Source organism: Phyllostomus discolor, chromosome 10 (assembly GCF_004126475.2).
Source record: "Phyllostomus discolor isolate MPI-MPIP mPhyDis1 chromosome 10, mPhyDis1.pri.v3, whole genome shotgun sequence".
In the NCBI taxonomy this organism is placed as follows: Eukaryota; Metazoa; Chordata; class Mammalia; order Chiroptera; family Phyllostomidae; genus Phyllostomus; species Phyllostomus discolor.
Window position 1 is genome coordinate 9426422 of NC_040912.2, and position 65733 is coordinate 9492154.

Here is a 65733-nt window from a genome sequence, read left to right on the forward strand (position 1 = left end):
CGGGAAGCTGTGGCCCTAACCCGGGTGCGAGGTGATGCCCGTGGGGAGAGGGCGGGGACCATGGTAATGAAGAGGAGGGTGGAGACAGAGTGTACAGAAGACCTTACTGACTGACTGACGAAATGTGAGGTTTCCAGGAGATGGGTGAGTGAGTCGAGGACAAGTCCCTGTAGGTTTGCAGGCAGCATGTGGAATTCTTTCCCAACAACGGCTATTTCCACATCCTTGTGGCCATCGGTATATATGTATGTCACACCACCTGTATAACCCGGGACTGCATTTAATGAGTAACAACTCCTCTATACTTTTGGTCACTAATATATTTATTGAAAACACACAAGCACAGCGAGTCCATGTGTTCAGCACTGAAGACCGTTCCCTGTCACTCTCGCTGCACAAACAGAGCAGAGCACTGCCACCCAAGGGACCCTGAACGCTGCCGTGCAAAGGAAAACAAACCTAAGAAAACAATTACAAAAACATCAACGCTTCCTTCAAAGAAATGTGTTCAAAACAGTGACTTTTACAAAAGATGCAAATTTGTTTTAAATGAAAACACGAACTCTCTCTGGGAAAGATCAAAGACGTATTTCCCAGATAACTCCTACTGCACCAATGATTTGATTAACAGTATACAGACAAGGGCCAGAGACTTTTTAGAATTGGATCTGAAGGATCAATATAAATACCGGTGGGGGGAGTTGTTTTTTGACCCCAAACGCCAACATTCCGGCTCTGTGACCTGTCCTGTTACGATTTGTAAAAAGTCCTACTGGTGCAGTGATTCAAGTTTCTGGGACGTCAGGGATACGAGAGAGGCCAGCGCCCCTTGGTCTGAAGAGTTTGTCACCTCCAAAGTCTGGAACAGTACCCTACCTCGATGATTAAACACGTAAAACGACGGGTGGTTCCTCAACGTGTCAAATGTCTTATTTTTCAGTTCCGAAGTGGCATCCATGTCTTTGAACTCCCCCGCACTGTGCACTATCCCATAGCAGGTAACTGTAAAGGCCAGCAGTATCTGAAAAACTATGTCTATTGGCAGCGATTCATCCTCCTTCTCCGTTAAACGCATGTAAGAACGATGCTGCGCAGCAGAAAAGGCCGCGTGGGCTAGGGCAAAAAGGCCGATGCCCACCAGCCCCTTCCACAGTGACGGCACCATGACGCCGGAAGAGCGGCAGCGCACGAAAAGCGGCGAAGGGTTTTATTATTGTTGTTAATGACGCTGACTGGCTTTACGAGATGAAGCTATTTGTCCTGCAGAATGTTCTATCGCTTGCTTTCGATTTTTCCTCGTGGTGTCAATTTTTTTCTTCAATCCTGTAGATCCTGCTTATGTTGAAGTTAAAGATTTTTGGATATAATACTCACAGATGATGCTGAAGACGCAGTATCAGGCTAGTCCACATTCAGTGACGACGAGGCTCACGTAGGTTAAGGTGGGAGGGGCCAGACTCTTCCGCTGTCGTTCTGTTTCCCCCTTGATGACCCGCAAGCAATCCCTGGGGAATAATCGTGCACAGGTTAACATTCTGTTCTTTAGTGCCCTTTTGTGAACGATCCTGGCACGAATCAGTTATTAGGGTCTGCAAAATACTGACTTTCTATCATTCATTTTACATTATTTGGCTGGCATATTTCTGTAAAAAGAACTATTTCCACATCAACTGGGGCTACTTGATTACTTTGCAATACACGTGCAACTGGAAGGCAGGAGAAATGTTTAATTCATTTTCCTCAACTACCACTTTCCAGAGTCAAGAGTTGGTGTCATAGTCCCCACCAGTAAGTAGCATGGGAAATGGTGGTTTTTTTTTTAAGATTTAATTTATTTGTTTTTAGAGAGGGAAGGGAGGGAGATACAGAGAGAGAGAGAAACATCAATGTGCGGTTGCCGGGGGTCATGGCCTGCAACCCAGGCATGTACCCTGGCTGGGAATCAAACCTGTGACACTTTGGTTTGCAGCCCACGCTCAATCCACTGAGTTACGCCAGCCAGGGCTGGAAATGGGGGTTTTCAAAAATTGTTTTTTTAGATTAGGCTCACTCCTTCTGGGGAATGACTTTTATATGACATGTTCAGTCAATTGCAGTCCTCATTTTGAAGCTCAAATGGTTCTAACTTTGGCCAGTAGGCATTCCTTCAAGCTGGCTCCCACCTCCATTTAAAAAGACCTCTTTTTACTAGGCTACTTCCTGACTTTCTGTTACCAGGCATTCCAAGCACTCATTCATTCCCAACTCTTGACGTGGCCCCAGCCCTTTCCCCTAGGAGCCCTGGTACCCCTACCTGGAAAATATTTAGAGGTCAAAATCTGGTTGCCAAGGATACTGCTTTTAGGCCCTGAGTTCATATGAATCTCTCCATTTCAAAGTTAACAATATAGAGTTCTATTTCATTGTTGTTATACTCCTGTAATCTTATTTTACACTAGTGTTTTTGCCTTTAGTGACATTCACAAATTACTCTTTTAATACTTACACCAACGGGCAGCGTCGGAATTTGAACCCGGCACGGTACTTCCGTTAGGGAAGGGAGCCCGAGACATTCAGAGGGGCTTCTCCAGGAGGCAAAGGGTCCCTGGAAAAGGTATCAAGGAGACCAAGTGGGCTGAAGACGCGGGAACCAGCGTGTGGGGTGACCAGACCTTCCTGACGGATTCCTCCAAACCGATCCAGGGGGTAGCTGCAGGGGGAGGAAACTGTCGTAGCCAGGGTCGCTGTCCCGGCTCGGATCTGCCCCGATCCCCCTAAAGTGCACAAACGGCCACGTACTCACATTCACCCCTTCCTAGACACACCGAGAGTAAAAACTCCTGCTGGGACACGCACGCCAGGACCCCTGAAACAAGCCCACGCGGCCTCACCAGCCGCTACAAAGAGCCCGCCCATCCGCCAATGAGGGACACCCTTGATCACGGGGGCGGGACAAGAGAGGAGCGTGCCCAATGAGAAATTAGAACCCAGTGGCCACGCAATAGAGCATTTCCGAGTCTAAGAGGAAAGTGCCGAGGCGGCGGCGCCATTGACCAATCAGAAGGGGCTACTTGTAGCGTTAGGACCTACAGCCAATCAGAAGAGTGCTCGCCGCTGACTCTCGGGACACACACTTCTTGCAGTGCCCCAACGCTGGAGGCGGCGGTGTAGGGACCGCCGAGTTGGTGTCATCCCCCACTACGCGGCACTCGCTGACCTCTCCTTAAACCCTTGCTGCCGACGCGCAGGCCGAGCAAGCGTCTGACGGGACATGGCGACCTCTGGCTTCAGGGACCAGCGGGGCCAGGAGGAGGAGAGTTTTCTGTACTTTGCCTACGGCAGCAACCTGCTGACCCAGCGGATCCACCTCCAAAACCCCTCGGCCAGGTTCTTCCGCGTGGCCCGCCTACAGGTCAGTGCCCCGCCCCTCCTCCCGACCTTGAACCCACTCAATAGACCGCGGGCCAGGCGCGCAGCTCTTCCAGATAAGAGTTGGTCTTATCTTCACGATCGGGCTGCTGCCCTCCTGGGCAAGCACACCTGGCCCTCTTGGCTCTATGCTTGACTCCTACGGAGCGCTGCCACCCCAACAACGGCGCGTCCCCAGGCTGCGACGACTCCCCACCTAACGTTCCCACAAACTGCTCGTACTGCCCAGATCTGGTTACCTCTCATCCACCAGTTCAGGGGCATCCTCACTGAATCCATTCAGTTGACACCTCTGAGAAACTTTCTCCGACCCAAGTCAGGGAATCAGTTGTTTTCTGTTACATACATACCTTTGCTACTGGATTGGTCACCTGGTGTTGTAATAATCCGTTTACCTACCCTTCACTCCCCCCACCCCCCAAACTGAGAGGCCCTGAGAGCTGGAACCGAGTCTTATTCCTGGTAAGGGCTGTGCTCAGTTAAGTGGCTGGATGAACGGTAACCCATCTAGGGCAAAAACAATCACTGCTCTTCAGTTCATTCCATTCATTCATTAGTACATATTCTTCCAGCACTTACCTGAAGACACAAAGTTGATTGGGTAAGCTGGCTGCTTTGAGAGCCTCCCAGGCTATAGGAGAAACACACAGGCAAATTGTTACAAAACCGTTTGGCTTGCTGAACTAGACAGACATGGCCTTTGCTGTCATCAGGGTTCTCAGTTGCAAACAAAAGAAAGTGGCTGACTTAAGCAGGAAAAGAACGTATTGAAAAACTGCTGGAGAGCTTACAGAATGACCAGGAAGGTAGGGCCACAAAGCGCACGAAGCAGGCAGGCATAACGGGAGGCCAGCAACCGCAGTACAGCCAACGTCACAGGCAGAAGCAGCCAGGAGGCCGCTGCTGCACCCCCCGCTGAACTCAGTAACTGTAGACACCGCCACTTGCATTATGAGCACCACCGGCTCTGGACCCTGCCTGCTGCTGTCACTACACCCCTGCAGCTCCTGAAACCCAGACGTGGCCACCACCCCCAGGGTGGAGTTTCTGCTGTCCTTGGGCACAGTTCAAAGCCCTGAGGGGGTACCCACACTGGCTAAGTCTTGGCCACATGCCCGTGCCCTGACTGCAGGCAACGCTGGGAGAACCAACTTCTGGTGTCCAGGGTTCAGAATTGGGAGTGGAACTCTGGCACACTCAATGCCCCCGGACACATAAGACGGGGAACTCCCCAAATGTGGGAAAGGAGTTCAGATGCTTCTCATTGAGATGAGGGGAGGAGCTATCAAGCAAATGACTATTCAGTTACAGGTATGGTTAGTCATACAAAGGAGACATGTTGTGCCTTCCTCTCAGTTTTGCTGTGAACCTAAAACTGCTCTAAAAAAGTAAAGTGTTTTTTATTTTTTAAAGGAGATGAACGAGGCACTATGAAGGTGTAACAGGGGTGTCCAGCCTGCGGGCTGCATGTGGCTCAGGATGGCTATGAATGCAGCCCAACACAAAATTGTAAATTTACTTAAAACCTTTTTTGCTCATCGGTTTGTGTGTGTGTGTGTGTGTGTGTGTGTGTGTGTGTTTCATGTGTGGCCCAAGCCTTCTTCCAGTGTGGCCCAGAGATGCCAATAGGTTGGACACCCCTGGATGACCTGGAGACCTAACCTAGCTAGAATGATCAGTAAAGCTCTTCTTGAAAACATGGTTTTAAAGCCGAGACTGAATGACTGGGGGAGGGAAGATGCAACCCAAACAAGCGGTGGCATGTGCAAAAGACTGCAGGAGAGAAGCTGGATCATCCAGCTAGTGAGGCCGGAGCTGAGCATGTGAGGAAGACACGGCATGAGGACTGCAGGGGTAGGGAAGGGCCACGTGCTGCAGGACCCCAGGGGCCAAAGAAGACTTTGGTTTTTAACTCGAGAGCAATGAGAAGACCCAATGCAGAAGTGAAGCAAATGAAAGATCAGATGTACATCTTCGAAAACGCACCTGGTTGCTGTGAAAATGGGTCCGAGTGAGGGGAAACTGGATGCAGGGAACCCAGTTAGAAAGCTCTCGTGCAGCCCATACTGAAGATTATGGCGCCTTGGGTGGTAGCAGTGGAGGGGAGGTCGCTTTGGGAGATACTTAGGAGGTAACAGTGTCATCTTCTTGGCGACTAATTATAAAGGGAGGAGGAGATGATACAGATGACTCAGGTGGTTGGTGTAATAATAGGGTGGGTGATGGCGATGTTTGCAAAGAGAACAATAAGGTTTGGGAGGGAACCTCAAGCTCGGCTTGAACATACCGGGTCTGGGATGCTTGGTTCACATCCAACTGAGCAGAAAAACATTAGTGAACATTTATCAAGTACTCAGTATGGGCCGGGCCTGTTCTAAGCATGTTCGAAGCTCAGAGAGAGAGATTTGGGCTGGATTAAAAGATGACTGGAATGTCGGATGGTAATAGAAGCTGTTGGAGGGGACGAGGTCGGCTTGAGCACGCAGCTGAATGAACAGTGAAGACGGCCTCAACTGAGCCCTTGGGAGCCCCAATGTTGGAAGACCGGGTCGTGGAGGAGGAATGGGCACAGAGACCGAGGAGATCGAGGGACAGCCCAAAAGTCAGGAAGGAGGCACAGGAAGACAGGGTGGGTGACTGTGTCAGGAGCAGCCGAGGAGTGGAACAAGACGAAAAGTGAAAATTGTCCCTTGGATTTAGCAGTAGACAGTCAGTTCCTAGTATGGTTGTGACTTTTAGCAGACCGTCTGACGGGAGCCTTCGTTCTGGAATGTCCAATATACCAGCTGAAGTTACCGGTCACTCAAAACAACCTTTTCAGCCCTGGCTGGCGTAGCTCAGTGGATGGAGCGCGGGCTGGGAACCAAAGTGTCCCAGGTTCGATTCCCAGCCAGGGTACATTCCTGGGTTGCAGGCCAGAACCCCCAGCAAGCGCACATTGATGTTTCTCTCTCTCTCCCTCTCTCCCCCTCTCTCTCTCTCTCTCTCTCCCCCCCCTTCCCTCCCTAAAAATAAACAAATAAAATCTTAAAAAAAAAAAAAAAAACCTTTTCCCTAAAGTGTCCGGCAAGGTTTTTAAGAAAATAAAAGGGACAAAGATAAAATATAAACCTTAGACTTACTATCTAGTGCATCCATTTGTATTTTATGATTAAGGAAGCTAATTTGGGGAAAGATGGAAAAGAAATCTTCCCAGACCAAACAGCCGAGTGAGAAGGTTTATGCTTCCGCAGGACCACATCCTTTCCGTGAGGGAAAAAGCCAGACTGGAGACCTGGCTCCATCGCTTGTTAGTGGTGAGGCCTTAGACAAGTTGATTGATCTTTGTAAGCCGCAGCTTTTCTTGCTGTGAAATGGGTACAGTACAGTCATTAAGCAGGATAAAAATGAGCCTCTAAGCCCTGGCTGGCGTAGCTCAGTGGATTGAGCGCGGGCTGGGAACCAAAGTGTCCCAGGTTCGATTCCCAGCCAGGGTACATACATTCCTGGGTTGCAGGCCAGAACCCCCGGCAACCGCACATTGATGTTTCTCTCCCTCTTCTCTCTCTCTCCCCCCCCTTCCCTCTCTAAAAATAAATAAAATCTTTAAAAAAAAAAAAAAAAAAAAAAAAAAAATGAGCCTCTATAAAGTTCATAGCCCAGTGTACAGAACCCAGTAATTTCCTGGTATGTATTAGCTGCTTTTATGATTGTTATAGGTATATTAGTACACTTTATGAGTATTAGATTAGTGTTCATAAGTACACGAATCACCCGCCCAGGCCAGCTCCCTTAGGGCAGACACAGCGATGCGCGCTAGTGGGATGCTCTGTACGTGCACAGAGGTAGAGAGAACGTCACCACCTGTGTAGCTGCCCCGTGTCAGTAACACACCCTGTGACCGCCCCTGCATTAAAGTCTACCGGCCAGTAGACTGGGTGCAATTTTCAAAAATGAAAATAGTGGTGCTGAGACATCAGGATTATTGGATTTTTCTTTCTCCTTAAACCTTTTGTTTGTGGTGAAATACATGTACATGTTCAGTATATACTTAATTTTTTAAGAAAAATAGGAAAAAATACATACAGTCCTTGAGATCTGGGTTTCTGTTTTATCTTTGTATTTTCCACAGCTTCTTATGCATAGAAGGAACTCACAGTTTATGCTTTAATTGCATGGAATTCAAGGTAAATCACTCTTTTTTTGTTGTCGTTGAGCAGGAAAGTTTTGGTTCAAGAGGCTATTACTCATATCACTTTGGTTTTCTTTGTAGGATTTTAAGCTTGACTTTGGCAATTCCGAAGGCAAAGAAAGTGAAGTTTGGCACGGAGGTATAGCCACCATTTTTGAAAGTCCTGGCGATGAAGTATGGGGAGTGGTGTGGAAAATGAACAAAAGCAATTTAAGTTCTCTGGATAAGTAGGTGGTTTCTAATTATGCCTTAAATAATTACAAATTCCAAAAGTGGGTCATATGCAAGGATGTGTATACACACACACATACACACACACGTTGGTTTTTCAAAACTATGTACTACCTGTTCTTTATACCTTAAGAGTTAACATAAACGGTGTAATGTGTATGTCCTAAAAAGAAAAGCCTAAAAGGGTCGCACTTTCTGACTGAGATTTGGGGGTGATTGTGTAATCTCTTCTATAAAAGATGGAACTCCTCATTTCCCTTCTATTTGAAGGGAAATCGAACCCTGTAAAAATCTTCGTCGTTTCCTGTGGCGAGAAAGCGTGAAGATGTTAGCCATCGTTACACGTGTTTATTGATTTCAGAAGCAGTTGTTCCGTTTTTCTTAGAGCCAGTCTGTACGAACTCATTCTTTACGGTGGCAGGTGAATGTAAAAGTTAATAGTAATTTGTAAGAACTTCAGCAACGTATTCAGAGTGCTTTGCTACTTTTTACTAAGAGTCCACTAGAGCAGGATTCAACTAAAACCGATCCCTGTGGCATGCCTGCGAGTCGTGTGCAGAGCGTTTACTGCAGAGAAAGTCGGCAGGACAGAGCGCGGCTTGAGAAGAGCGGACGGACGACCTGGCGCGCCGGGCACCGCGGCTCGCTGGGAACGAGAGCGGGTCCTTCGCTCCGCTCCTCTCTGGCTGGCAGTTCTCTTGCTGTCGGAACACACCGTCCACTTTCTGTGGCCCGGAGAGCAGTGCTTCGGGGCATCAGCACAAACATAACTGCACTGAAGCGTGTTTTTACATAGGATAATGACAGATCTGTTCAAAGTATACCAAGTAGTACTAAATCTCAGGTTTTCTTTTTTTTAATTTTTAAATTTTTTAAGGTTTTATTTATTTATTTTTAGAGAGGGAAGGGAGGGAAAAAGAGAGAGAGAGAGAGAGAGAAACATCAATGTGTGGTTGCTGGGGGCTGTGGCCTAGCAACCCAGGCATGTGCCCTGACTGGGAATCGAACCTGCGACACTTTGGTTTACAGCCCATGCTCAATCCACTGAGCTACGCCAGCCAGGGCACGTCTCAGGTTTTCAAACTGAAGTACCGTTTACTTTTGAGGAAGTGATATTATGTGGAGTGTGTTCTATATCCCCAAATATTAATACATAGGGAGCAAACACATCCATATATATAAACCATATTTTTCAGACTATAAGATGCACTGTTCCCCCCACCCCCCGGCAAATTTGGGAGGAATAATGATTGTTAATGCTGTGGTTGAGTTCTGTTTACATTTACATTGGTGAAATATTATTTGTGTTATTAAGTATTTTACCACATATTTTGCTTCAAAAAATTGTTTTCCTATTTTCCTCTAAAACCTAGGTGCGTCTTATGGTCCAGAAAATCCAGTAGTGAAATTCTTGATGCAGTAAACTCACTTGGCTAAGTCAAGTATGGTTAAAATTTGGCCGTTCTGGTTTCAGGCAAGAAAAAGCATATGCCCCAATAAAAGTTAATGTTTCCACTCAAGAAGGAGAAGAGATAATCTGTCGAACTTATCAGATGAGAAACTATGAGAGTGCTCCTCCTTCACCCCAGTATAAGAAGGTAAGCTACGTACACAGATTTTTGGTGATTGCTCTTAATTTTCACTGAGCTCAACTAAAGACTATCTTGTTTTTTAAAAGCTTTGCGTGTTTTAATTCTACCTGAACAATTCATTTTAATCAACATTTTTTAAAAAATTTTTTAAAGATTTTATTTATTTACTTTTAGAGAGGGAAGGGAGGGAGATAGAGAGAGAGAGAGAGAGAGAGAGAGAGACATCAATGTGAGGTTGCTGGGGGCCATGGCCTGCAACCCAGGCATGTACCCTGACTGGGAATTGAACCTGCGACACTTTGGTTCGCAGCCCATGCTCAATCCACTGAGCTACGCCAGCCAGGGCTTAATCAACATTTTTGAATACAAAAATTATTTACCTCAAGTGCAAGTGTTCAGATTTATTTGTAATGCTAGAAGTATGTTCCTAAGATTTTGTTGATTTAAAAAAAAAGGCCTTTAGAAATATGTATGGGGCACAATCCCAGACACGTATTGTATTCATACACACAGGCTTTTGTCATAGGATTTTTCTCCACAAAACATGAACACCAAGATTAACTGTAATGGGGAAACGTGTATTTCCTACAGCTGGGGACATGTCTTCCGTCCCCAGATAGAAAAATAAAAGTCACGCTGCCTTTCAGAGAAACCACCCCCGACAAGCACGGGGAAAAAAATAGAGACCCCAGTGTGCCTTTTCAGGAACCCCAGCTTAGGTATTGTCAGAAGGCCCAGTCAGGACTGGGCATCTGGAGCGGGTGGCCCAGCCCCTGGGCCTGCTCTGGAATTTTCTAGCACGGCACCCCGAGGGTCAGCCTGGTACTGATCTGGGAAGGACCGCTGAGTGGTCCCTCATTCCCTCGTGTCCAACACAGAGGCCGACGAGACTCCAGGGTTCAACCCAAACTGCTCCCCGTGCATTTTAACCTAAGGAATGATTTCTTAGAAGATCATGGAATGTCTATACACTAAGTTTTCTGTCTTGCCATAACAACATTTTAAATCACACTGTCGAGTGACATCGGCATTCCAGGGGGACAGACGCCGAGGCTCTGAGAGCCCCCTGCACCAGCACGCTCGTCGTGAAGCAGCGACCAAGCCTCCGCGTCGTGCTCTCCGTGTTTATTCTGGAGGCAGCCTGAAATTATCCCGCACTTCAATGCAGATAACACTTCCACAGTGCAGAGAAGGCTGTCTCACGCCGAGTTAAATTACGCTCCTAACTCAAAGAGGTGTTTTGCTTATTGTACCCCTTTCTAGGTCATCTGCATGGGTGCCAAGGAGAATGGGCTGCCGCCCGAGTACCGGGAGAAGCTGGATGCCATAGAGGCCAACGGCTACCAGGGGCGGGTCTCGGATGACGTGGAGGACATTATCAGAAAGGGGGAAGCAGGACTCACCAGCACCTAAGGGAGCGGACCTGTGGCTGTCTTCTCTACATGCTCGTTTGATACATTTTTAACACGTAGAACAGGGGTCTGGGATGTCCCTTCGTCTGATATATTTTGAACAATGCTCTGAAGGGATGTCTCGCGTGAGCGATTCATCGTTTTCAGGCCGTGGGAAGAGGCTTGGGTGGGGGCTGGGCAGTTGCCAGGAGGACCGGGAGGCGCTGGAATGCAGGATGAGCGGACGTGGGCACTGCTTCTGAGGACACTTTTCTGGGCTTGACTTGACCTGACGTGTATTCTTGCTCCAGGACAAAGGATAGGTTTGCATCTTCATGGCGGTGCTAGTGACTTGCTGTGTTCTGGAATTGTTGTTGGGTTTTGGGTGGGTTTTTTTTTTTGTCACCTTAAGAAGAGCAAGCAAACTGCAGACAGTTGGGAATAAAACTTTTTAAATTTAAAAGCGGGTATCCTCTTCTTTGAGGAAAGCGTGTGTCTGCGGTTTACCCTGTGTCCCCCGCTGACGGACCCCATTGCATTTCGGTAGGTTCAGATCGTCACACGTGTGCGTCCGCCCTGGGCTGTGTGTCATCCGTGCTCTGCGAGGGTTAGGGTGCAGGCTCCCAGACGGCCCGGGCCCAGTCGTCGGTGCCCCCAGTTTCTGGCCGGGAGACTCTGGGCTATTTGAGTCTGTGCTTTGGTTTCCTCCCCTGTTGAATGCGGACAGCCAAACACCCATGTCTTCGGATTGCTTTGAGGGGTAAATGTGTGTCATGGTTTTGGAATAGAACCTGGTGCGTCATAAGTACCCGCGATCATTGTCGTTCCTGTTGAAGAATCCAGTCTGTACAGCACCGCCCTTGGAAGGGGACTGTGAAGTAGGGGAGTCAGGGTTATGAGGGAAGAGTAATTTCTGACACTGACCCTCGGCTTGGGAAGAAACGGTCACTGTCTAACGTTTATTAACGGAATAAACAACGGGGAAGAAGAGTCACGAAGAAAACAATACTGGTTATCAGAAACCGTCTTCTCTCTCTGTGAGGGGCCGTCAGCCGGGCCCCCCAAACAGGTGACTGGGACGAGGGAGAACTAGCTGCAGGACCGCAAAATAAAGATTCTGTCCGTTCTCTTGGGAAGAAAGACCAGAGCACTTTCCAGCTACGGCTGCCACTCCGCAGCGACGCTGGGCCACACACAGACTCCGGGTCAGACCCCCTTTCATAGCTGTCACACCTCTCGATTTTCAAGGGCACCCTCCAAAATTCTAGGTTCCTCCAGTTTGTGACTCCTCCGAAGAAGATCAGGTTGGTCAGTGACCTGGAACCCAGTTATGGCCACACAGTGAGCAAGGCTCAGTGTTGCTGTGGACACTAACAATCGGATATGATTTTAACAATCTATCTCACCTGAAATGACGACTTGCATTGAAGAATTTAAAACACTAGCAATAAAACCTTCATGGCTGGCCTTTCAAAAAAATCTTGTTATCACCAGACCTAGTTTTTCCAGTTGCTTTCAAGGTGATTCTGCCATACCAAACGTCTTATGGAAGGAATGTCTGTTTCTAGTGGTGATGTTGGCTTTCTAACCGCAATAGAAACCGGTCCCTGGGTAAACCATAGCAATCAGGTTTTTGAAAAAGCATTTCTGGGCTTGCAAACCAATAAGGACCATCTTCAATGAGTGTGAATTCCTCTCCCACAAAACAGAAGAGAAACTGCAGGCCCCCAGGGCAGACAGTTGTGGTAAGCGGATGACCCTGATGTCCTTGGGTGCAGATGCCAGTCACAGCCCTGGAATCGGGCCTGCACCCCCTGCTGCGGGACGGGAAAACTGAACCTGAGAGTCCTCCGTGAGACCAGGGCCCTTGGCGAGAGTGAACACTGTCCCCAGTCCATAAGGCTCACGGCTCCCAGCAGAGGCAGATGCCAATCCTGGGAAGAAAACAAACCTAACTCTGGTCCTCGGGGCTTCCCCTTTAAAAGATAAGGGAAATATTCCATCATGAGTGGGAACAGAAAATGCAAATGTAGCTTCCCAAGATTTTGAGATCATTGAAATGACCCAAAGCACTACAAAATATATACGGTGACTTTGGCTTCTGGGAAGGTGGAGTGGACATACTCTTCCTCATCCCTTTACTTAAGTGCAACTAAAATCCCCAAACTTGCTGTGTGAAGAAACAGAAGACTGGAAGCTGGAGAGAAGGCAGACCTGTCAGGGGCCCCGGGCCCCAAGGCACGGCATGGTGCTGCATCCCCTGGGTTTTCTTCTTTGCTTCCTCTCACTCTGACTTGTAGCCCACGAAGCCGGCAACCCCAAAGCACCAGAGAGCACGGTCCAAAATAACAGCAATAAGAAAGCCTGCTCTGTCTAGCCAAAGGAGTAGGAAACAGATGATCTAGCAAGATGGGAAACTTTCAGAGGATACGTGCTGACCTCCAGCCAAACGAGAGAGAAAAACTGCGGAACCCCTCCCCCTCCTCTAGCTAGCAAAGACCAAGAGGATATTTAGACATCAGCCTCACCGGGCTGTCACAGGGTACCCTCATCCAGTCCCCTGCCACCACTACCAGGGCAATATCAGAAAAGGCAGAGTAGGGAGCGACCGGCAGGAACAAGTGTCACCGCCCCTCCTCTCCACAATGACTTCTCTAACAGTGCTGGAAGTTCTAAGCAGTGCAATAAGGCAAGAAAAGAAAGTGAAAGGCATACAGACCGGGAAGCAAGAAATGAAACATTCCCTCTGTATAGATAACATGATGGTCTCTGTAGAAAATCCCTAGAGATCTACCAAAAGTATCCCTTAGAACCAATGAGTGAGCTCATCAGCAAGGTCACAGCATGCCAGGTAAACACACAAAAAGCAACCGCAGTTCTGCATCCTAGAACGCATGGATGCTAAAACCGAAAACAGAATAGCATTTATGACTTCCTTTTTAAACTAACTTCCTTACCGAGGCGAAATTCACTTAACCTGAAGTTAACCATTTTAAACTGAAAAATTCAGTGGCATTTAATACACTCACACTGTTGTGCACCGGATCTATCCACTTCCAAAATTTTTATCGCCCCCACGGAAAGCCTAGATTGTTAAGCAGTGACTCCTGTTCCTTCCTCCCCCTGTGGCCTGGCAACCACCAATATCCATTCTGTCCCTGTGGATTTACTATTCTGGATGTTTCACATGAAAAGGAATCATGCAATAGGTGGCCTTTTGTGTCTGGCTTCTTTCACTTAGCATCCTGCCCTTGAGGCTCACCAACATTTAGCACTTTTTTGTTTTTTACAGCTGTGTCCTGTTCTGTTGTATGAGTACACACACTCTGTTCATCCATCTAGCCACGGGGCCCGCATGCATTTGCGGCTGGGAGTGGAAGACAGCACAGCTGCTCTGGAAAACAGTTGGGCCATTTAAGAAACTAAACGTAGCCCTGGCTGGCGTAGCTCAGTGGCTTGAGCACGGGCTTCGAACCAAAGTGTCATAGGTTCGATTCCCAGCCAGGGTACATGCCTGGGTTGCAGGCCATAACCCCCAGCAACTGCACATTGATGTTTCTCTTTCTCTCTCTCCCTCTCTCTATCTCCCTCTCCCTCCCTCCCTCTCCTCCCTCTGTAAAAAATAAATAAAATCTTAAAAAAAAGAAACTAAATGTGCAACTGCCCCCACACCCAGGAGGTCACTCCTGCACATTTCTCCGAGAGGAATGAACACTTGTGTTCACATGTAGACCTGTACACAGTTGCGTAGAGCAGCTTTAGTTACAAGGGCCCAAACCTGCAAATCTGGGTTATTGGGAATGGTTCAGCACGCTGTGTGGTCATACTGTGAAACTACCTACTCACCACTAAAAAGGAAACAGTACTACGTACTGATACATGCAGTGACATAAATGAATTTCCAGAGAATGGGCTGAGTGAACCCAAAACAATGCTCAAGTGTTACCTACTGTATGCGTCTATTTACATAACATTCTTGAAATGACAAGTTGCAGAAATGGAGAACAGCCTAGTGGCTGCTGGTGGTTCGAGAGGGGGCGCTGCGGTATGAACGGGCAGCATGAGGGCTCTCCATAGTGATGGAAACGCTCTGTATCCCGACCTCATCGACACCAACATCCTGGGTGTCATATTGCCAGGTGTCACCACTGAGAGAAACTGGGTTAAGGGAACATGGCTCTTTCTGCATCATTTCTTAAAGCTGCACGTGAATTTATAATTATCACAAAATAAAAAGTTATATGAAAAACAAAAATTAATAACTATGCATTTAAAAAAAAGACGGAATCAGCATAGGAGACTTAAAAAAAATGACCAAGTAAACTGGAAATAGAACCAGAAGACCCTTAGAAAGCCAATGTATTATTGTTGAAGTTAAAAACTTAAATGGATGGTGTGCTGGTTGCCTATTGCTGCTGCAACAAGTTACCACAAATCGAGTGACTTAAGACAATGCAAATGTATTATCTTACCGTTCTGGAGGGCCGCAGTCTTAAATGGGTCTCACTGGGAGTCCAGTCACGGCGTCAGCAGGACCGCGCTCCTCCTGGAGGCCCTGTGGAAGAATCCGTTTCCTCTGCTGCTCCGGCTTCTAGAAGCCAGTCACGTTCCCGGGCTCATAGCCCCGTCCTCCATCAGCAAGGCCAGCAACATCCGGCCACGTCCTTCCGGGGCCGCCATCTCTGATTCACCTGATCCCCTCTCCCTCTTGTAAGGCCCCTTGGGATTGCACGGGGCCCACAGACAAAAATAATCCACGAACATCTCCCCATCTCACTGCCAGCTGATGAGCACCCTTCATCCCATCTGCTGCCTTAGTTCCCCTTGGCCGTAGTCACAGGCTCCGGGTATGGGAGGGGGACCTCACAGAGGAGGTGGGGAGACTGGTCTCCCTTTCAATTATTTACAGGTTTGATTACGTACCAAATGATTCATGAACAGAAAGAAAAAACTGAAGAAGTTACTCAGAATGCATCCAAACAGGATATGGGAAAAATGAACGTGTTCAAAAGGCGTGGAAAGTAAAATTCAGAATGCTAGAAGTTCATAGAAGGGCACATGGCAGGAATGAGCATCTTCCGCAACTTCGTTTTGGGGTTTGGAAGTTTGCCCAGTGGAGCCCATCCATTTTGCATTGGCAAAGTTTCACTTTTGAAGATCCGTTTCTCAGAAGGCAGCCTGTGATGGGAATCTCAGTGTTCGTGAGCACACGTGGTCTCACGATGGGGTGTGTGTCAGTGTGAATAGGTGACAGTTTCGTACAGCTTCCCTATGCCCAGCGAGGCCCTTCCCCATTTAAAGCAGATTCTACCGGGGAAATTTATTGCTGTTAAAACCCCTTTATAAGTTGTCACAGCATAACGCACAGAACACAAAATGTACAACTGCCAAGAAGACATTCAAGGCCAAGGAAGAAAACTTACATTTTCAAGTCTGAGAGCACTGTGTGGCATTTTAACAAGAGTTTCACTGTCCCGTGGCGGGGTGGGGGGAGGGTGTGGGTGGAAGAAAGAGACTTGACTTTGGGTGGTGAGCGCCCCCGATGCAGTATGAAGAGGATGTTATGCACGTGAAACCTGTATGGTTTTATTAACCAATGTCACCCCAATGCATTCAATTAATAAAAAAAAAGTTTCACTGTCTTACCCAGGCGTTGCCTGCAGTCGCAGCTGCTGGGTTGGCACTTTTAGGGGGCCGGGCCTGGGCTCCTGGCGGCGGCCGGCCTTGGCCCGGCTGGCCAGACAAGTTCCCAAGTGTCACTCCTGGGCGCACTCCCGGGCCTGCCCACTCGCCGCTGTGGGTGGCTTGACCGCCAAAGCTCAGCAGGTAAGGCCGGAGGCCAACTTACTGGCCCTCCCTCACACGGCGGGGGAGTGGCCGCCTCCCCTCGCCCCCCCCTGCCCCCTCGGCCACCCTGCACGCCCGGCCGGGGCCTCCCCTCGCAGCCTGAGAGAGGGGCGCGGCTGCTACTGTCGTCCCGCCACTTCCCGTTCTGGGCCGGCCCAGCGGCGGAGGCTCCTGCCCTGTTCCCGGCTCCGCTGCGGGCGGAGGGCGGAGGGCTCCAGCCTCGGCCTCAGTGTCTCGGCCCCCGCGCTCTGCCTGCTCTGCAAATCTGGAGGCCAAGTAAGTCCTAGCGCCGGGGACCCTGTTCCCAGGGGGCAGATGTGCCCCAGGCTCCCGAGTCCGGCGAGTAGGGTGGCCGGGAGGCTGCAACCCGGTGCGCGGGTAGGGGGGTGGGGGGCTGCGGGCGGCTCTGAGAGAGCTCCCTGGGCGGGGGACGGGAGGCAGAAACCTGGGGTTTGAGGAGCGCCAGCAAAGTTCAGAGGCAGGAATTTCAGCGGCAGCGGAATCGTTGGTCCCAGGGGGGTCTGGCCAGGGCTTCTCAATCCTGCCTGCCCCTTCGAATCACCGGGGCGCCTTTAAAATCCAGATGCCCAGGCCCCACCGCAGACCCATACTTCGGAGCCCCTGGGGCTGGGACCCAGCCTCTGGATCATTGAAAAGTCCCAGGTGATACCAGTGTTGCAGCCAGAGCATCGGACTTGCCCACTCCCTCCCCCCTCCCCTCCCCCTCCCCTCCCCCTCCCCGGCTTCCAGCACGGAAAAGAAGGGGAGACAGTTCCACCCAGCGTGGCCTGGGTGGGGTGTGCAAGAGAGGCTCAGCCACTCAGTCCGCTGACATTGTGCAAAACAAAGGAATGCCCTCTCAGCTCTGTGTTCTGGGAAATGCCTCCACTCTTGGCATTTCACATGAAGCTGAGGGCAACCTGTAAACTTGTGGCCTTGACCACTTCTGGGTTTTCTGCTTTAGGGATGAAGCCAGGTGTGCCTGCCCCGGGGCTGGTCCAGCTTGTCCCTCCTCCTGAAAGTAAATCTAAGGTCTCCTACGAGCAGAGAACCATAACCTCTACCACGGATTCTAGGAGTGCCCAGGGCGGACCCGCCTCACCCTGGGGTGGATGCTGGGGGCCGATAGCTGGAGACAGGCCTCCTCCGGGATATGCAGGGCAGATAAGAAAGGTGCCTTTAAAACTAGCAACATCTGAGTCCTCCTGGACTTTCGGAGGGTCTGAGAAGTCGTTTTTATTTTTGTGGACTGGGGAAATAAGGGCAAGCTCTGGAGTCCATCAAACTTGGGCCCCAATTCAGATTCCGTCCCCTGGGACCTGGGACCTGGGACCATGGGCGAATGAGGTAACCTCCCGGAGCCCGCTCCTCGCCTGTGCGATGGGGGTGGCCATTGTGAGTGTGCTGGGGCTTATGTCGTGAAATGAGACCGCGCGTGTCTGATGCCTGGGTGGGAGGCACATGGCAGGTGCCATCACAGGTAGGGTTCTGGCACGGTAGCGGTGATTTGTGTTTGGCAATTGTGTATTCAGTACAGTCACAATGAGGGAAAGTGTCTGTCTGAAAATTGTCTGCCTCACACACAACACTATTCCCCTGCTCTCCTCCTGCCCCGCTTGAGGTGGGGACTGGGTGTGTGTAGGGGGTAGTGGGCTGTGAGGCTCCAGGCTCCGCGTGCTTTGAGGTCTGGAATCTCAGGCTACCCCCCACCCAGAGGACTTACTAGTGAGTCTGGAATACAGTATTACTCCGTGCGATAGGAACACATTTCTCGATAAATGAAACTGGCCCTTCATCTTGAGACGACCTCTGCCCCATTGCCACATGTGTCAATAAAACGGGCTCCCAAGAAAGCTGGGCTGTCTACGGGGTCTCAGGCTGGACACAGGGGCACACGCATGATGCCGGCTGCTGGCGGCCTGCTTAGGCCACACCCTGGCCGTTGGTGTTTTCCCCGTGACTTTTGGCCTAGAGACAATGCATTCTTCTTGGATGATCTAGAACAGTCAGGAATCTGGAGAGGGAGGGGACCGACATCCTACCTTTGTCAACGCTGGCAGAGTATTCCACCCTGGTCCCCAGTCTGTGTGTCGGTGACAATTAGTTTGATAGTAACGGCGGCACAGTTGAGCCATTAGAAATATAAGCAGTGACATAATATATAGGCAGAAGGTCAAGTGTTCTCACAGTGTATATGCAATTGCTGACATGTAATTAAGAGAATATTAAATTCATGGGGTTTTTTAATCCAAAGGAAAGAGTTCAGTATTTCTTCAAAATCCAAGACCTAAACCTTTGAGGTTTAAGTTACCAGCTTTGTTTTGTTTTGTTTTATGATTCTACTTTGGGGGGAGGGGATTTGAGGCAAGACAAAATTAGGAAAGCTAAAATTTTCACCTGTGCTGAATTTTTGTCGAGCAGAAGCGATCGGCATTTTGCAAGTTTCTGGAAGTCCTGTTCTCTTTTATCTTCCGGACAAAGCCAGTTGCGTCTCACACCAAGAGCTCCTTTCATCCGCCCACAGAGTCCAACCTTGTCTTGAGGAAAAGTCCTCGGCACATCAGACGCTTACTGAGGGCGAGTGGTTTCTCCCACCTTGACTCGCATGAAGAAGTGCGTCGTCACGGCCGTTTCAGTGAACCGAACCGATGGCTTTTGCCCAGAGCCAGAAGTTTGTCACAGCGAGACTTCCTGGCTCGAGTTCTCATTGCCGTGTTTGACGCAGGACTGCCACAGACCAAACTGGGGGCAGGGATTACGAGGCAGAGCCAGCCAAGGCAAACTTGCCACCCCCCTCCCCCTCGCCATCCTTCTGGCCTCTGGAGCCACTGAGCCAGCCGGGCTGGGGTGCTGCCCCTCCGGGTGTTGGCTCCCTGCTGGGGCCGAGGGCCCTCACAAGGCCACGTTGTGTCACATTTCATTAAAACCAATAGGGTACCCCTCGTAAAATGCCAATTTGGAATTTTTCTTTCTGAATAGTCATGTTCCTGCAAATTATAGAAAACGATAGTGTAAGGAGCCATTAATAGGTCCACATGAAGGCCCAGGTAACTGCCAAGTGAGCACCAAATTAGCACCAGGTTTTGGTTGGTTAATATTTCAGTAAAATATGGAGTCCCCCTTGACGTCTTTGCTGCATGATGCTGCGACCCCTCGCCCTCCTGTCTCATCACCACCACACGGGTCGGGGTGAGACAGGTGCTGTGACTGGCAGGTACTTTCAGAGCCACGTAGGGCTCTGGAAGTGTCTGGGTAGCACAGTCACATATTGGTGCGGAAAAGCCTTCCGCGGTAGAAGACCTGTGGCTGATTTAACCCGATTTAACCCCGGGGAAATGTTTGTGTTGTTCTAACTCCCAGAAAAGAAAAGCCGAATGAGTAAGAACTTCCTGTGATTCGTTTCAATCTACTTTCCAGTTGTCATCTCTGGCCCCCAAACCAAACCTTCTAGAAGGAACTGGATGGGAAACTAGGCTGTGACTGGGGGATTTCATGACTCCTTACAGTTCAGGACAACGGATGGGTTCCCTTCACAGAGAGGACCGTGCTGGCCCTCCGTTCAGCAAAGGACGCGGTTTTACATTTCACGTGAGCTCAGGTGCGTGGACGATTTTGAGTGGAGACAAAAGACCTGTAGAGAATGCCAGACAGGCAGGCGGTTAATGGGAGAAACCCATTTTTCCCATGGGGGTGGGTTTTAGTGTCAAAACAACTGCTTTATCCCTTCACCGACTGCTGGACCTCAGCCAATGTATTTAACCATTCCCACCCCGTGCCTCCTTTGTAAAATAGTTACCGTAATCCTTTCCTTAGAGCGGGTTTGAGGATCTGATGACATAATCGATGTAAAGCGCATAGTGCACCACCTGGCTTTCAGTAAACGGTAGCTATTGTGGTGATACTGATTATGAAGATTACTTGGGTTCAAGCGCCGGCCTTGCCGTCTCCTGGCTGTGAGGCTTTGGATGAGGTACTTAACCCTTAGTGCCCGGTTCACACTGTGCGATGGGGATGACCCTACCTCTCTGGAAGGACTGGTTTGAGGCTATAAATGAAAGTCAATGCCGATGCTTCTGGCCACGTGGAGTCTACCAGACGGACCCTCAGTAACAGTGGCAAACCATTACAGGACTTACTGTGTGCAATACCGCTCTGAGGGCTCTTAAGGTTGGGCTTTTCTTCCTGTTATTCCAGCTCATTTAATCACCCCGACAACCCTATGGAGTAGTTATCATTTCCCCCATTTCATGGATTAAGTAACTAGCCCCAAGCCAACAGGCAGTAAGTGTCACCCCCCGGGATTGGAGGCAGGGTCCCAGGGGCTAGCCACGGCACCTGGGCTCAGTGAGTGCGCCGCCCTCTGCTCTCACCTCCCCCACCTTCTCCTGCCCCCTCCCCCTCGCTGGCAGGCAGGTGTGTTCATAGAGCTGTGTTTCTGGACACGGAGGCCTCAGCTTCCCAAGCACTTCCAGCTTAGGAATCCACCCTGGATTTGCAACTTTTAACCTCAGCCATTGCTTATGCTGGATAATCTACTATCCCCTCGGTGGGATGGGGTAGGGGAGGGGAACCCTGATACTGGTATTGACTAACATTGTTTAAGTGGATTATGATGTTTACTTTGATATAAGTGTCCTTTGAGTGCACTGCTAACCTGGTGCGATAACACCTGCCCGACAGGTGCGCGGGTGGTGTTTGGGGAGAGAGAAACCGGGCTTGGCGGTTCCCAGGATGGGGCTCAGGCGGACATGAGAGCAGGTGAACAGCATCCCATCGGAAGAGCAGTGGCCTGTTCCACGTACACTCACTCCCTTGTAAAAACAGTGCCTTACTCATCACCCCTCTTCATTACACCCCAGCGGCTTTTGCCTCTTCTGGAGCTTTGGCAATTGTTCAAGAGCCCCGAGCCCGTGGAACCTGGGGTCCAAGAAAGCACGTCCTCCAGTGAGTGGGTTGTGGATGCTTTGGCGTTTCTGACCCTGGCACTCGGTGATTGCTTTTCTGGCTTTCCCACGGGTGGGAAGGGCTCTGTCGGCTCCCCAGCCTGGCGTTGGATGAAGGCTGTTAGAACGTAGCTCCTGGGTCCTCCTGGCTCACTGCGGCTGCGGTTCTCCAGCACACGGACTCCACAGAGACCATCAGGAGATGGCGCCGGTGCCAGGGGTCTCCTCAGTGGCGAGGCATTGCCATGCATGGGACAGACCCGGCCCCGGTGAATCGGAGTGTGCAGGCTCTTGGAGGAGGGAGGGCTGGGACGCACATGAACGACTTGCAGAAGCCGGTAAGTCCCTTCGGTGATGTGAAACAGATTAGCGGAGCTGCGCTGGGGTCCGGGAATCTGGGATGCACGTCTCTGAGAATGAGCCTTTGTGACTAATTCTTGGGGATGCAGAGGAGCGGGAGCGTGCCAGACCCTGGGGCAGCAAGTCTGAAGGCTCAGCGGTGGGAACGAGGTGGGTGTGCTCAGTAGGGTGCAGAGACAGCTAAGGAATGAACCGAGCTCAGGGCACGCAGAGCCTCCTGGGCTGGGCAGGATGTGGAATTTTCCTGTAAAGGGAGGAGGAGGCCTCACCCCGGCCAAATGTTCTGTGCATTAGCAACCTACAAGAAAAAGATAATCAACGACCCTTATGCCTAATGTGTAAAACAATCCTGGAGAAGAAATGATGGTTTTCAGTTTTCACACGAAGGAGCTGAAGCTTGGAACAACGTGCAAGGTGGCAGGACCAGCCTGGGGAGCTGCGGTCTCCCTGAGCAAGCACCCGCTGCACAGTTCTCTGGGGCAGGAGTGAGTCACTGACAACAGGTCTGCTGGGTGCCAGCGTCCGTCCATCGACAGGAGCCTGGATGGAGGGATGGATGCGGGTGGATCCCTGTCCTCCTGGCTCCTTGGGGACAGGAAGAAAAGGCTCCACAGAGGGGAGGTGTCAGCGCCCGCAGGTACAAAAGGCTGTGGACCCTCCAGCCAAGGGAAGGGGTGTCAGACAGTTTTCATGCTGGCCTGTTCTCCCTCTGGCTTTAACTCGAGAGAGCTGATTTCCTTGCCCTGTTCATTCACCAGGGAATTTGCATACTGTTAAAAGGCACAGTTAGAAAAAAAACAATCTCCTTTATTTGCAGTTTTCGAGTCACAGAAAAAGCCTCCAAGCCGTGAGGGGCTGAGAATGCACCATGCGTACTAGCTGGTTCTGGGGTGTCCACACTACCCCGTTCCTCTTCCTTCGTGTGAAATTATAGGAGGCCACAGCGGGTCAGTGCATCTTGGTCAGCTGAGTGGGCCTGCTCCTAAGGCAGCGCCCCACGGGGTGGCGTAGGTCCAGGGGAACTTGCCGCCTCAGGAGAACTTGCATCTTCTTACCCTTTCAGTGCCCCTGGGAGTCACCCTGACACATCCCAGGCATCTTCCAGCCGAGCTCAAGGGCTGACCTGTGTCCCAGACAGTTGCTGACTGTCTCCGGATACCCGTCCAAGTGGGTGAATGAAAGTCTCAGGCTAAGTGTTTTGGCCGTCAATCAGCAGAGTGTTTACTTCCTCCAGGCCAAGTTCAGCACGAGCCTCCAAAGTAATTAACATGTGCTTGTGGAGCGCCTTTCATCTGAGAAACCCCAGACACCTTCTGTGTGGGCCCTGAATGCCGTCTCCAGATGTCCTCCGGCTTCCAGATCTGTCGCTGTGTAGCACTTTCTTCCGCACAAGCCCTTAATCCCACTTCCAGATTCCAGAGCAGGCTTTCTGATTCAAGGCTCTGTTGTCTTCCTTTATTGAGGTGGTTGGGTCCCTGGCCCCTCACAGATGACTACTAAACAGGGTGTTTTCAGGACTTGGATTTTCAAAGCCTGGATAACACCAGGAAAACGACAGTCGACAAATATATTTCAACCCCTGTGCAGGGACTCTGTCGCAAGGCAGTCAGGGACTCTGCACCAAGAAAATGCTCTGGAAATTGAGAGCTGGGCTCTGGTTAAACTTGTTAAGGCAGCAGCTGATAGAATAAATGCCTTAGAGCAGTAAAAAAAATAGTGGGGCCTGCAGATCGGAATTTACCCACGAGTCAACTCGGCAAGCGACATTCCCTACGTGAGCCTGTGAACTCTGGAAATCCACATGTTCGTTCCCCGAGCGCTGGAGAGGTGCCTGGTATGCGCTGTGCACGCTACCAGGTTCGTTCGGTTGACCGTTTTTTACCCAGCGTCCTCTTATGTGCTGGAGACACAGTGACTGACCCGATGGGCCCCGTCCCTCACAGTCAAATGCTGGGACTCGACAATGAACCAGACGGAAGTCCTGGCTTAGACCTCTGTCTCCTTGGTCACAACAAATGCTTACAGGGTGCCCCGTGCTGCTCTAAGTGCCGCGTGGTCCTAACGCACGAATCCTCACAGCGATCCCGGGAGGCGGGTGCTATTATTATCTGCCCTTGCACAGGAGGGTGGTGGTATGTGTCCAAACCACACAGCGAGTGATTAGAGCCAGGTCGCCTGGGTGTAGAGCCTTTGTCTTTCACTGCCACCGTCCACCGGTGTGAGGGAGAAAGTAGCATGTCCTCTGAGAAGGGTGGGGATGAAGAACCCAGGGCGTTTTAAGTGGGAGAGAGAGAGGCGAGGGGAGGAACAGGGTGAGGGGGAGTCCCTGCCCTTTCTTCATTCTGACAGCTGTCAGCCCCTCGTGGCGGGGCGGGGTGGGGGGGATGGGGTGACACTCCCGGCTGCTGAGGGAGCCGCTCTAACCAGAAGTAAGCAAAAGGAGCACTTATCTCAGAGCCACGAGGCCTGGGCTCCACTTCTGGCAGATTCTGTCCTTCCCAGGGCCTCGGCTTCCTTATTTCTAAAACAGGAGCCTTAGACAACACCCTGCCCTAGTCCAGAAGTCCGTGGTTTCAGCCCACGAGGGAGGGGTGGCTCTGCTTACGCTCCACAGGGTTTCTCAGCCAGAAGAAATAGGTGCTTGGCTCTGAGCGACAAGGAGCCAGATGCGCGTGACTTCCTCCCGGGGGCCCAGGCAGCTGTGGAAGGGTGTCTGCGCCTCATCACCGTCCACCCCCAGTGCGTCCATCGGCTCTCTCTGCCTTCCGTCCTTGGTAGTCAGGGTGGCAGTGTCTGTCTGTGTGGAGCTCAGACCATATGCTGCTTTGACAAGAGAGGAAAGGAGATAGAGAGCAGGAGGGAGAGAGCAGAAAAGGGAGGCGATGTTGAGAGAGGCGGAGGGATTTTTGTGTCTGCTTTGTAATTCCGAGGAATTAAGTGCTTTCCGATGAAAGTAAATGAGCGTTAATGGAGCTTAACAGCTTCAAATAATGACTGTCGACTCACCCATCTGCTAAATATTCTCCAGAGAAGGCTATTAGTGTTCTGGTGTGGCAGAGGCAGACGGGACTGGGCTTATTTTCCAGGAAAACAAAACAAGAAAAAGGAATAGATCAGGAAAAAAAAAAAAAAAAACAATCCCACCAAAGACAAAAACCAACCATGAGAGACAGGGTTCTGAGCAGACCCAACGAGGAATGGCGGCAGCTTGAGTTGGGTTAGTTTCGGTAGGCTGGGAGCGCAGTGGAGCTAACGTTGGGGCGGACTGTGCAGCCGGGAAGGGAGCACCCACTCTGTGTGTGTTCGCTGCGCAGCTCTGGCCTGGCCGACGAGCGTGCTCGATGTCAGCTTGCTCTTCCATTGCCATTGGGCTGCATCAGTCCATCCGCCTTGTTGTTGGCCAGCGCAAGAGTGGTGAAGCCAGGCTGCGGAGATCCTCACTTTGCTCTTGAATTTCCAAGTGGTTCATGTCAACAATTGTGGTAGGACAGTCTCCTTCACGGGCAGGGTCTGAGGAGGCTGTGGATCTGGTTCACCGAATTGAGTCTCCTTCAAGAGAGCAGTAGTTTCCTCGAGGAGAGGTGGATACGACCCTTGACATTCAGGGACGCGTGTGTTCCGTGTGTGCGTGGCTTTACAATGGGGTGGCGGAGTCTACTCTCATTGGCCTTTTGCCATTGGGGTTATAGCATCTGGGACCGCAACAAGCCTTGTGGCCACCTTAGTACAAATCAAGAGTGTGTGTAGCTTCGTATTTCAACCTTTTTTTTTAAATGTAGATGACTTCTTATATCGATTTTCTTCAGTAGTTAACTTCTAAGTTTGAGGCAGGCAGGGAATGATGCTTTATGTTAACTTTTAATTCTGTTAGTAAAGTGGGTTTTATGGTATCTCAAGAAGAATTGTAGGGGTTCTTCACCATGAGTGGTCCTTGAATGTCGTGGGCTCTGTGCCATAGAAACCGTCCGAGGAAGGGAGGGGGCTGTGGCAAACACTCTGGGCCACACTCTTCACAGTCCCGTCTGCAACCGGCTGCTGGGAACGGGGCCTCCGTTTCCTAATGTGCTCGATGCTCTCCTTGTGCACAGTTGTGGTGTCCGGCAGGCCGGGCTCGGCTGTGCCCCAGCAGCGGATGACCCCAAAATCTCAGTAACCCACAGAGCGAAGACACATTTCTCTCCCTGTCTGTCCATCACAGGTTGGCAGGAGGCTGTCTTCCTTGGCATTGCTGGGGGGGGCCCTGGGGGGCGGAGCCGCCACCGCCTCGCCGGGGCTGCATGCTGGTGAACTGTGCGCTGACGTCAGACGCCTCCTGCCCAAGGTTTCTCATTCCCCTTCTGCTCACATTTCGTGAGTCAAAGCCAGTAAGTTCAAGGAGGGTAGAGAAAGGTGATCCCGCCTGGTGCTTGGGAGGAAAATCCCAGCCACCTCATGCGGTCACCCTTCTCCCACTGGGATGTGTTTCAGGGAAGGGGTAGGAAAGTCCATGGAAACTGTCCTGTGGTCGATGAAGTCACACCTCCTAGACTCCTCCTTTCTGCGTGCACGAAACCATCAGCCTTTTCCTGTGGCCTCTGTGGGTGTGGAGAGCAGCAGCACGTGGGGGAAATCACATTCCGAGAAAAGAGCCGAACTTGGGGAAAGGCAGGGTCAGGACAGGAGCAGAGGCTTCCGGCCCCCGGCCAGGTTCCACGGCCCCAGGGCGGGGCCGCAACAGAGCGGGCACAGGCGTTGGGTCTGTGTCTGTGGGTTCCGGCTGATAGGCAGGAAGGGCCGGCAGCAGAAATGCCTGTAGGATGGCCTGACTACGTAGAGCCCACTGTTTAAAAAACTCTGGGCTGTGACTCCAAACCAGCATCTACTGCGTCGTGAAAGAATGTTTTAAGGAGCAGGACTCATCTGTTAGGAATCTTATCTGCTGGGGTTGCAGCACCAGTCTGCAGAAAGCTGTATCGGTTATTGTGAAATATGCAAATACGTTATAACAGAGTGGCTGGTGATTCCCCACGATTGGGCATCTGAGAAAAGAGGGACATCGAGCTGCCAGTGTGGGTGACGGGAAATGGTTTCCTTGGGGTCTCCACCCGCCTTGCCCCCAACAGTTGGGATAGAGGCCAAGTGCTGTCTGCACCTCCCGGGAGGGGACAGTCACACTGCTGGCAGCGTGACCTCTACACTCCGGCTCCACTGGGCGGTTTGGCACAGAATGGAGCTGCTGCTGAGTGCACGTGTTTGCTAGTGTCCTTCGGGGCACGGGGCACGCCGAAGTGTCTCTGTCCATGGGGCTGGTATACGGACACACGGGAGGGACCAGGGTTGGCATGCCTGGGTGACTGTGGAGACCCTGCCCCTCTGCAGGAGGCAGCCTTGATGCACCACGCAGGTGTCAGTGGGTTGTGGGTACTCTCTGGATGTCTCAGATTCGAGGTCCCTCGGAGACAGGGGTCCTACCCGCTTCTCCCTTCCCCTACAGCGGGCTCCGGGGGCCCGAGGAAGCCTCCGGGGTGTGTGGGCGCCCTGGCCCTCTCCGCTGGTGTCTCCTGCCCCGTGCTCACCACACTCCCTGCCCTGCCTGACTGTAGACCCTCAGAGGGCAGGGAGCCACCTAACCTCAATGTGCCTCCGTTTCCTGCTCTGTAAATGCACAGTCCCAGGGGCCTCTGCCTCCTGCCATTCAGTCCTAAGGATCCAATGATTAAAGATGAAATGAGGTGATATTTACCAGGTATTCTCTGCGGGCCAGCCCTGATCTAGGCACTTGGTGAATGTTAGCTTAGTCCTTCCAGTAACACTGGCCAGTGGGGACTCTCGTTTTGAGGAAACTGAGGCACCGGGAACGACTACCTTGCTAATGAGCCCAGCTGGCCCCAGAGACTACACCTAACCCTGGGTTACCGTGCCTCTCACAGCAAGGGGGCGGATTCGACCCACGAGGGGCCTCGAGTAAAGCGCTTACCCAGTGTTCGCTCTGATCACTCTGCACCCTGCTGGGATCCCCAGGCGACAGGAGGCCGGATGCTGGATCACAGGAGAAAGATACGTGAGACCTCGGCATCCCGGTGCCTTTCCGGCACCCCAGGCCGGGGCCTGGCCCAGGAAGGTGCTGGCGCTCAGCACCATCTCTGCTCCTCTGCTGGGCACGTGGAATTTCTCAGGCTCGGGGCTTTCGTAGAGTGAAGAGTGGTGGGTGGGACTGAGTATTCTTTATAAAGTAAAAACCAGGTGAGCAAAGCATCTGTCAGAAAGCAGCCCGTGCAGCTGAAAAGAGAAACATGAAATAATGGTAACGGTGTAGAAACACATGTGCCCTTGACCTTGAACAACACGGGTTTACCTTTGCCGGTCCACTTACATGTGGATTTTTTTCAATAAACACTGTAAATGTATTTTCTCTTCCTTATGATTTTCTTTTTTAAAAGGACTTTATTTGTTCATTTTTTGAGACTGGGGAAGGGAGGGAGAAAGAGAAGAGAAATACTGATGTACGAGGAAAACAAGAATCAGTTGGCTCTCACACGCCCCCCAGTGGGAAGGTGGTCCGCAACCCAGGCCTGTGCGTGCCCTGATCCGGGATCAAACCGGCGACCTTTCAGCCTACAGACGACGCCCAAGCCACTGAGCCACCCCAGTCGGGGCCTCATGATTTTCCTTTTTCGAATGTACTTTGTAAGAGTAGAGTATATAATACATACACAAAATATGTGTCCATCGACTCTGTTGTTGGAAAGGCTCCCGGCCCACAGTGCGCTACTAGTAGTTAAGTTTTGGGGGGCCAACAGTTATACGAGGACTTCTGACGGCTCGGGGTTTCATCCCCGCAACTCCCCGAGCTGCTCAAGGCCAACTCCAGTGTGACATGGAGCACCTGAAATATGGGTGTGGGCTCCGCTGCCCGCAGGGGAAAGCAGAGAGGGAATCTGCTCCAACGCCTTCGTAGTGGGCGAGAGGTGACTTTCTTTATCTCTAGACTTTGTACCCATCTCCCAGATTTTCCACAGTGAGCAGGTATTGCTTGTGTACTTGGGCACAGTTATTTAAGCAGAGAAAGGAACATCTGTGGAGATGGGGAACATCTTTCTGCAATTTTTTTATTTTAGCATCTCAGTTGCAAAGAATGCGCATTTCCTCTCAGGGCCCCCTCTCCCCCCGGGACAGTGGGAGGGGAGGAAAGAAGCAGGCTGGGGAGAATCCCTCTCCAGGCAGTGGGAGGGAGGACATGCGTGTGTGTGTTCTCTGGGGCAGAAGCGGGAATGGAAGCCTCTCCCTGCCTGTGCGTCCTGGTCGCGCTCCTGAGGTGGGACTCCCTTGTAAGTGAATCCTTTCTCCCAGGTGTCCTGGCGACCACACTGTGTGTGTCCTGACAACAGGTCGGCCACAGTGCCCCTCTAAGCCCTTCACCTGCCTTCCCGAGACTTTTGGTGGACAATGACCCCTCTCATTCAGAAGCCTTTGCTTTCTTTCCTCCATTATCATTACCCTCTGTCATTTCATTTGCTTTGCATTTGGTGGTGGTCGGTCACAGTCTGTCTGTCTGTAAGCCCCCAGAGGGCTTTATTCACCGTGCGTCCTGTAAGCTGCACAAATGCGTGATGACTGAAAAAAGAATTATGAATGTCAATCAGAAGTCTTCTGTTCTTACCCTCAGGTCTTTTAGCAGCCTCATCGCCCCTCGGGCACTGAGACTGCCTGGAAGGAGGTCTCTCCGGGCAGCTGTAGCTGCCTGCCACGCCAGCCCTACTGCCCCTCCTGTTTCTCCCGAGGCCAATTTCATTCATTCGCGCACCATTCATTATAATCTTTTCTTTGATTCTGCAGACGCCAGAAAGACATGGGACACTGAAGACTGAAGGAGAGAAGGTTGTTTTAATGTATTCCTTCCTTCAAAGGACGATGCCAGGAACTTAAAAAGGTATTGTTAACCGCTCATTTAAATTTCACATTCTCAACTGGTATTCCTTCTAGAAACCAATTTTCTAAAGCTATGGATCTTAAAAGGGGTCGTAGAATTGACTACCATAAAAAAGGCTGAATTGGTATATAATAGACAAACACTTTTCTTAGTGGGATAGTAAGAAATCAATCTTGTCATCTCCCCAAAAGTCCGTCTACCTCTGGTCACCGACCTTAGCAGAGGAGAAAGGAACCCGCAAGCAGAAGCAATTAAATGAGGATTTTTTCCTTTAATACGTCAGATCACTGTCTTCAGCGTGACTCTCGCTTGCTCTGAATAGACATATTCCAGGACCAAAGGGAGCGGGAGGGACCTTTCCCAAGGCCTTTGCTTTCTTACAGCGGCCACACTGAGAGGCAGGGGCCCTGGCTCCCGATTGTCCTCTGCCAGGAAGACACGTTCAGCCCAAGATGAACTCGGGACAAGCAGCCACTTGCTCCTTTAACCATGGAGAAGCAGGTCCACGGTGAGATGGAAATAATCCCCTCAGAGTCTCCCGACTCCTACATTAAGCTGTTGAAAAGCAACCGCGAACTCCTGGTCACGCATGTCCGCAACACTCAGTGTCTGCTGGACAACCTGCTGAAGAATGACTACTTCTCCACCGAAGACGTGGAGATCGTGGGCGCCTGCCCCACGCAGCCTGACAAGGTGCGGTGGGAGGGGTTGGCCTGGCCGGAGGCGGGGCTTGGTAGCCAGAGGCGGGGCTTCTCCCGGTGGATCTGAGTATAGGGCTTTGGGAGTGCAGCCCACTGGGCAGAATGTCCCACTGCGGCCATTTCTAGAACACAAAGGCTGGAGTTACGGGCTCAGTGCACAAAGGGGTGTCGTACCTGTGTGCTCGTGTGAACAGCAGATTCGTATGTCTCTCCTGGCTGGGAACATCGGTTCCCCAGAAACCCATTTTTCAAGTCCCTTTAAATTGGCAGGAGGGAAAAAGAAAATGAGTGTAAACCAGGAGCAGTGACATCCACTGGGGCCTTTACTTTAAAGGCTGGGACACTGCTCACTGCTGGCAAGACTGGGTGTGGCCCTCTGGCTCAGACGACGGCATCTGAAGCCAGGTCCATGATAGGGACTTCTCCCCACTCCACCGTGGGAAGTCTCAGCAGCCCTGACTATCACTCTAGCTCTGTGTCATCGGAAAAATAAAATGGGCGAGACCCAATTCTCCTTCCTGCTTAGAGCAGGGACAGGCCTGCTGGGCTCGGAAGAGACCGGAAGGGTGTCAGTAAAGTACAGTAGCTCACTCTGGCACTTATCCTCCCCTGTGCTTTAAAGAACGCAAAAAGCGCTTTTAAAGACCTACCTTACCTGGGGGTCTGCTGTCCCCTTGCTGAGTGACCCAGGGCCTGCCTCATTTGCCTCTGGGGTGGCTCTCTCCCCTCAGCCCTCACTCCTGGAGAGCAATACTGTTCGTTGCAGAGAGAAAAGGAGGCATGGAAAATTCCAGGGGTGGGCATGGCCTGGTTGTGAGCCTGACCTTACTTTCAGGCTCGTGGAGGCCTCCCGGTCTCTTAGAGCTGTGTGGTTCCCGCACTTTGCCATGTGTGATGTGCACCCAAGGTTTCTGTGGGAGTCACACACAGGACTATTATACCCACGGTATATAATCATTATACCCACGTTTAATGCGCATTCTTATTTTTCCCTCAAAAATTTGGGCAAAAAGTGTGCATTATCCATGGCAAAACACAGTATTTCTAGCTAACGTGGCCCATTCCACGGATTCTAGGCCTTCCACGCAGAGCATCTCGCTTTGGCTGGAGGGCCCGTCCAGGCCACGGTGAGAACTCGGGGCCCTGCTGTGTGGGCCTTCTCTGGGGGAGGACACACCTAAGCACCAGGCTCACGCCCTCATGCTTGTGCTGTTACCAGGTCCGCAAAATTCTGGACCTGGTGCAGAGCAAGGGCGAGGAGGTGTCCGAGTACCTCCTGCACGTGCTCCAGCGCCTCACCGATGCTTATGTGGACCTCAGGCCGTGGCTGGCGGAGATCGGCTTCTCCCCTTCCGGGCTCATTCAGAGCAAAACGGTGGTCAACGCCGACCCAGGTACGAGTCAGCCCCAGGGGGACAGCAGACACCAGGCGGACGAGGCCCTGGGTTTGGAAATGCTGTAGCGGGTGGGCTCAGGAGGTCATGCAAGCTGGCCCACCACGGGCCCGGGTGCTGGGTTCCTTTTAGAAAAGGAGAGCTGGTCCCTGTCATCCGAGGGTAGCCCAGGGGACTGTCACTGAGGTGACCACAGGCAGCTGTTCTGCTTTACGGAGGGGCCCGTGGGAGTGTGGGAATGACCTCTGTTCTGACCTCCTACTTCCCATTCTGACGCGGGTAGACGTTCTCATGGTTGCACCAATTCAAGGCTGCGTTTTCCCCCCTTTTAAAACTCTTTCCAGATTTGATTCTAGACAAAGTATTCTTCTCTCACCCCTGACTGCCAGTCCCTATTTCCAAAGCGCCACGGCGCCCCATCAGTTAACTGAGGAATTCAACAGGCGTTAATGGGCCCGAGGGACCTTGCAGGACACCAGGGTCCAGTCGGACCCAGATACGGTTCCCGCCCTCAGAGAGCTGCCAGTAAATCATCACGCACAGGCAGCGTCTCATCAGGGGCCGGGGTAGAGCGGGGGGGTGGGGGGTGGGGGGGTCTTCTTCCTATGCTCACACCCTCTCTACTTTGCGACCGTTGCTGGCAACATACCAGCACCAAAGTCCTACACGCCGGTTTTTACAGAATCCAGTTTGACCTTGAAAACCAAAACAAAGGACAATGGCCCAGAAGGCGTGTGTTGAGGGGAAACCAGGCCAACCGGCAGGGTCAGGGCCAAATTCCCCGGCTGCCTGCCGCTGCTAGCGCCCCACCTCACTGCTGGCCTTGACGGAAGACGGGAAATATTCCCACAATGAACAGTTCTCTCAAAGGACTCCCACGAGCTCCGTCAGCCAGCGACTTGGATAGCTTTTGAAGTATGATGCACTCTACAAGAAGCCAGAGGTGAAAGGCTACGTATGATGTGATTCCATTGACACGAAATGTCCAGAAAAGGCAGATTTCTAGAGGCAGGAAGCAGAGGGGCTTAGCTGCCTCAGACCAGGGGTGGACACGGACCCTGGCTGCCAATGGGCTTCTGCTGTCAATGCTCTAGAACTGGAGTGTAGTGACGTCTGCGTGACTTTGTCGCGTTACTAAACACCAGCGACTAGCACACAAAAGCAATTGTCAAATGGGTGAATTTTATGATATGTAAATTATGTCTTAGTGAAAACTGCAGAAACTATAATCCACTTAGCAAATTTTAAGCCGACAGTCCAGTTGGATGGATGGGAAGGCTTATAGATAAACCGGAAAACGTGCACGTACGCCTAAAGTTTGTTAATTAGATGATAATGAGAGCCCAAAACCCATTTTAAAGGAATGTGTGAACACCTTTTTGTCTGGGGCAAGGCCGCCTTCCTTCTGGCATGAGCCCCGTTCATGGCCCTAATTTGTGGAGAGCGTGAAGCGGGGCCCATGTGAGCGCCCCACTGCATCTGCTCCCCCACAGGCAGGCCCAGGGCTTGCCCTGGGGCACGTGCCCAGCCTCCGTGACGCCCTGTCTCAGCTTGGGGAGCAGGGTCGGGGTGCCCTTCACAGTCTAAGGGGGCTGGTTTCATCTCGATGTGCTCACTTGTGGTGATTGAGATGAGGCACAGCTCCTTGGCCATCCAGTCTAACATCCCGTGTTGTATTTTATCACCAAAAATGCTGGCATTCGGTTTTGTGAGACCATGAGTTGTTTCCAGAGTGGGGTAATACATTCATTATAGAAAGGTCAGGGCAGCTCAGCCCCAAAGACTTTCAGTGGGGACCGGCTCCAGCTGGTTGAGCAGGGCGCTGGGGAGGGTGTGGGGCGCAGGGCCAGTGGGCCTGGCCTTGGAGTGAGAGAGAGCTTCAGTTTCTAGCTGGAGTTCAATAACAACTTGCACAGAGCAGGGCGGAGCCTGTCTCAGACACTATTCCAGTGTCTGAAGTCTGTCACCCTCTGGCTGGCCCAGTCTGAGGTCAGGCGGAGGCACCAAGGCCCAGGGACTGGCAGATCCCGCAGCTCTGGCTCTGGGAGGGTCCTCAGGGCCTGCCTTGGAGTCACTCTTACCCTTGGCCTCAGGGTCCAGGCTGTGGGTTTGTCTGGGTGCTTGTTTCTCCTCCTGAGGCTTCCCCGGTTGATGCTCTTTGGTCTCTGCTTCTCTCTCTCTCGCTCTCTCTCTGCCTCCATCTCTCCCGGGGTCCCTCATCTCCCGGGATGCCTGTGCCCCACCCACCTCACTCTCCCGCCAGTGAGCAGGTACACCCAGAAGCTGCGACACCAGCTGGGCCGAGACTCCAAGTTCATCCTGTGCTACTCACAGAAGGAGGAGGTGCTGCTGGAGGAGACGTACACAGACACCATCATGGAGCTCGTCAACCTCAGCAATGAGAGCCTGGGCAGCCTGGGCAGCCTGGCCTGCCTCCTGGACCCCTCCACGGGCGTCCTCAACGAGCAGGGGGAGACCATCTTCGTCTTCGGCGATGCTGGCGTGGGCAAGTCCATGCTGCTGCAGCGGCTGCAGAGCCTCTGGGCCGCCGGCCAGCTGGACGCGGGGCTCAAGTTCTTCTTCCACTTCCGCTGCCGCATGTTCAGCTGCTTCAAGGATAGCGACACGCTGAGCCTGCAGGACCTGCTCTTCAAGCATTACTGCTACCCGGAGCAGGACCCCGAGGAGGTGTTCACGTTCCTGCTGCGCTTCCCCCACACCGCCCTCTTCACTTTCGACGGCCTGGACGAGCTCCACTCGGACTTTGACCTGAGCCACGTGCCCGACACCTCATCGCCCTGGGAGCCTGCCCACCCCCTGGTCCTGCTGGCCAACCTGCTCAGCGGGATGCTGCTCAAGGGGGCTGCCAAGGTGCTCACGGCCCGCACAGGCATCGAGATCCCACGGCAGCTCCTGCGGAAGAAGGTTCTTCTGCGGGGCTTCTCCCCCAGCCACCTGCGGGCCTACGCCAGGAGGATGTTCCCCAACCGGGCCACGCAGGCCCACCTGCTGGACCAGCTGGAGGCCAACCCCAACCTCTGCAGCCTGTGCGCCGTGCCCCTCTTCTGCTGGATCATCTTCCGCTGCTTCCAGCACTTCCACAGCACCCTCGACAGCTCCCTGCAGCTGCCCGACTGCACCGTGACCCTGACCGATGTCTTCCTGCTGATCACCGAGGTCCACCTGAACCGGACGCAGCCCTCCAGCCTGGTGCAGCGGAACACGCGCAGCCAGACGGAGACCTTCCGCGCCAGCCTGGGCACCCTGCACTCGCTGGGGCACGTGGCCCACTGGGGCATGGAGAAGAACCTCTTCATCTTCAGCCAGGAGGAGGTACAGGCCTCCAAGCTGCAGGAGGCTGACCTGCAGCTGGGCTTCTTGCGGGCCATGCCCGAGCTGGGCCTCGGCGGGGACCAGCAGTCCTATGAGTTCTTCCACACCACCCTCCAGGCCTTCTTTACCGCCTTCTTCCTCGTGGTGGACGACAAGGTGGGCACTCAGGACCTGCTCAGGTTCTTCCAGGAGTGGGTGCCTCCCGGGAAGGAAGCAGCTGTGTCCTGTTCCCCCCTTTCCTTCCCTTTCCAGTGCCTGGGGGACGGTGGCCTGATGGGGGAAGACCCCTTCAAGAACAAGGATCACTTTCAGTTCACCAACCTCTTCCTGTGCGGGCTATTGTCCAAAGCCAAAAAGAAGCTCCTGCAGCACCTGGTGCCAGCTGCGGCCCTTAGGAAAAAGCGCAAGGCCCTGTGGGCACACCTGTTTACCAGCCTGCGGTCCTACCTGAAGACCCTGCCCCGTGTTCAGACTGACGGCTTCCACCAGGTGCAGGCCATGCCCACCTTCATCTGGATGCTGCGCTGCATCTACGAGACGCAGAGCGAGAAGGTGGGGCAGCTGGCGGCCAGGGGCATCTGTGCCAACTACCTCAAGCTGACCTACTGCAACGCCTGCTCGGCCGACTGCAGCGCCCTCTCCTTCGTCCTGCACCACTTCCGCAAGCGGCTGGCCCTCGACCTGGACAACAACAACCTCAACGACTACGGCGTGCGGGAGCTGCAGCCCTGCTTCAGCTGCCTCACCGTCATCAGGTGAGGCTGCCGGGCCGAGGCGGGCCAGGCTGGGGGACCCCCTGGGTTTCCCTGGGAATCACCACCGCTGGTCCTGGAACATGCGCACCGTCTCTGTCTCAGGGCGGCAGGAAGCAAGGAGCAAAGCTGCAAAGTCAGGCGGACCTGCCGCTGCCCCAGCTGAGTGTCCTTGAACGAGGGCTTCGCCTCTCTGAGCCTCAGCGTCCTCGTCTGGAGAAAGGAAATGCTCGTATCCTGGCCGTTAGGGTGCAGCTGAGCCTTGAACGAGGCGGGGGTTAGGAGTGCGGAACCCTTGCAGTCAAAAGCCACAGAGAACTTTTGACCTTCCCAACACTTAACTACAAGTAGCCGGCTGTTGCCTGAAAGCCTTACTGAGAACATAAACAGCTGACCCATTACATAAGGTGCAGGCAAAAGTAGGTTTACAGTTGTGAGTACGCGAAACAGAGTGTATCATCGTATCATCATGTATTAATTACCGTATTATTTTCCATACGAACCACTGCAAACCTACTTTTGCCCACTCCTGTAGCTATTTGGTATGTTCCATGGATCATATACTGTATTCTTACAATGGAATAAGCTAGAGAAAGGAAAATGTTATAAGAAAATCATAAGGAAGAGAAAATACATGTTATTTTATGCGTTTGTGACGTAGCTGGCTTTCTCTTAATTTTCTCAATGTTTTTAGGCAATACGGCTTATCTGTTTTCTCAAAGTTTTGCAAATCTCCAAGAAGGTTTTCAAGGTATTTATTGAAAACACCACGTATTAGTGGCTCGAACAGCTCGCAGCCCTGCTGTTCAGGGTCAATGGCAGTGACGATCAGCATTTACTGAGAAAGGGTGAAGTCGTTACAAATACTACCCAATTTAATCCTCTTAACGCACCCCAGTAAATTCAATAAAAGTTAAAAAAAATTAATAAAATAAATATGCTTAATTTAAGAAGTTCTGTAAGGTAGATACTACCTTACAGCCTTTATTTGGGCCAATGAGGAAACGGAGGCAGAGAGAAGGTGATGCATTGCTCAAGGTCACCCAGCCAGCCACGGTGGAGCCAGAATCAAAAAGAACTCACCTTTTACGATGTATGCGAGGGTCAGAGAGGTAGCCCCTGGTTGCAGAAAAGGCCGACTCCGTGTGAGCTGGCATTTGTTGCTTCCCGTGACCAAAGCAGCGTCCGTGAGCTGCCGGCGATCTCAGTGAAAAGGGCTGCCTCTTGATGAGCTTCCTGTTGACTGCTTTCTTCTATTAGCATTGACTGTATACACCTGGAAATCTCTCCACAGGAGGTAGTTCTCCATTAGTTGGCTCATGCATCTCTAGGGAGCAGAGGGGATTTGGGATCGTTTTTGGGTAACTGTTTCGTCGATGCCAGAGTGTAAATGGTGTGGGGACAGTGGGGTATGGGGAGCCCAAGGCTGCCCAGGCCCAGGAACTGAGAGAGGCCTGGGGTCTTCTCTGATGCTGGCTGACCAGCATCTCTCGGTCCGTAGCCTCAGGCAGCCTGAGACTCGGTGCCCCCCTGTGCTCATCTCGTTAGACGGAATCTCCACACCAGTGTGGGGGTCCTGCCCCAGGCCACTGCCCAGGTTTTTCTCCACACCAGTAGAGGAGGAAGCAAGAGGGAATGGGCCACCCCAAGGAAACATTTTGAGCTCTGTGAAGATATCCGTCAGGATTAGTTTCAGCTGAGAGAGAAAACTCGCGGTATCAGTGGTTTAGATAATGTACAAGCTTACGTGTCTCTCAGGCAAAAGTCTAGAGGAGGGCAGTCCCGGGCTGCACGTGCTCCCGTGACCCTCAGGAGCCCAGGCTCTCCTCTGCCTTGCTATCCTGCCGCCCTCGCTTCCTGGCTTCCACCTCTTGGCCCAAGATGGCTGCTCAAGCTCCAGCCATTCAATCAACATTCTAGCCACCTGGAAGAAGGAAGGACAAAGAAGGACACACCCCATGGTTTTAAGAAGACTTCTCAGTTATTGCTAATGATTCTTCTGCTTAAATTTCATGGGGCAGAGCTTGATCACATGAGCCTAGATAAAAAAATGGGGAACTCTGTGTCTAGGAAAGCATAGGTATTGGGAGTGACCGGCAGCTCCTGCCACGTTGGGACAGCAGTGCCTTGTGCATAGACGCTGTGCCCAGCGCCAAGGTGGGGACCACTGGGGGCAGGGCCCAGAGTGTCTGACCCTGACATTTGGATGAGGGCTAAAAATCAAGCTTTTACCTGTTCAGCCTTTTACTGAGTAAAAGCCGTGCGTGCAATCTGGCCCGAGGCTTGGGTTTGTTTGTAGATGAAGTTTTACTGGAGTGGTCACACCCACTTGTTTACAAATTGGCTTTTTCACACAAAGGACTTGAGTGGCACGGAGGCCACCCACAAATGCAGGATGTCAGAGGTGGCTGTCCTCACGTGCCCCGCGAGTGTCCCCTGGAGTCCTTGTGTGGGGTCAGGGCTATGCTGTGGCCTTGCCACCGGGCTGGTTCTGGGCGGGCGTGTTGGCTCCACGCTGACCGGGCTCTACATTTCAGGCTGTCTGGTGGCTGGCTGCTACAGCCATTCCCTCGGGTGGCATTTATAGCTGGAAAAGTCCAGAACCTTCCCAGGCTTCCGGGTCCTGGTCGAAAGAATGTCCCCCCTCGGCGAGCAGCGGCCGTCCTGTGTAACTTCCTCTGCTGTTTTGTCCCAGACTCAGCGTAAACCAGATCACCGACGCTGGGGTCAAGGTGCTGTATGAAGAGCTGACCAAGTACAAAATCCTGACGTATTTGGGGTACGTATTTCTCAAGAACACCAGCCCAGCTACGTAGTAATAACACAGAGCAGCAGGAGATTGCCCTTCACGTGAGCGAGCAGATGGCTGGGGCCGACGGCCAAGGGCGCCAGGAGGTGCACTGGACTGGGAGCCAGGAGTCCCGGGCGCCGCTGCCGGTCCAGCCAGCAGCCCATGCCTAGAACAAGTCAGGAAATCGTGCCGGGCCTCCGCCTCCTCACTTGTGTCACTGGGATCCTAATAATACAAGCGAGTGGCTCTATGAGTGGCGGCTGGGGGGTGCAGTGAGCGGCTGTCTTGCAGGGATGTTTTATAAACATTAGAAAACTGTGTGTTAGGGCTTCATTGCGATGGGTCCAGGATCCCTCGGCAGGAGCCTTGGGGCATGACCAGGGGGGCTCCAGGGCAATACCCCGTTTTAAATCCTTGAATATTTCTGCAGCCAAGTGTATGAATGGTCAGGCCAGTCGGGATGCCGGCCACGAAGAGCTCCCTATCCGTTGCCACAGTACTTATGAAAAACTTTGGGTTTTCAGAGCCCGGGATCCGGGCGTGTGGGATAGCCAGCCCCACGCCACTGTGGACTCCGTAAGCGGGAGCCCATGGGCCAGTGTCTTGGACCTCAGTTCCCCGAGCTGAGGAGTGAGGACAGGGTGCCGTCCTTCGGCTCAGGAGTTCTGTGTGAGCGCGGGGCCCTGGAGCCCTGTCCAGTCTCACGTTCACCTTCTTTGTGCGCGTTGCTGAGTTGACTACAAGGCAGACACTGAGGAGGTCCCAATACTCGGGAGCTTCTCCCCCCACAAGATGCTGGGTGGTATCTTAATCTAAAAATGCCCATCGCCTGCCATTTGTTGGGTGCTCACAGGCAGGAGCTTAGAATGATGTCACGTGGTCCTCAGGACAGCTCCGTCAGGGGACTGTCACTCCTACCCCGGTATTACAGAGGGAGAAGCGGAGGCACAGAGACGTTCAGTACCTTGCCCCAGGTCACAAAGCTGGAAGGTGGCGGAGCGGCTTTGAACCCAGCCCGTGAGACCCCAGGGCCCCAAACTCTGGTCTCCGGGTGCCCTTTCTTTCTTCCTTCAACCCGGACTTTGGAAATCAGACGCACATGCTCAGATCTGTTAAAAAAAATGGGGTCATTCAGACGACACTGGGAGTCATCGAGGGTTACGACTGTGCTTTCTCTCGAAGCTTGTACAACAACCAGATCACGGACATTGGAGCCAGATACGTCGCCAGCATCCTGGATGAGTGCAAAGGCCTCACGCACCTGAAGTGAGTGGGGCGGGCATGGCGGGCTCCTTAGCAGCGTCTCCTGGTCACCCTTCCTTATTCAAACAAACAAACAAACAAAAATGTCACCACGAAGAGCTCTCACCTAAAGCCTTCTTCGGTGTGCCCAGGAGCCTTATTGGTGAGATTAGGAGACCTGTGTGTGCAGGTGAGCTGGCCACCTGCAGGATCTATGACCTGTGGGTGGGGCTCAATTTGGGAGGGACCACTTACCATTGCAGGGGAAGGGAAGGTCGCAGCTACCACCCTTTTGGGGGTCTTTTTCCCCCAAGAAGTTCCCCCTTGTCCTAGTCCTTTCAGGCTTCTGTAGTAAGATATTGCAGCCCTGGCTGGCGTAGCTCAGTGGGTTGAGCTCGGTCTACAAACCAAAGCATCGCAGGTGTGATTCCCAGTCAGGGTACATGCCTGGGTTGCAGGCCATGGCCCCCAGCAACTGCACATTGATGTTTCTCTCTTTCTTTCTCCCTCCCTTCCCTCTCTAAAAATAAATAAATAAAATCTTTAAAAAAAGATATCGAAAGCTAGTTGGCTTACAAACACCAAAAATTTATTTCTTTTGATTCTGGAGGCTGGGGAGTCCAAGATCAAAGCGTTGACAGGTTAGGTGTCTGGTGAGGGCCCGATTCCTGGTTCATAGATGGGCCCTCACCGTGTCCTCACCTGGTGGAAAGGGGGCAGGGAGCTCTCCGGGGCCTTTTCATAAACTGCTAACCCCATTGCTGTGGGCCCCACCCTCACGACCTCGTCACCTCCCCAAGGCCTCGCCTCCAAATCCATCACCCTGGGGGTTAGGGTTTTGGAATACGGATGTTGGGGAGGACGCAAACATTCAGACCGCAGCACCCATCTAGTTGCAAGGAAGAGCTTACCTTACCAAGGGTGACAGAGCACCAGGCTTGCAGGAGCCCCTGGTGGTGGGAGCACAGACCTCAGCCATCTGCAGTGAGGCGGGAACCTCCCCCACTCCCTGTCTGCTGATGGGAATGATGGGAATGAGTGATGCTCCAGAGGTCATTTAAAGAACCCCTGGGAAAGCTCGGGTCGCTGAGTTTCTGCAGGTCTCCTGGAGGGGGGTCCAGACTGGCTGTCCTCTAAGCCTCGGGTCCTTCCCTGAGGGGGCATGCAGAGCACAGCCGCTGTGGCTCCCAGCAGAAAGGCCACGCCTCCCAAGAGGCGCCAGAGGGGCTCCCTGCTGGGGATGAGGGTGGCTGAGCTTCCCCGCAGCTGGAGGCTGACGCGGGCACAACTCTCTCTGCAGACTGGGGAAAAACAAAATAACGAGCGAGGGAGGCAAGCGTGTCGCCCTGGCTGTGAAGAACAGCAAGTCCATCTTTGAAGTTGGGTGAGTAGAGACACATGCCGTGCGCGTGCGGAGCCCCACCTGTTCTGCGTCCGTGAGCACCTGCTGGGCTTCTTGTGCGTAAATGCACCAACCGAGCCGCCAGGCAAGCTGTGTGGGAGGGGCCTGGAGAGCTTTCCTCGGGGAGGCCCCAGTGGGCCCCACCCGTCTCTGCCTGGGGAAACGCTGTGGGGAGTCCCCAGACGGACAGTAACGTTCACTGTGTGGACTTTTATTTGATTCATGAAAAAATCCACATTATCACCTCCAGCAAATGGAGGGAGCTCTTCTAGCCCGGAGTGGTGAGTTTCCACAGACAGATGCTCTTCACTTTAAGAATATTGTATATTCCCTGGAGGGTTTTTTTAGTTTATTTTTTTGTTGTAGTTGAATATACATAACATAGAAGTTACCATCTTAATCATTCATAAGCGTACGGTTCAGGGACATTAAGTCCAATCCTATGGGTGTATGACCATCACGACTACCCATCTGCAGAACTCTCTTCATCTTGCACGGTGAGAAACTCTCCACTCATGAAAGAGTCACTCCCCCCTCCCCTCCCCCAGCCCCTGGCAAGCACCGTTCTACTTCCTGTCCCGGTTTATTTGACTCCTGTTGGTCCCTCCTGGAAGTGGAGTCCTAGAGGGTTTGTCTTCTTGAGACTGGCTTATTTCACTTGGCACGAGGTCCTCAAGATTCACCCATGCTGTCGCGTGGGTGGAGATTCCCCTCCTCTCCAGGGCTGACGGCCGGCCCGCTGCAGGCAGGTGCGGAGCGCAGTGAGTGTGTTCACCCGCCCACCTGCCGACGGGCACGTGGGTCGCTTCCACCTGTCAGCTGCTGTGAGCGGTGCCGCCGTGAGCGTGGGTGTGCGCATGTCTCTTGCAGACTCTGCTTTCCACGCTTTCGTTTTGTTTTTCATTTTTTTGGCTCTATACCCAGAAGTAGAACTGCTGGATCAGATGCTAATTCTATTTTTCTTTTGACAAAACACCATACTGTTTTCTGCAGTGGCTGCATCATCTCACATGCCCACCCACAGTGCACGAGAGTTCCAGTTTCTCCACATCCTCGCCAACACTTGTATTTTCTGTTTTTATTTTTTAATAGTAATCATCCTGATGCACGTGAGGTGGTATCGCACTGTGGTTTTGGTTTGCAGGCCTTTTAAACCTTTTTGTATTGTCGTAATGTCTTATTCGATTATAAGAGAAATACAGATAATCTTATTTGTAAATGATGGAAAGTATGAAAAGTATAATGAAAATCAGTTTCTCAGAAATAATTATCACCAACATTTGAGTTCAGCTAAGCTTCCTTGCTCTCACTATACCATATTTTAAAGATTTTATTTATTTGTTTTTAGAGAGGGGAAGGGAGGGAAACATCAATCACAAGCCTCTCTCATGGCCCCAGTAGGGGACCTGGCCTGCAACACAGGCATGTGCCCTGACCGGGAATCGAACTGGTGACCTCTCACTTTGTTGCTTTGCAGGAAGACATCCAACCCACTAAGATACCCCAGTCAGGGCTCTCTATACTAGGTCATTTAAAAAAATATATAGGTCATTTTTTTCTATATTTAGAAAAAATACATTTACAGAATTGTATTCTACCATCTTCACTTAATTAAAAATGTGATACCGTTCTGTTGGATAGCACACACACTTTTTAAGCCAAACACTGGAAACTCTTAGCCTGGGGTTTTAGCCAGCCATCTTGGGAGGGAGGGAAAGAGGAAGGGAGGGAGGGAGGGAGGGAGGGGAGGAGAGAAGGAGGGAGGGAGGGGAGGAGGGGGGAGGAGGAAAGGAGGGAAGGAGGGAGGGAGGGAGGGGAGGAGGAAGCAGGTGCCTTGCTGTGGGGGACCATTTCGCTGCAGCAGCTGTGGGTCTGCTGTGGGTGGGCCGGGCAGGCAGACTCGCTTTGCTTTACACAGACAGTGCCCCTCGGCCTGCTGGGAATAACTGGCCCTTATGGTAGGCCAGGCGCTGTTCTGAGTGCTTGCATGTATCACCTCAACCTCACAACGGTTCTGCGAGGACATGCTCTTACTATCTCCCTTTTATAGACGAGGGGATGAGACCTAAGAAATGACATAAGTCCCCCAAGCGTGTGCACGCAGTAGGCCAGAGGCCGGAACGTGAGGTCCTACCCGGGAGCCCAGCCCCTGACCTGGCAGACCCCATTTGGGCAGACCCTTGCCTCGGCCAGGTTCCCTTGGGTGACCCGCTCTGGGGGAGAGGGCACAGCTCTGTCACCGCGGCTCCCCACCCACACCGCCACAACCCACGAGGCACAGGGCGGCAATGCCCTCTTGCATCGAAGAGTCATCGCTGTGAAGGCTTCTGAATGTGCGTCCTGGGCCTGGCCTCACAGAAGGCGGCCGTGCCTTCACAACCCTCTCGGACCCCTGCCCAGAGTCACATGGGCACCAGGAGGCCAGCACCCCCACTGGCCTTTCTTCGAGGCTGCACACTGTGCGGGTGGCACTTCTGGGACTGCCTTGGGCTTCGGCTCTCTGACTGACAGCTCTCCGAAAGCCCAGGGGTGAGACTTGGTCTCCAGTTGTGCAACTCGCTGACGGGCTGCCGTTCGCAAGACTTCACCTCCCTGTATCCTGCCGCTTCCCTCTGAACCTGAGACCCCCGGGGTGGCTCACTCAGGGACTGGCGTGGGCATCGGTCCCCGGGCCACGGCTCCCCGGACGGAGCAGACACCCCCGCCCGCTGAGTGTACAGCCCAGCCGTGGGCGCCAGCAGGAAATATGGGGTAACGTGCACTCACCTTCTCCATCTTGCCTCTGCCCTCAGGATGTGGGGCAATCAAATCGGTGATGAAGGAGCAAAGGCCTTCGCCGAGGCTCTGAGGAACCACCCCAGCCTGACCAACCTGAGGTACCTGCTGCCCTCTGATGCCCGCTGTCCCCAGGGCCAGCCTGGTCCCTCGTGTGCCTCCCAGTGTGCCAGGGGAGGAGCCGGGGGGAAGAGGGTGCTTGGCCTTCCTAGGGAGAGAGGTGTGTGTGTGCAAGTTTTTTTTCTTTTTCTTTTTTTAAAATTTTTTTAAGATTTATTTATTTATTTTATTTTAGAGAGGGAAGGGAGGGAGAAAGAGAGAGAGAAGCATCAATGTGCAGTTGCTGGGGGTCATAGCCTGCGACCCAGGCATGTACCCTGACTGGGAATTGAACCTGTGACACTTTGGTTTGCATCCCACGCTCAAATCCACTGAGCTACGCCAGCCAGGGATTTTTTTCTTTCTAAGATGTTTTTGTTGACGTAGAGGAGGCATACAGTAAAGCACGTGCTTAGGTGCTCTGCTCCGTAATTTGACACAGGCACACACCAACACCCCCCCACCGAGTGAGGACCGAGGACGTGGCCAGCCCCTCAGCCGCCCCGTCCCCCCACGCCCATGGGGGTGAGGAGGAATTCCGGAGTCCAGACAAAAGTGAAAGGGCTCCTTCCCCATTCTCAGGATGGCGCTGGGACGGAGGGGGCCCTTCGTGTCTGTGCACAGGCACAAGCCCCCTGGCCCTCCTTGGGGCCTCTGGCCAAACCTCAGGGCCTCGGTGTCCCCCGTTGCCCGTGTCCTGCCTGCCACTGAGGGAGAACCCGAGATAGTGGGGCAACAGCAGGGTTCCTTCCTGATGGGGACAGAGGAAGCCCACCCAGCGCTCACACACGGGCCCCTCGAGAATGCCAGCCCCCTGAGGCAGAGCTGAGCAGGCCTCGTCAGCCCCGGGTCTGCTCCGTGACCAGGTCCCACCTGCGTCCAGGGGCTCCCCTCTGACCTCACACTCAGAGCAGGCACTCAGAGCAGGCACTCTGCAGCAGCAGGGCCCGGGGGCTGTGACCAGGTCCCACCTGCGTCCAGTGGCTCCTCTCCAACCTCACACTCAGAGCAGGCACTCTGCAGCAGCAGGTCCCTGGGCTGCGGGCGAGGCTGAGGACTCCCGCCTCGGGGCCCTCTGGGCGGGGCAGCTCCTCCTGATGGGGCCTTCTGGCCGTTTCGGTTGCTGCAGCCAAGGCCTGACATAATGACCCGTCCCTGTGTTTTCTGTCCTAGTCTGGCATTCAATGGCATTTCCAAAGAAGGAGGGAAGAGCCTCGCCCAGGCCCTGAAGCAGAATGCGTCTCTGAGAATATTCTGGTAATTACCAGAGGTATTTTGAAAGGTTGGATCTCGGGGTTTATTCCAAAGACTGCATGCACCAGCCAAGAATCTTAGCGAAAAAACTGCCTCTCCATTGAAAAGGCTCTAGACCTTTCTTTGAAGTTTGATCGATAATCTGCTGGAGCAGAAAATAGTCATTCTCAGAAGCACAAGCAGGCACAGGAGGGGAAGTGGGCTCAGGGGCGTGAGTTCGAGGCCGTAGCCTTTGTCGGCAAGCTGGGCCTCGGGAAACCCGCAAGGTTGGCTTCAGTGCCTGCCGGGGGCAGCCTCAGAACCCCCAGCTGCGCCACGCAGATGCCAGCAGCCATGCACTTGGCCTGAAGTCCTCTCCCGTCTTCCTCTTGAACTGCCTTCCTGCCCCTGCAGCCTCCTCCTTCCTCGTGCAGCCACGCCGGGGTCTGGCCTTGGTGCTCCGGCTCACCTGTCACCTGTCACCTGTCACCTGTCACAGGATGCCCGCAGTCCTCACCCCCTCTCTGCCCGCCAGGGGCGCTAGTGCATGTTGCCTCTGACCGTGTTCTTTTGTTGTTGTTGTTCCTTTTTCTTTTGGTCGTGATTATTTCATTTTATTTACTTATTTGCATTTTCCTTACTCACCTGCGTCATCCGTGGCTCGGGGGGGGGGGGAGGAAATTCTGCTCCGAGTCGACGTGTCTGCCTCTTGAGGCTCAGGGCTCGTGAGGCATCGGCTGGGTCGTGAAAACGGCGTCCCGAGGCGGCTCTGCTATCCGGCCTGCTGGCCGGGGAGTGCGGTTCTCATTCTCTCCCTTTCCAAACATATTTTATAAATTTGGGAAAGTAACATATGCTGCTTTTTAATTTTTTTTGAAAAAAGTAAGACACGGAAGTCTGAAAAGCAGGAAGTGAAAGTACCTCCTCCCTCGTGTTTTCCAAATGTACCCCGTTTCTTCTAGTCTTTGAGCGTGTGTTCCAGCCTTTCTAGTATTTGAATGCATGTCTATTCAAATATATATACACACACACACATATATATATACCCACTTTCTTGCAGAATAGAGTAGCATTTCCCAAGTGGCTTTAAAAACATCTTGACCATATGTCACCCACATTTTGCATCTCCTTTTATGTCAGGGTTCCTCAATTTCAACACTGTTGACATTCTGATCAGTTGACATGCTTTGTTGGGAGGGGCTGTCCTGTGGCTGGAGGGGTGCTTAGCAGAATCCCTGGCCCCCACCCATTACAGACCAGTCGTCCCCCCAGTTGTGACCATCAAAAATGTCTCCAGACGTTGGTGAGTGTGCCCCGGAGACCGAGAACCACTCTTGCACAAGGAGAGTGATGCCCAGCCTGATGCTTCCCGAGCACCGGCGACACCGGGCGTCATTCTCAGCCCGTGTATGTGTGTTCGCTCACGCTCACGGTCACCCTGTCGGGCCCGTGCTATCACTGTCCGCATTCACCGGTGAGAAAACTCAGGCCTAGAGAAGGGAGACCACCCACCCGAGGCCGCCTTTGCTCGCAGGTGACACACACCCGGCGTGTCGGGCTCCAGAGCACCTCAAACACTGTGCCCTCCGCCCCCTCCTCTGCACGACCTCATTCTCGAAGGCCTGAGCAACGTTCCATTGAGTGGACGTTCACGATTTATTTTGCCAGTTGCCTCTATTGATATTTAAATTCTTTCACATTTCCCTTACGACTGGTAGTGCTGCAATCGATACCGTGTGTAGAGGTCCTTGTGTACTCTTTGCACACGCCAATTTCTAGAAGTCTAATTGTTGGCTCCAAGTGTGACACATTTAAAATTTGGGTAGACACTACCAAATTGTCCTTCAAGGAATGATTTTAATGTTTCTATCCCATTCTTCTTCTTTATTTATTCTTTCATGCGCTGGCCCAGCGGGGTCCAATCCTATTTACCTCCGGAGCTTCCAGCCCTCGGGGCTTTGTCTAGAGCACTTTCGGTCCTAAGAACAACTGGGAGACCTCCTGACCTGTCCGTGTCTGGCACGGGCCTTCACAGCTGGGCTCAGGGCAGGGCGCTAGACACACGGTCATGTGCCGTCGGCGGGCTTTTCTGGGTCTTTATCCGGCTGACTTGGGCAACCCGCTGTCGGTGGTGTCCGAGGGAGCGAGGGGGCTGGCAGCCAGCCACCTGAGAAGCAGGCATGGGCCTCTCATTTGCAGGGGGCTCTGGTCCTCTTAGAGATCTCAGGGCTCAGCCAGGATGGAGAGAAGGGAGCGTGGGCACCTGTGAAGTACGAGTTTAGGAGTCGACTTTGCCCTAGAAGGGAACCACCATTGGTCGTCCATGAGGCTCCGAGGCCGGGCTTGGGGCCTGGCTGTCTGAGCCGCTGATGAGCTGTGTACGCGGGAGGCACCCACTCGGGCTGGGGTCCCGCACCCTTGAACTCATTTAGGACGTGAGCCGGGCAGGGCTCTCCGAGTAGTAACACTTCCTTTCCCTTCTAGGCTCACCAAAAATGAACTCGACGATGACGTGGCCGAGAGCATGGCAGAGATGTTGAAGTCAACCAGACGCTGAAACATTTATGGTAACTCAGAGAACCTTAGAATCTCGGTCTGTGCTGCTTAAAAAAAAAATATTGATTAAGATGCACATGCCATACGATTCACCCTTTTAAAGTGTACAGTTCACTAGTCTTTAGTATATTCCCAAGGCTGTGCAACCATCACTACTCTCTAATTCTAGAACAGTCTTATCTACCCACCTCCCGACCCCCAAACTTGTGTGTGTTAAACTGTCCTTCCCTGTCCTGTTCCTCCCCCAGCCCCAGGCACCCACTCATCTACTTTCAGGGTCCATGGATTTGCCTATTTGGGGCATTCACAGACGTGGAATCAAACAGTGTGTGGCTTTTTGTCTCTGTGCTCTGTCATTAGTAGATGTTTTGAAGGTTCACCTACATTATAGCTTGTATCAATGACCCTTCACCACTTTTATGGACGCATGCCACTGCACTGTGTGGGTTTCCCACAGTCTGTGTGTCCATTCACACGTTGGCGGACACTTGGGTGGTTCCTACTTTGACACCGTTCTGGACGACGCTGCCGTGAACACTGGTGGACATGCTCGTGCGTGAGCATCTGTTTCCGTTTCCTCGGGTGCATGCGCGCACTTAGGGGTAGAATCGCTGGGTCACAGAGTCCCGCTCAGTTACCTTCTGAGGAATTGCCGAACTGTGTCCTGAGCACGGCTCTCCCTGGCATGCCCACCAGTCAAGCTCGAGGGTTCCCGCTTCTCCCAGTTCTCTCCATCACCCGTCATCGTCTGTCGGTCTGAATCCTGCCGTCCCGGTGCTGGGAAGCGGGCCTCACTGCGGTTTTGACCCGCAGCTCCCCGACGGCTAACAGTGAGGGGTGTCTTTTCATGCTGCCGTCGGCCGTGTGGGTATCTTCTTTGGAGAAATGTCTCCACATCCTTGTCCCATCTTTAAATCGGGTTATTTGCCTTTTTATTGCGGAGTTGTTAGAGTTCTTTGTATATTCTGGGTACCCGACATTTGTTAGACATATGATTTGCAAATATTTTCTCTCTTTTCACTTTCGTTTTTTTTTTTCATTTTAATTTTTTAATAGCAGTTGTATATAAGGTTACTTTATTCCTGCGTAGGCTCACATGCTTCTTCTTGTATTTGCCCTTCACCTTTCCTTCTTGGCGAGATTTGGCTTCACGTTCGAGGGTCTTTGTGCGGTCATTGCCCAGCTTCTACCTGGTGATGAGCACCTCACGGGGCAAGTGCCTAGGTGAGCAGCGGTGGGTGGTCCCATTAGCTCTCTCCTACTGCACTCATTCAGTGTAGTCGGCACATTTCTTCCTAGAAACCAGGACTACAGTCCTGGCTGGCATAGCTCAGTGGATTGAGCGCAGGCTGCGAACCAAAGTGTCGTAGGTGTCAATTCCCAGTCAGGGCACATGCCTGGGTTGCAGGCCACGGCCCCCAGCAACTGCACATTGATGTTTCTCTCTCTCTCTCTCTCTCCTCTCTCTCTCTCTCTCTCCCTCCCTTCCCTCTCTAAAATAAATAAATAAAAATCTAAAAAACCAAACCAAAACAAAAAAAACCCCACCTGGACTACTTTGCCAATTTGCTGCTTTTGTGAAATTCTGCCATAGCCCAAATTTTGCCATCCTTTTGGACGGGCACGTGTCACACACTGCGCTTCTGTGTCAGCTCTCTGGAAGGAGAGGACAACATGCCACCTTCTACAGTTCCCACCGCGGTCAGAAGGCACACAGGGCCTGAACTTCATTTTGACCGCTGGCCCTTCTGCAGTGGCCACAAAAGGGAAGAGACACCCACACGCTGCTTCTGGTTTTTCACTTTCCCGATAATGGCCTTTGAAGCACAGAAGTGTTTAATTTTGATGAAGTCCAATGTATCTACCTTTCTTGGCCAGCTGTGCTTTAGGTATCTTCTTAAGAAATTGCTTCTCAAATCCAAGGTCACAAGGTGTGTGTGTGAAGAAGCTGAAGTTCTGCTTTTCCTTGCGTGTTTTAGTTTTGCTCTTAGGCCCATTTGGAGTTCACTGCTTTGCATGGTGTGAGGTGTGAGGGGCAGCTTCCTTCTTTCCAATGTGGACAGCCAGGCGTCCGGGCACCACTTGATGAAAACACTACCTTTCCCTTCTGAATGGCCCTGGCCCTTTTGCCAAAAAAATATATAATAAAGTGACCATAAATGTATGGGTTTATTGGTTTATCCCAGGACTTTCTGTTCTAGTCCATGATTAATATGTTGATCCCCTGCCAGCCACACCCTATCCTGATTATTGTAACTGTGTCGTCGTAGGTTTCTGAAATCAAGAAGTGTGAGTCTTTCCCACTTTGTTCTTCGTTCGCAGGATCGTTGTGGCTATTCTGGGCCCCTTGCATTTCCATGTGAATTTTAGATCACCGTATCTGTTTCTGTAAAAAAAAAAACCAGACTGTGCTACTTTTTCCTCTTTTTTTTTTTTTCCTGGCTTGTAGATTTTCTTTTGTGCCTGTTCCTGGGTGCGAGGCCGGCCCTCCAGGGGGATCGGAGCTGGAACAGGATCAGAGAGCGAGTCAGCCTCCATGGCTTTGCACCTGCACGGCAGGCGTGTGCGCCTGAGTGCTGCTGGGCGGTTCAGCCCCCTGCCTGCCCAGCCTCTCACCAGGTCTTGGCTGGGGCGCCTCGCCCTGCCCCCGGCAAGGGCAGCCGTGCAGCCATGCAGCCCGCGAAGGAAGTGGCTAGAAAACAGCAGAACTCTGTGCCCACTTCCAGGTTTCTATTCTTGCTCCTTTTGCAAAAAAGTCAAATTGCTTACCAGAGGTCAGCACCACTGCTGCTCAGCCCAGGGGTCCCAGCCTCTGGGAACCCAGCCACCATCGTCCTGTGGGGGGAGGGGCAGTTATGGGGACGAGCGCCCCCTTCCGCCGGGCACCCTGGCGCAGGTTGTGAGAAATGCTTCATGCATGTCCGTTCACCGAAGCCTCACACGCCCAGGCCCGGGAGCTTCTCTTAGACTTACTCCCCTGTTATAGATCGGGCAACGGAGGCACAGATAGCTACTGTTTATTTCTTCAAGGATCTGTAGCTAAGAAGTGGGGAGTGTGTGCGAGTGTGTGTGTGTGTGTATGTGAAGGAAGCTTTTAACCACTGCCTCTTAAGGGGTAGGCCCCTTCACCCTTAATTTCTATAATTGCATCGATCAACAGCATGGGCCCTTATCTTCCTGGCAGGGCTGCCTTCTTGGGTCCTCGGTGTCCGGGACTTGTGAGGGTCAAGTTCGGTCATAGCCAGCAGTGAGGAATGAGCCTGCGGTAAAGGGCAGACCGTCAACAGCCTGGCGCTGCGTTGATTTCTGGCTGCGGTTTGGCAGCAGAGTGGCCTGTGGGGCACTGCAGTGGGTGGTGGGGGCTGCCCAGCTGCCCAGAAACCTTTGTTCCCCTTGGATAGCGTGATGGGGTTACTCGTAGTGGCCCCATTATCGCTGCTTTTCCCCTGAGCCCGTGAGCGGCACCACAACTGTTGCTCCTCTTCGCCGCTGAGATGTTGGGGAGGACGCGGTCCCGTCTTAGAAGCCTTGTTTCCCCCGAAGACGAGAATGGCCAGTTGGCAGCTCCTGAGCTGCTCCCCTGCAAGGAGACCCCGGCAGCCGGTTCCCCGAAGCGTTTCCCAGCATTTGTGTGGTCTACACACGTTTCCCAGCGGGCTCCTCGGCACTGAGGAATGTCAAGTGCACACATGCATCAATGTTCACATACCAAGCTATCTCCGTGTGAACACCCAGACACACCCTGCTCACTACGAAAGATACAGAAAAATGAAACATTTTAAAGGCTGTCCTGTACTCAGTGGAGTGACCCCAGACGCTCTGAGCCAGACTAACAGTCGCGTGGACTCAGTTCTCCCGCCGACCCTGTCTGTCTCTGTCCCACCATCCCGTCACCGTGGCCCCCCAATAAGGGGGCAGATTCCGCACTGCCCCTTGTGTGTTGATACAAAAGGTGTGTCCGCCTTCCAGGCTGATCCAGAACCAGATCACCGCCCGGGGGCTCGCCCAGCTGGCAGACGGGTTGCAGAGAACACTGGCATCATGGAGGTTGGTAAGACGCACCCCCTGCTAACGGCGGCAACCAGTGTGTGCTCAGCACCCTCGGCTGCCGCCCGCCCGGTACAGGGGCGGGCGATTATTCCCATCCGTCCCCAGCCGCCCTCACACCTGTGATCCCTTCCCTAGAACTACCCCCGTTTCCTGCTGATTCTATCGTTAGGGTGCATCCCACTCCATTCATTATAACGGCTTTTGTGCGGCTGTCCCCTCCAGACTGTGAGCTCCTGGAGAGTGGGGCCTTTGTCCTGCTCACTGCTGTGTCCCCGGGGGCTTGCACCGCATCTTCACTCACCTTGTTGAGTGACCCAGTGCTCGAGTGCCAGGCCCTGTGCTGGCACTGAAAACCCAGCGGTGAACCATAGGGACCTGCCCTCGTGGCTTTGCCATCCAGTGGGGGTGGGCGACAGGTGAAGTCATTCAAGTACTTCTTTAATGACAACCCCCATGAGTGCCAGCAAGGGGAGAGCTGCGGAGGGAACCTCATGCAGCCGAGGTTTCGGGGATGAGGCCCTTAAGGAAGTGGCATTTAAACTAAACCACTGAAGATGACTAGGACTTAGTCGGGGTGGTAGGGAGGGGAGTGTCCCGTGGAGGGGGAACAGCATATGCAAATGCTCTGAGGCAGGAAGGAGCGTGATGCCCAGCAGCCGATGTGCCCGGGGCTCGGCCGTGTGGAAGAGGGGGCAGCAGGAGCGGATGTAGAAGTCACTGAAGGGGTCAGGCAAAGAAGGGTGTGGCCGGATGTGGTTGTAAAAAGGGTGCTCTGGCTCCTCCGGGGACATGGCTTGGAGGGACCAGAGTGCACACGAAGGGACGGTCCGGAGGACCTGGCAGGGAACCAGAGGAGACACTGTGGGTGCTAGGACCAGAGTCTGGTGGCGAAGATACAGAGAGTCCCAGGGAGGCCTTCTAGGGATGTTCGGGGAGTAAAATCGAACTGGGTGACGGACCATGAAGATGAGGAGGAAGGGGCCGAGGCCGACCCCAGCTGGGATGAAGAGTGTGATTCACTGAGCTGGGGAGCTCCGGGGAGGGTGGCCACTCTGAGGTGGCCAGGGAGCCACCAGGGATGATGTCAAGCAGGGACGTGGCCCCACAGGGGCGAGGTCCAGGCTCCAGGTCACTGACATAGATGAGGCCACGGCCTGGGGAAAGGGTCTCGCCCCCAGCTTGGAGGAAACCTGTTATTGAGAGATCACATGGGTGGCGTGGCCAGGTATACGGGGGGGGGGGGGGGGGGGGGGGGGGGGGGGGGGGGGGGGGGGGGGGGGGCGGGGGGAACCAGAGGGCATAGGGTCAAGCCAAGGGAAGGTCATGTTTCCAGAAGGAGAAAGAGAGAAAGCAGGACACCCAAACGCCCGTGAAGGTCCAAAAGGGCCCCGTGGGGGCAGCCATTAAGTTCAAGTTCCTAGAAGCTACTGGTGACCTTAGGGAGACCTAGTTCACAGAGTGATGGGAGCAGAAGAGGATTCATGTTAGTATGAAATATACACAACGAGAGCACACTCCCTGATTTCAGGGCGGCGCGAAGCACGGTCGTGAGGAGCACGCGCGCGCACGGCGCTCCCTGACCGTTCACTCGTGTGCTTTGCTTTTCTCCGCCAGCCTGAATGGGAACTTGATCAAGCCCGAGGAGGCCAAAGGCTATGAAGATGAGAAGCGGCTTGTCTGTTTCTGAGAGGACACTTTCCCGTCCCCTTGGGGGGCGCTCCTGCAGCCGCCACCACGCTGGGCCGTCACTTGGTCACTTGGTCACCCAGTTTTCTTCTGCGTCTCGTCTCGGAAGGGTCTGCTGAGATGGTGAGACGGGACCGCCTGCTGGGAGCCTCTGCCTTCGGGATGCGAGTCCACCTCCCTGCAGAGGCCGAGGGGCAGACCCTACGCTCCTCCCCGCATGCTGTTGCCGTTTTGCAGGGAGGGTGGGCTTTGTAAGACTGTAAACATGCTGTGAAGAGATGTGAACGCACGTCCACGGTCACTTTAACCTGAGACTAGAGGAGTACGACTTGGAGCTCCCCCAAATGCCTGCCCTGCGGACCTGGGGAGCAGCCAGCTGGCCACTGCTGTCGTCCGGGAAGGATCCAGGGCTCCAAGCAGAAGTTGGCGCCAAGTTTCTTGCAGGAAAGGTGCTCAGTGAGCGAGAAGTGTTTGCCCTGATGCGTTCTCCTTGCTCAGTCCCCCCCCCCCATGTGTTGCTGTTGTTCCCACTTCATGGCTATCGGTTCCGAGGTGTGTGCAGGGTGGGGAGGTCGTCGGTGCCAAGGAAAGTACACGTCACGGCTTTAGTTCGAGTCCTGGGGTGTCACTGCCAACAAAGACCCCTGGAGCAGGTCTAAGGGAATGGACAAGGCTTCCGTAAGGCTGTTTCCACTCGGGGCTTCCTTGGGGCTCGGCTGACTCCCCCCCCCACCCCAGGAGACCAGTACTGGGGGCAAAGCCACTCTGCCCAGGAAGAAGCACTGCCCACCTTCCAAAAGCAGTGAGGCATAGTGCGCCTTCGTGGCCTGGCACCCAGACAGAAGCGCCTCTCTCTCTCGCCCTCCTGAGGAAGTCTCCTTCAGCCCCTGTGAACTTGGGGGGGCCGCTGGGCTGGAGCCAAGACTCAGGGAGAGCTGCTGAGAACCCGGCTGGCAGAGCCCTCCACGGTGGGCACAGGGTGAATGTCGAACGGGGGGCCGGGGTGGCGACAGGACCAGATGACTCGTTCTGTTACTGATTCATTTATTAATAAAACAATCGACACACTTGCTCTTTCTAATTGCCGAGTCTGGGTTTTTTTAAAGGGACCACGTCTGGTGAGCACGCTCCGTTTCCAGACCCCAGGCTGACTCCCTCCAGAGTGCCAGGGTGGGGCCCCGGGGTGACATGCTGTGGGGACAGCCCGTGAAGGAGGGTCTGAGGCCTCCCCATTTCCTTCCCTCAGAGGCCTCTCCACCCACCGAGGGGCCAAAAATCGGCCGAGGAAGCCACCGAGGACTCTTCATCCGGCCACCACATCCAAACAGGTCACTCGCAGAGGAGGTGACCAGAGGCAGGGGTGGCCGGGGCTGTGCTAGCCTGGGGCCAATGTCACGGCCCTCCCCACTGTGCCCAACAGGTCCTGGCAGGCCCAGCCCCATGCCTACTACCTTCCTCGGCTGTTCTGGGGGGGGGGGGAGCACCCAGGTGGGCCGGCCACTCACCGTGGCAAGAGCCCCACACCCGTCGAGGTGGACCGTGGGAGGGGCAGGGGCGAGGGGCCCTCTGACGGTACCTTGTGCTCTCAGAGGTGCGGCTGCTTGGCACGGCAGCCCTGTTAGGAAGGGCGCAGGTCAAGAAGTCACCCTGAATGTCCCCGGGAAGATCCTGTGCGGCCACTCAGCCACAGGGCGGCCATTCCCATGAGGCACTGCTTTGGTGGGTCCTGCCACCCCTTTCTCCCCCCCAGATCTTTCCCATAAGGCACTGCTTTGGCGGTTCCTGCCCACCCCTTTCTTCCCCCCAGATCTGCACATTCACCCAGCAGTCACCCCCAGAGGCAGTGACTCTCTCCCCACCAGGGACCCTGGGCAGCAGATACACCCAGAAGGCACACGGGAGCGCGTGGGCACACAGTGCAGGCCCCGGGTGTCTGGGGCAGACCTCAGACACACAGAGTGCAAGAACCACACTTCCCAGCCGACACATTCTTTTTGGTTATACCACTGACTCTTGACTTTTGAGAGTCTAAAATTTACTCAGAAACTACCAAAGATGACTGCTTTTAGAGACTACCCAAGTTTGCATGGTGTTGCCTTAAATTTCATTCGGAAACATATTAGTCTTCTAGACAGTGAACGATAGATTTTTCCATCTGTCTTATAAAAGTAAAATCGGGCCCCTGATTTTCCAGAAAGCTTCTCCATTCATTCCTCACAGGTGAGCTTCTAGGCAGAGACGGGGTTACTTTTCTTACACAAGAAAAAGACAATTGCCCTGGCTGGGTAGCTCAGTGAGGGTATTGTCCTGATATGCCAAGGTTCCAGGTTCAATTCCCAGTCGGGGCACATATGCAATCAACTAATGAATACAAAAATAAGTGGAGCCACAGATTGTCTCTCGAATCAATAATTTAAAGAACAAAAGAAAAAGACCATTGAAATTGAAAAAAAAAAGCGAACTCCACACTCTTGGGATATAACCGTTTCCTTTCACAGGATGTACGGGTGGATTTGGGGAGAGAAATCACAGCTCCCTTATTTCAGACCCGCATTCCTGGCACGTTCGTGCTGACTTTGAACTTATTAAAAAAGCCATTCAAGTCACTGCGTGGCTTTGGGCCAGGTCCTAAGGCTGCTGGAGTCTCAATTTCCTCCTTGAAAAAGGGAATCCGAGGGTGCTGACTCACAGCGTGGGCGTGAAAACGCCACCAGCTGAGGAAGGCGGTTCGCACGTGCCCGGCGCAGGGCCGCTGTCCTCTGCGCGGGCCGGTCCAGCCAGCGCTCTTCTGCTCTGCTCCTAGTGGAGCCCACGCCACTCGCATCTGGCTCCCAGGCACAGGAACTTCCCAACAGGGTCAAACAGGGGACTGGAAGTTCTCAAAGTCAAGTCCAAAGAGATTCAACGTCGTGCTTCCTGGAACATCCTGACTTTGTCCGTGAAAAGCATAGGCATTAACCATGATCGGTTTCCATCACTGGCACCAGAAGGCCTACCATGGAAAAGCGTCCCTCACCAAACCGGCAAGGCGAGTCCACAGCTCTGTGGCATGGCAGGGAGCCAGCCCACTGCGCAAAGCCAGGGCCACACCTTTGCCAGGCATCCCGTCCGTTCCTGAACCAGGAAGGAGCACTGGCTCCTTGATATTTTGGTCCCCGTCCAGGTGTGGCACACATCTATTTCCAGTAACTAATTGCTCACTTAAACAAACAAACAAACAAAAAACAGACCCAACTTCTGGTCAAGATGGAGGCATAGGTAAATAGGCTTCGCCTCCTCTCACAACTACAGAAAAAAATTATAAGTAGACCTCAAAACAACTGACGCCCAGACCATCAGAAAACCGAGCTGCATGAAAGTCCGATAATCAAAGATTTAAAGAACCACATCCATCCAGATGGGTAGGAGGGGCAGAGACACAGGGATGGGCGTGGTGGATAAAAGTCGAGAGGGACACCTTGGGAGCGAGGGATCCTGGTGCCAGGCCAGACCACACAGCCCACAGTTCCAGTGCCAGGGAGTTAAATCCCTGTAACTTCTGGCTGTAAACACCAGTGGGAATTGGGGTGGAGGAAGAAACTGCAGGATTTTCAGGAGACTCTGCTTAAAGGGCCCACACAGACTTAGAACTTATACAGATAGACCTACTGCCTGGGATTCAGCACCAGGGCAGCAGCTGGAAGGGTACCAGTCCCACACGGGGAGTAAGTGAAGTCACTGGAAACCCGGCAAATGCGGGCAAACCCCCAGAAGCCAGGCAGTGGCATTGTCCCCTCTCTGAGCCCCCCCCCCATGCAGAGCCACAAAGCGGTGAAGCAGGTTACCCCACCCTGGCAATTACCTAAGGCTCTGTCCCACGCAATTTACAGGTGCCTTTTCTAAGACAGGGAGTCAAAGCAGCTCTACCTAATATACAAAACACAAATATGGGAGGCTTGCCAAATTGAGGAGACAAAGAAAGGTGGCCCAAATGAAAGAACAGAGCAAAACCCCAGAAAAAGAACTAAATGAAATGGAGATAAGCAACCTATCAGATACAGAGTTCAAAACACTGGTTATCAGGATGCTCAAAGAACTCATTGGGTATTTCAACAGCATTAAAAAAAACAACCCAGGGAGAAATGAAACTTGCATGGTTACATTAAGTGAAATAAAGAAAAATTTATAGGAAACCAACAGTGGAAGGGATGAAGCCAAGATTCAAATCAATGATTTGGAACATAAGGAAGAAATAAGCATCCAGCCAGAACAGCAAGAAGGAAAAATAATTTTAAAAAACGAGGATGGTATAAGGAGCCTCTGGGACATCTCCAGATGTGTCAACCTCTGAACATAGTGGTGCCAGAAGAAGAAGAGGAAGAGCAAGAAATTGAAAACTTATTTGCAAAAATAATGAAAGAAAATTTCCTAATTTGGTTGAGGAAATAAGACATACAAGTCCAGAAGCACAGAGATTCCCAAAGAAGTTGGACCGAGAGGACCACACCAAGACACATCATAATTTAAATGCCAAAGCTTAAAGAGGGAATCTTAAAACAGCAAGAGAAAAGGAGATAGTTACTTACAAAGGAATTCCCATCAGACTGTCAGCTGATTCCTCAGAAGAAACCTTGCAGGCAAGAAGGGGCTGGAAATAAGTATTCAGAGTCACGAAAGGCAAGGGCCTGCATCCAAGATTACTCTGTCTAGCAATAGGACAGATCAAGTTCTTCCCAGACAAGCTAAAGCTAAACGAGTTCATCATCACCAAGCCATTATTACCTGAAATGTTAAAGGGACTTACGTGAGGAAAAAAAAAGATCAAAACTACGAACATCAAAAGGGCAACAAATTTACAACGATCAACAACTGACTCAAAAAACAAACTAAGCAAACAGCCAGAACAGGAACCGAATCATAGATACGGAGATCCCAAGGAGGGTTATCGGCGGGGAGGGGGAAGGGAGAGAATGGGGAAAAGGCGAGGGACTAAGCAGGAATGGCAGGTGCAAAGCAGACAGGGGGAGGTGAACAACAGTACAGGAGGCAGAGAAGCCAGCGAGCTTCTATGCACACCCAGGGACATGAACTAAGTTGGGGGAGAATGCTGGAGGGAGGGCAACCAGGGCGGAGGCGGCAAAGGGGGAAAATTGGGATACCCTAATAGCATAAACAATAAAATGTTTTAAAAAACCCCCAACAACAACAAAAAACAACCTTACTCTGGCTCAAAGGCAAACCATGGCCATTATCCCAGGTGCGTAGGGAGGAATTTTAGCAAAAGCAGCTGGGACGCATCACAGATGGGCTTGTGCAGAGCTGTGGGCCCGGGGCCGCCCCGCACGGTTCTCTCAGCTGTAAAGGTGCATTAGCTGCGCCCGAGTCCAGCTGAGAACCTTTAGAGGCACTAGCATGGGAAAGGTTATGGGCCCCCAGTAATCTGTAATCCCCCCCAGAAAAGGTTTAAACAATAGTAAATAATAAAACAAAACAAGGGTCAGGATGTTAAACCAATTTCTGTTTTTTCCTGATACATTTGGGTGCTTTTCTGGGCAAATATCAAAATATCTCAATTTTTTTTCTTGATTTGTTTCTCCCTCAGTGCTTTATTTTTTGTTATAAAAGCAATATCACAATGTGGAAATTTAAAAAGTAATGTTTATGATAACACACATTCCTAACGCAGCTATTTTAAGTTTTGCATGTCATCTTCCCACGTTCTGCCACCTTTGAGGATTTTTTCCCCAACGTTTAAAATTGTGGTCAAATATACCAGACAGAAAACCGACCGTCTTCCCCATGTTTCAGCGCACAGTCCGGTGGCATTGAGGACACCCACACTGGTGTGCCACCGCCACCCCCACTCACCTCCTCAGCTCTTCCTCCCTGTAAAAGTGAAACTCTGTCCATGAAGTAACCGCCGTTCTCACTGCAGCCCTGCCCCGCCCCCACTGGCTACAACTCACTTTCCTTTTCTATCATTTTGACTAAGCCCTCCGTGCATGTTGAACCAGGAACTATTTCTCTTTTGCGTCTGGCTTGTTCTCTGCATCCCATGTGGCCCACACGGCATAGGGGTGGGCGGCAGGTGGAGTGAGCGGACAGTGCAATGTGGAACCAGGAGCAGTGACTCCGTGGAATGGGAGTAATGCCGCCGACCCGGACCCTCAGCCTGGGTGGTGTCCCCCGCACGGGCCAGAGCTCAGACCGGCGCTGGTGGTAACCACCGCCAAGCTGCAGGGGAGAATGCGTGGCCGTACGTGGCATCTCTTTGAGAGGGATGCTGTGCCGGGGGACCATTTCATAGCATGTCAGTGTCTTCAGAGCCAATGTTCCTTGGTGGGAAAGTGTATGTAAGTGTGTGTGTGCCTGGCTTTGTGTAAACACGCTCAGTCTGGCTGAGCCCACTCACACCGGGTCACACGGACTTCTCCCCAGCAGCCCCATGAAGGAGGAATGATCCATGAATAGGGAAACGGAGAACCAGAGAAAGTGGATACATACTTTGTCATACATGTATAATCGGGATGGATGTAAAAATGGAACAAAGAGGGGCAAAACCCTTCAGGGAAGGGATTTTAGCAAAGGTTGAAAGTTGACAGTATCTAAGGTTTTGAGCTCTTCGTTCACTTTCCTGATTCTGCCAGGCAGGGAACTGGTGTCGCAGAGGAAAAGCATGCCCAAGGTCAAGTGCTTTATTACTTATTGTGGAGAACTAGAACATGGGCCTTCTGGCCGGGTTTATTTCCCCTCGGTTCTGATGGAGTTTGCGGCCTTCAGTTCATTCTGCAACTGACCTTTCTGTCACTTCTTTGAGCCTGGTCCCCACCCACTAGGCAGGCGATACAAAATGACTCCTCTCCCTAAGGACACACGTGGGGTCTCTTGAGTGTCCCTGGGGTTCTTTGGGAGCCTGATCTTTAAGCCTATATCCATGGTGCTAACAGCTACAGGGCTCCGGAGTCCCATTGACAACCTCCCACGGACAGGAACACCTGCAGAACATCAGGTGACAGCAGAGCTCACAGCTTTTCTCTGGCCACACCCCCATGCCGCCCCCCACAACCACTGGATGACCAAAGCAGATGGGTAGGTGTATGCTGGAAAGCCGGTCCTGTTTGGATGGTTTTCACCACCAGAGGGCAGCACGTGCCCAGCAATGATCTGTCATGTAAGTGGACTGAAGGAGTCAGGGGCCCTGGTGGGAGACATGTTGTTTTATTTAAATAAGGTTCCATCCAAAGGACAAGGGGTTTAACAGCAATTTCATCTTAAGCCCACTCATCCCGGAGTTTCAGAGACACTGGTCAGTAGGGAGAGTTGGTCCCAAGATGCCGTGAACAGCACTATTACAGAAAGTTCTCTGGGTGCTGAGGACCTGGGTTCAAACCCCAGGGCTACCAGTAGCTGTGTGACCTTGGACAAAGCGACTCAGCTTTTCTGTGCCCCAGTTTCCTGCCCATAATGACAGAGCTCCCCTCGCAGGGTTGTTTGATTGTGAGAAGTAAAATGAATACAGGCGAAGCCCTTCTCACCTGACATGGAGTAGGGTTCCAGTAACCGTAATTCTTGCTGTCTCCCAGACCTTTTCCCTCCAGCACTGGCTTCAGGGGATCAGGGACAGGCCAGAGAGGAGAGGGGCCATGCTGGACCCCCTTCCCACCCTTGAGAGCCCCTCCAAAACAACATTGCTACTTTTAAACCGAGAGCAAAGTGTAGACTTTTAAGCAGCCCGGAGACCAGAAGCCACTTCCAAGGTTGAATACCTGTTGGAGGAGAATGAAACAAACCCCTTATATTGGCACTGTCTTCGTTTTTGTTTTGTAAAGAAATTGCATGTCCAGGTCATACCAGAAGCACGGATCGGGAAAGCCAGAAGCCCACTTGCATTCTGCTTCGATACCACAAGTGTTCAAGTGCACTGTCGGGCTCTCCACACTGAATGCTATGGCCGGAGGTCGTGTCTCTCTCTGATGCAGCACGTGGCTCTGGTGTCTAGCATCGTTTCTTCCTGTCACTCAGTAACAAACACGACACGCCCCTGCCCTGCAGCAGAGGTGAATGAGGCAGGTCCTGAGAGAGCCAAGCGGGGGGGGGGGGGGGGGGGGGGGGGGGAGTGAGAGCAGACACATTAGCAAGGGGGCAGGGGTGGGTTAACTCCCAGAACTCTGACTTTCCACCGCTTCGTCTGTCCCTTCTGCCGCGGTGTCTGGGAAGTGGCCCGTGGGTCCTGGGGCCGAGAGCAGCACCCTGGGCACCTGAAGTTCAGTGGAGCCGGCAGCCCAGCGCCCACGGAGCAGCGGGAGGGGTGTTTTCCCACTGCCTCCCACCTCTGCACGCCGCTGCTTCCAGGTTGCCCGTGGGTGCTCCCGGGCAGCGCGTAAGACCTGCCGAGGACCACGTCCTTTCTTTCCGGCCCATCTTCTCCGCCGCGTCCTGGTGGTCAGCACAGCCCTTCCAACATTGAATTTCCGAGTCCAGCATTTCTTAACCTTTCAGGAGCGTTGTAAGACATTCTTTCCTACTCGCCCCTCCCACCCTGACATTCTGATGCCACAGATATGCTGTAGTTATGTACTTTATGTTTACTTTGGGCCTTTGGAGGGCCACACGCCATTGAACATCAAGGTCTCTTCTGCCCCCAAGAACCAATTTCACCCCCCTCGTGGGGGTGTCATCCCTGTTGAGAATGCTTGACAGTTCCTGTCACCCTCCGTCATCTCTGAGAACCCCTCTGTCGCCCGAAGGGCTGTTCAGCTTCTAGCCAGTTAGTCTGAATCGTTGTGAATTCAACACCCTCACTTCTCCTTTTCACTCTGTGATCCATCCTGGAAACAACTTCAGTCTATGTGCAAGCACTTTGCTCATTGCGGTAAAAGACGCACTGCCCGGGAAAGGGGAAGCCCGTCCGCACCGGCACAGCAGCTGTCCGACGTGCTCGGCGCCGGGCAGCTTCGGGGAGGAATTTCCCCGCCGAGTCCCGGCTGCTGCCACCGGGGGCCGTGGGCAGAACTGGAGGGTGACCGAGTTTGCCTTTGCTCTTACCCCGACTTCCCTTTCTCACTTCCTGGTTCCCCTACCCTCGCCCCCTCTCCAAGGGACCCAGGGAGGTCCCGAATTCCCCTTCTGAAACGGAATCCAGGCTCCTGCCCACCCCCCCCTGGGGGGCCCAGCTCACCGCAAACCACTCCGCAGCCCAGTGAGATATTAGGCCCCCGATTCAAGGGACTCGGAATAAATGCAACTGTCTGTGCAGCGTGGCCCTGACAGGTGGCCCACATGCCGGAGGGGGGTGGTGGCTGATCACAATATTCTCCGATGGGACACGTGGACCCAGAGAAGCGGCAGGCCTCCTGTCGTCCCCCTCCCGACCCCAGAACAATCCCAGAGCTTGGGTGGCTCTTCTGAAAGGGTTCGATCCCTGCCATGCCTAAGCAACCTACGGAATGGGAGATGTTGTTTGCCAATGATATATCCAATGAGGGATAAATATGTAAAATTTATAAAAGGAACTCATAAAACTCAACATCAAAAAACTGAACTGATTTAAAAACAGGCAGAGGGCCTGAATACACGCTTCCCCAAAGGGGACACACGGACGGGCCACAGACACAGGAAAAGATACCCAGTGACACTCATCATCAGAGGAATGCAAATTACAGCCACAGTGTGGTACCACCTCACAGCGGTCAGAAGGGCCATCACAAACACATCAACCAACAACAAGTGCTGGCGAGGACGTGGGGAAAGGGACCCTAGAGCACTGGTGGTGGGAACGCAGGCTGGTGCAGCCACGGTGGAAAACAGTGTCAAGGTTCCCCAAATCACTGAAAATGGAACTGCCATATGATCCAGCAATCCCACTTCTGGGAATTTATCTGAAGAATGTAGCAACAGGACTTCAAAAAGATAGATGCTCCCCGTGTTCGTGCAGCATTATCTGCAGTAGCCGAGACAGGGAAGCAGCGAGGTGTCCGTGACAGAGGAACGGTAAGATGTGAACTGTGTGTGTGTGTGTGTGTGTACGCACATGCACAATGAGATACAGACACACCGAGCCTGGTTCTTCCTCTTACTTTGTGACTTTGAATGAGGTAGTGAAATACATTTTTGCAAAATGTAGAAACATTTTTCAGGATTGTTACCTCTTTCAACTCTGTGTGCATTGAAAGAGAAAGAAAAGTTGAAGGATTAAGAAAGAAGCATTTGCCATCTCCCGCCAACTCCCTCCCCTCAGGAGGAAGGCCCCAGGGCGCACCTCACTGCAGAGGAGGGAAGAAGTCAGGGACGCCAAGCGATCATTCTGACTGTGGGAAACCCCTGTGGAAGGCTCGCGATATTCCAGACCCTCTTCTAACCCTTGACATAGTCCACCTTCACTGTTTTCCCTCCTCGCACCAACCCCGTGGGGCTGGAAAGTGAGCCGCTGCGGAGTTCAAAGTGAGCGGCCCGCGGTCACACACGGAATGGGAGGGCAGATGTCCCCACAGCGGCCGTCTGGCCCCAGAGCAAGTCCAACAACCACTTCCCCTGGAGTGCTGCTGGAGATGAGTAACGATGATAAAGAGACAGCCCGCAGGCGAGGAGGGACGAGCGGCCCACACGGATGGGAGAGATTGGGGAGAGAGTTTGGGGGGAAAGAAATGAAAAACAGGAGATGGAGAGAAAGGAAGATTCCCATCCTCCCTGAAATTTTTACTATGAAAAATTTCAAATGGACACAAAACTTAAAATATGATGAACATTCATATCCTTCGTCTATTAACGAGTGTTAACATTTCATCATATTTATCTTTCTCACTATATGTTTTCAATGTGTTTTTGTTGTTGTTGTGTCATTTAAAAGTAAATTATGTACATCATGGAACTTTATCTCAATATTTTAGCATGCATCTCCTAAGAAAATAGGTAATCGCTTACAAAACCTAATTTAAGATGCTTTGGTAAATATTTCATTCATTCGCATATATATGTAAAATGTAATTAAAGAATAAAATTGTAAATTATACCTCAATAAAACTGAAAAAATTTTTTAAAGATTTTATTTTTAGAGAGGGAAGGGAGGGAGAAAGAGAGAGAGAGAGAAACATCAATGTGCAGTTGCTGGGGGCCATGGCCTGCAACCCAGGCATGTGCCCTGACTGGGAATCAAACCTGGGACACTTTGGTTCGCAGCCCGAGTTCAATCCACTGAGCTACGCCAGCCAGGGCGTAAAACTGAAATTTTTAAAAAAGGAAAACCAGTATGACTTTCCTTATAAGCTGGGCTAGCCTCTGAGTTAAGGACTTTAGATATTTTATCTCATTCAATCCTCACAACAACCCTATGAGAAAGGGTTATCATCTCCATTTCATAAATAAAGAAACTGAGGCACTGAATAGTTGAATCGCCAAGGGTCACACAGCTAATGAGCAGAAGTGACAGCACTTGAACCTGGGCACTCGGGCGCTCGGACACTCCAGTACTCCCCGGTCCCCACGGTCACACGGGGAAGGCAGGGAGAGCACTTTGCAGCATCCTGCTCTGAGGGCTGATTCAGGTGACCCGGTACAGGAGTTCAGCGCAAGCGAGAGTGTGCCGAATCTCTAACTTCATCATCCAATTATGTCCCTTTAAATAAGGGCGAGTCTGTGTTTAGCCTTTCAAAGACTGCTTTAGTTGGTAGTGTGGATCTGGTTTTAAACCCACAGGACTTTGAGAAATCGGATCCATTCAGCCTCAGGTAAAAGGGGCCCCTTAATTGGCACCATAAGCTAAAACATGTACGGGATACAGTGGTCTGAAGAAATGAGGAAGATTCACTTCTTTCAATGTCAGTTCTACCACCCTACATTGATGATGTGTTGGTAAATATTTCATTGATGCATATAGACCTGAAATATCATTT

General features: G+C 52.5%; 3 protein-coding genes across 5 annotated transcripts; 2 read left to right on the forward strand and 1 right to left on the reverse strand.

Moving 5' to 3' along the window:
- Positions 1–711: 711 nt before the first annotated feature.
- Positions 712–2879, reverse strand: LOC114508117 (membrane magnesium transporter 1-like). Of its 3 annotated transcripts, none has more exons than XM_036010445.1 (3): positions 2805–2879; positions 2486–2584; positions 712–1505 (listed from the first exon to the last, which is right to left on the reverse strand). In XM_036010445.1, the coding sequence occupies exon 3, from the start codon at positions 1163–1165 to the stop codon at positions 770–772; it is 396 nt and encodes a 131-aa protein (XP_035866338.1). In that variant the 5' UTR covers positions 1166–1505; positions 2486–2584; positions 2805–2879; the 3' UTR covers positions 712–769. The 3 variants fall into 3 exon arrangements, with proteins under 3 accessions (XP_035866338.1, XP_035866339.1, XP_035866340.1); XM_036010446.1 differs by having other exon boundaries at positions 2783–2854; XM_036010447.1 differs by lacking the exon at positions 2805–2879 and having other exon boundaries at positions 712–1406; positions 1440–1505; positions 2486–2798.
- A 229-nt stretch (positions 2880–3108) lies between these two features.
- On the forward strand, positions 3109–11256 carry GGCT (gamma-glutamylcyclotransferase). Its single transcript, XM_028526091.2, has 4 exons — positions 3109–3391; positions 7661–7806; positions 9285–9408; positions 10666–11256. Exons 1-4 carry the CDS (start codon positions 3251–3253, stop codon positions 10813–10815), a joined length of 561 nt encoding a protein of 186 aa, XP_028381892.1. The 5' UTR covers positions 3109–3250; the 3' UTR covers positions 10816–11256.
- Positions 11257–16703: 5447 nt separating this feature from the next.
- Positions 16704–53867, forward strand: NOD1 (nucleotide binding oligomerization domain containing 1). The gene is given in 15 exon segments (XM_028525712.2): positions 16704–16916; positions 29759–29852; positions 30136–30545; positions 31773–31947; positions 34211–36035; positions 38728–38811; positions 40006–40089; positions 41366–41449; positions 44260–44343; positions 45515–45598; positions 48059–48114; positions 48117–48141; positions 52100–52177; positions 53059–53064; positions 53795–53867. Coding segments are annotated over 13 exon segments (2862 nt in total). The 5' UTR covers positions 16704–16916; positions 29759–29852; positions 30136–30341.
- The last annotated feature ends 11866 nt before the right edge of the window (positions 53868–65733 follow it).

Bases quoted from the DNA above. Each gene is read 5' to 3' on its own strand.
- GGCT (XM_028526091.2), top strand. From the start codon at position 3,251: ATGGCGACCTCTGGCTTCAGGGACCAGCGGGGCCAGGAGGAGGAGAGT. The intron at 3,392-7,660 runs GTCAGTGCCCCG...TTTTCTTTGTAG, and splicing joins TCCGCGTGGCCCGCCTACAG to GATTTTAAGCTTGACTTTGG. The intron at 9,409-10,665 runs GTAAGCTACGTA...ACCCCTTTCTAG, and splicing joins CTTCACCCCAGTATAAGAAG to GTCATCTGCATGGGTGCCAA.
- LOC114508117 (XM_036010445.1), bottom strand. From the start codon at position 1,165: ATGGTGCCGTCACTGTGGAAGGGGCTGGTGGGCATCGGCCTTTTTGCC.